The following is a 72,089-nucleotide window of genomic DNA, read 5'->3' as shown; positions in this document are numbered from 1 at the left end:
AAAACTTCCCTCCTAGAAATTATGGATCCCAGCTTCTTATGCTTACCAGTATAATGAGAACTAGAAGATGGTAGTACTAGCAAGTTAACCTTATGAATGTGAGCTCCCACAATTATTCCCAAATTCTGTTTTTCAAATAATCCCATCAAGGCAACCCTTTGCAACCAAAAAACTCTTGCAATCAGATCCCCCTGGAGGAAACTGCCATTGTTAGAGAGGAATCAGCCATCCCACACTTGGCCCCCTACCCACCCCTCCCCCAAACATCCTCTATGCAAAATTTCACTGTAAAAACATGTTCTACAATCTCCCAAAAACAACAAATTTTTACCCTTTATTTCTCTCCAGCATCTCTATATGTGACCACTGAGTCATGAATGTCAGCTGTGCTGTCATTGCATAATTTGCCCCTCTTTTATGAAATTATCATGACAAATCAGGTCCCTGCAGTGTTCAGGTAGCTGTGAGTGAGGTTGACTCATGTTCAGGATTGCGTCGCAATCTTTGTCCTCCCTTGGACACTCTCTGCTATCGGGGACCATCGTCTCACTGTCCATTGGTGTGTCCATGAAGAATGGTCGCCTCAAATCCTGTGTAGCCTGCTTCCTTTAATATGGCAGCACCTTCCTGCACAGTTTTGATTTTGTGATAGTTGGCCTTCAGGGTGAAGCCTAGCCCAAAAGGAAATAACCATCTGTATCTGACATTGTCCTTTCTCAGAGTTTCAGTTATGGTTTTCAAGTCTTGAAGCTTGCGAATGGTAGTTGGCGCTAGGTCAGCAAAGATCATGATTTTATGTCCTTCCCAGTTCCACGTTGCCTGTCTCCTGGCTACTGTGGCAATGTTTTCTTTGATAAAGTAGTCATGGTATCGCACTATTATATCCCGAGGGCGATTATCTTGCTGGGTTCCCAAGGCTCGATGAGCTCTGTCTGTTTTAATTGCTCTGTGAATCTCAGGCGCTGGGGATTCCTGTGCTTCCAGTAGCATGAGACTAATTTTCTCTATGGTAGCCTTGCAGTCTTGGTATTCTGGTGTTTCCGGTACACCGCGAAACCAAAGATTTTGCCAGCGTGACCGATTTTCAAAATTCTCTACCTTTTCAAACAGAGAATCTATCTCTTTTTGCAGGTTTTGCCGTTCCTCCTGGGCCATTTTTATGTCATCAGAGAGAGCTTCTGTTTTTGTTTCCACCTCAAAAATGTGGCGGCCATTTTCAGCCAGCTCTTCCTTTATCTCTTCTATAGTTGCCACGATGTCTCTTTTATATTCTTGCAAGTCTTGCCGGAGTTCAGCAAACCATCGTTTCATTTCCATTCTGGATGGTAAGTCATCATCAAACGGAGTTTGCTCTTCTGTTTGCGGAATCGGAGGCGCACCTTCTTCTAGCGCCGCCATTTTAGGTGGGCCCGCTGATTCCAGCAAATCCTGTTTTTTTTATAAGAAAATTTTCGTAAATCTGCTAATTTTTTACAATTTGACATCGGAGGCTATTAATCCCGGTGTGGGTGTGCTTCTAGTTGATTTTGAGGAGCTGATGTGGGAGATTGCTGCGGATTATAGGATGTCTGGAGCAGGAGCCCTGATTCAGTCAGCCATCCACTCCGATGACATCACTCCTCTACAGAGGTGCTTTTTAAATGAGGAGATCAGAAGAAATGGATAGAGGAGAACAAGGGAAAAGCAGAACTTCTAAACGAATACTTCTATTTGGTATTCACTGAAGAAGGGATTGGAGCAGGCCTGCTAATTTTTGGCAAGGGGTACAGAGGGTAGTGGAGCAGATGCTGCCCCGTTTTATGGTAGTGTGAGGGACTAGAACAACCGAAAGTGGGCGAAACGATGGGGCTGGATAGGTTACAGCCTAGGATGTGAAAGGAACTTGGAGAAGTCCTGGTGGATTTGCTAAAGTGTTCAGGAGATCTGTGGAGATGGGAGTAGTGCTGCAGAACTGAAGAAGGGCGAATGTTGTGGTAATAAGGAAGAGACTGGGAATTATAGACTGGTCAGTCTGAATTCAGCGGTGGGACATAAAATTTTCCATACTGGGTCAGCATGCTATCTCTGACATTTGCCAGTGTTCAGATCAGAAGTACCTGATAGATTGCAAAAATGAGATGTATTTCTTGTTGCTCATTCACAGGATAAGCAATGGCTTTCCCAGTTCTATCTGGCTAATAACTGTGGACTTTTCTTGTCCACATTTTTTTTAAACCTCGCTATGTTAGTTGCCTTGACCTCTGGCACCAGATGCCACAGCTTGATTACATATTGAATGAAAAACATAAGAACATAAGAAGAACATAAGAAATTGCCATGCTGGGACAGACCAAGGGTCCATCAAGCCCAGCATCCTGTTTCCAATAGAGGCCAAAAACCAGGCCACAAGAACCTGGCAATTACTCAAACACTAAGAAGATTCCATGCTACTGATGCAATTAATAGCAGTGGCTATTCCCTAAGTAAACTTGATTAATAGCCATTAATGGACTTCTCCTCCAAGAACTTATCCAAACCTTTTTTAAACCCAGCTACACTAACTGCACTAACTACCTTCTCTGGCAACAAATTCCAGAGCTTTATTGTGCGTTGAGTGAAAAAGAATTTTCTCCGATTAGTCTTAAATGTGTTACTTGCTAACTTCATGGAATGCCCCCTAGTCCTTCTATTATTCGAAAGTGTAAATAACCGAGTCACATCTACTCGTTCAAGACCTCTCATGATCTTAAAGACCTCTATCATATCCCCCCTCAGCCGTCTCTTCTCCAAGCTGAACAGCCCTAACCTCTTCAGCCTTTCCTCATAGGGGAGCTGTTCCATCCCCTTTATCATTTTGGTTGCCCTTCTCTGTACCTTCTCCATCACAACTATATCTTTTTTAAGATGCGGTGACCAGAATTGTACACAGTATTCAAGGTGCGGTCTCACCATGGAGCGATACAGAGGCATTATGACATTTTCCGTTCTATTAACCATTCCCTTCCTAATAATTCCTAACATTCTATTTGCTTTTTTGACTGCTGCAGCACACTGAGCTGACGATTTTAAAGTATTATCCACTATGATGTCTAGATCTTTTTCCTGGGTGGTAGCTCCTAATATGGAACCTAACATCGTGTAACTACAGCAAGGGTTATTTTTCCCTATGTGCAACACCTTGCACTTGTCCACATTAAATTTCATCTGCCATTTGGATGCCCAATCTTCCAGTCTTGCAAGGTCCTCCTGTAATGTATCACAGTCTGCCTGTGATTTAACTACTCTGAATAATTTTGTATCATCCGCAAATTTGATAATCTCACTAGTCGTATTCCTTTCCAGATCATTTATATATATATATATATTGAAAAGCACCGGTCCCAATACAGATCCCTGAGGTACTCCACTGTTTACCCTTTTCCACTGAGAAAATTAACCATTTAATCCTACTCTCTGTTTCCTGTCTTTTAACCAGTTTGTAATCCACGAAAGGACATCGCCTCCTATCCCATGACTTTTTAGTTTTCGTAGAAGCCTCTCATGAGGGACTTTGTCAAACGCCTTCTGAAAATCCAAATACACTACATCTACCGGTTCACCTTTATCCACATGTTTATTAACCCCTTCAAAAAAATGAAGCAGATTTGTTAGGCAAGACTTCCCTTGGGTAAATCCATGTTGACTATGTCCCATTAAATCATGTCTTTCTATATGCTCTACAATTTTGATCTTGAGATAGTTTCCACTAATTTCTCACAGGATAAGCAGGATGGTAGTCCTCACATATGGATGGTAGTCCTCACATATGGGTGACATCACAGGATGGAGCCCTATATGGAAAATTTTTCTGTCATTGTTTCTATAAAGCTTTGACTGACACTGGCACACTGAGTGCACTGAGCATGCTCAGCCTGCAGTTATCCCTGTGAGCCACAGGTGTCTCCCTCAGTCTTCTTTTTTCCGCTCTGCAGTAAGCATAACAGGAGCTCTGTGAGAAATTCTAACACTTTTTCCGCACGGAAACACTTAAACCTTTACTTCACAAACACTTTTTCCCTGCACAGGTCTCCCTTCGCGTACATTTATTCGACACTCGGTGAGCACTATGCCCTGTTTTTGTCGGTTCCTGTCACCTCACTGGCCTGCCAACTGACTGCGGCCTTCCCTCTCCCTATGTTTTCAGTTAGCCACACATAGCCTGCGAGTGTCCCTCTGTGACACTCTGCCTGGTTATTAGCGCTAGTGGGACAGGGACTTCCATGGTTTCTGTTGCCGCCAGGGCCCCTGTAGATTCAGGTCCTTTGATTCTTTGGTACCCTCGCGCAGTCGATGCCCCATTGCTACCGTTGGTATCCCCTTCAGACCGTCCTGGATTCTTAGATGCCATCGATACTCCTTCCCCAGCGGTACACTGATGCCATCGGTCCCTGCATCGTTTCTATCAGTGCCATCCATGTTTTTCATCCATGGCACTGATTTTTCCTTGGGTTTTATCGGTGCCATCATTGCCCGGATGGATGCCATCGACGCACACCTTTGTCTCATTGGTGCCATCCATGCCCAGGTTGATGCCACCATCGCCCAGGGCACTTCCATCGATGCCAGGGCCATTTCCATCGATGCTGCCGTTGCCCAGGGCACTTCCATCGATGCCCAGGACATTTTCATCGATGCCATTGTCGATTCCATCGGTGCCATCAATGCCCAGGTCGATTCCAGCGGTGGAGTTGATGCCCAGATCGATGGCATCGATGCCCGGGTCGGTGGCATCGATGTCTGTGTCGATTCCATCGGTGCCATCAATGCCAGGTCAGTGGCATCAATGCCAGGGTCGATTCCATCGATGCCATCGGTACCAAAGTGGATTCCATCGATGCCAATGTCGATTCCATCAATGGCATCCATGCCAACATAGATTCATCGGTGCCCATGTTGGTGCCATTGATGCCCATGTCAGTGGCATCAATGCCATCGACACCATAGGTGCCCGAGTTGATCCAATCGATACCGTTGACGACCATGGCCATGCCACTGATGCCGTCAGCGTCCACCTCCATACATCGATGCCCTCGACGTCCATGTCATTTCCATTGGTGTCTTCGAAGTTCCTATCGATGCAGTCATCGACTCCGTCGATGCCGGTATCATTTTTCCGATGCCAACGATGTTTTTTGATTATTCGATGCCACATCGTTGCCATAGATACCTACACCGATGCCGTCAGTGCTTCCATCATTGTCATTGTAGTTCTGTCTGGGTCATCAACATTTTTTCATATATATTTTTGACGATACCCTCGAGGCCACTTCGGCAGCCATCGACACCGTCAATACCAACATAGCACCTCCACGTAATGCCCTCGCCTGAACACAGTGCTCCATGCTTTGGGTTCTTATTAAAGCCCCGAAATTAGCCTACGACACTACATAGTGCGAGGAGCAGTGCAGGCATGCTGACAGTCCGACTTCATCCACCATCCAAGACAGCGAGGGCATCCACCTCGGCACTGGGGAAAGACCGGGCCGAGCACCGTGGCACTCAATGTCACCGACACGGTGACAGTCTGCCACCGACACCATCCAGCACATCGGTGCTATCCTTCTCGGTGCTGGAGAATGCCTGGGCCGAGCAACATCACCACTGCCTTCGCCACTGTTCCGCACAGTGCTGGCAGTCCTTGGTGCTCCAGAAACACTGGAACGAGTTCCAAAAAATTCTGCACTGGTGTCAAGAGACAACGAGCTGCTGCGATGAGGGCCGGGTTCACGAGCTGTTAATTGGTCCTCCACAAAAAATTACCATGGTAGCACTAGCCACGCTCAGCCTGTCTCCTCTATACCTGCGCCACCATAATAGGCATCAGAGTTGAGACTGACATCTACGTCCACAGGCTACCCCTCGATGACTCGTGAAATCCACTGAGCCAGCAATCTTCACTGGCTCGTCCTTTGGCGATCCATGTCGGATGGTAAGTACCCACTTCTGCGGCATTCCCATTGAGATGTGTTCTCTAGTTCAGACCACATGGTTCAAAAAGTTCTAGGTCATCTACCTTCCAAGAACCGTATTAGTGTCACATATCACTATTGCCAGGTATGTCAGCCACAATACCAAGAGAACCTCTGTATCATTTCTTTGGGATTGCATCAGGACATCCTCCTGCTTTCAGCAACAGGACTCTGTACTGATTAATGCTTTGGATTCTGGTTCCTAATTCAGAGCCTAAGTTCCAGATGCATTCGCTGATCTGCTAAACACGAGATCCAGCAAGTACTACCTCAGGTGCAAGTCCATCTCAAAGCCTGACGACAGGTCTCAATGTTTCCTTGTACAGCACACACAAATGCGGGAGCTTACATGATATCCAGATTACATCAGCCCCTCCAGTTGGACACCTCCTGGTCTCCCAACTGGCCAGATATCAGAGCGGCCACCCCACTTTGTACCAAGGTTCCCGGGACACTCCCCCAGATGCTACAAAGAGCAAGAGGGAGGGGGGTTGGGGAGTTTTCATTACACTATTCTTTCTTTCAACAGAAAGTAGTTACTCTCCGCCCATCCTGGACCTCAGAAATACCAACTTTCTTCAGAAGGCACAGGTAAAATGGTATCTCTCATCACCATACTTCCATATCGCAGTAAGTACATTACTTCTAATCTTTCTATGTGCTTCATAGTGAGTCAACAATATTACAATCCCAAGCTTTGCCGGTTGCACCAGCTTCGGCAACTGGGATATTTCATTGAATCACTATCGGTGACTGCTGTTTCTCTACGGAGTGCAATATCATTCACGCTTTTCCTTGCATGGGCAGCTGCATAACCACAGTCAGTCCACGCAAGGAGTTCTAACTTCTTTATAACTCACTATAAAATTACTGCCTGGGATTACTGTCACTGCCATAAATCCCTTATACAACACTTCTGGACACCACAGTCACAATGCCCTTCCTGTCCAGCAACCGCGCAGACATTCTAATAAATTCCTACATGTCCCTGTGCGCATATTCCATAACCTCAGCCCCTCAATTCTTCATTGGCGGGCCATGGGTTTTTTTCACTATGCACTTTCCTCATAGATCGAAAAACTGCTATGGGTTAGATTCAGTGAAATTCCATTATCAATGGGTCTAAGCTGTTCAACCGCTTTCGTCCCTCATCCATATTGCAGATCTAGAACCAAAACCTAGTCTGGTCCTGCTCATGCTCGCATTTACTCAGGGTTGTAAAGTTTGACCTAAAATCTTCTCAACCCAATATGCGTATATTCCGCTCCAGGCACAATTTCACATGAACTTTCTGGAGCTTGTAGCCATGAGTTATACCTTTATGCCTTCCAATACTGCCTCTGCAACAAATCTTTGTGCATACAGACAGACAGCGTAGGGACAATGTGCTTTCCAACACACAAGCACACACAACCTCTTAGCTGCTCTGCAAGGAAGCTGCGCAGCTCTACCCTTGGCCCTTGCTCACTCCATGCATCCTCGGGCCACTTATCTAAGGGTCTTACCGAACGCAATAGCAGACCTTCTCCATATAGGATTCCATCCTCTCGAATGGTCTCAAACTACATGTGTAACTGGAAAATCTTCTAGCGCTGAGGTCAACCAAACTTGCCCTCTGCGTCCGAATCGAACCATACGGTGCACAGATTCTACTCACTACACATGTTTCCAATGCGTTCCCATAGACGCCTTTCTTCCATCAAGGGCCTCTTAAATTTGTCTCTTCTGCTGCCTCTCATAGCCAGCACTCTTCTAATGTTGAACCAGGACAGGGTTCACTGTTCCTCAGACTCATGTCCTGGCCGAGACCAGTATGCTTCCCATGCTTCTCAATCTATCACACCAGTAACCAATTCGCCTTCTCACAAGTGAGTCTCAAATCGCAGACTCACTGATGTTCTTAGGTACTGGTAGCATGACAAAACCTTCCACACATAAATCCTACCATTCAAAATGGCATGATTTACCACATGACGCATACAAAAGGGTATTGCCCTTTTTCTACACCACTTTTTTCTCTTGCTCCCTCGGATTCTGCTCCCCAGACATCCTCCACGTAGGTACACCTCTGTTCCAATTGGTGTATCGTTTGGGAGTGGGGATACCCGATTTAAGGTAAACCCCTTCTGAGTCAGCTTACCATGGATTATCCACTGATCAAGCTGCCTCTATTTTCACTAGTCATGGAATGGAACCTATATTTCGTGCTTATAGGTCTCATACGTTCTCCATTCGAGCCTTTCCATTGCTCTCATTTCATAGTTTGACGTGGGAAATTTTTTCCCTCATAAATGTCATTTCTGCCAACAGGGTCAGTGAGTTACACACCTTGTTACATATTCATCCGACCCTGCGTTCCTCCGTGACCGAGTGGTTTTATGTATTCAGCTTCCTATCTTTCTTAAGGTAGACGTTGCATCTCACCTTACTCAGAATATACTCTGCCCATTTTTCCAACACCTCTCTCTCACCACAGCGAGAGGGTTTTTTCCACTCCTTGGACTGTAATAGTGCACTTGCATTCTATCTAGATCACACTACACAGCATAGGGATTACACCTAACTCTTTCCTTCTGTGGCAAGAGACAAGCTGCGAGTTCCAGTGGGCAAACAGACCTATTCCTTCTAATTGACGGTCTGTATCTCTCTTTCTACCAACAAGCAGGCATTTCACTACAACACTGTGTGTAACCACACTCTGTTGCGTCTGTCCCAGCCTCAATAGCTTCCCTTCGGCTGCTGCTGCTTGTATATATTTATCAGGCTGCAACCTGGAACTCTCTCCATACCTTCGCAGCCATTATTGCTTAGATACGACTAGCCGGCATGCTCCATGTTTGGCCAGTCCGTCTACTCCTATTCTTTTCGGTTTAACTACCCAACATCCTTCCACCAACCCGTTAAGGGTTTCAGGATGCCCTCCGTTCCAAATTCCACCCCCGTCACTGCGCCTTTCGCGTGTCTTGGGTGCATTTGGTGCACTCTCGGGCATCCTCAGCTTGGTACTCACTCATATGTGAGGACCACCATCCTGCTTGTCCTGTGAGAAAGCAAATGTTGCTTACCTGTAACAGGCGTTCTCACAGGACAGCAGGATGTAAGTCCTCATGAAACCCACCCGCCACCCCGCGAAGTTGGGTCCGTATACGTTTTTACTTTTATTTTAGTTTCACTTGCGCTTTTTGCTATAAGACAAGACTGAGGGAGACACCTGTGGCTCACAGGGATAATTGCAGGCTGAGCATGCTCAGTGTGCCAGTGTCAGTCAAAGCTTTGTAGAAACTTTGACAGAAAAGTTTTCCGTACAGGGCTCCATCCTGATGATGTCACCCATCTGTGAGGACTAACATCCTGCTGTCCTGTGAGAACACCTGTTACAGGTAAGCAACATTTGCTTTCTCCGATTTTATTTTAAATCTGATGGTTGTTGGGTTCATAGAGTGTCCTCTTGTTTTAGTATTTGAAAGTGTAAATAACCATCTCCTTCCTATATGCCCGTTCTACCCTACTCCTGATTTTATAAACCTCTCATTTCCCTTCTGTCCATTTTAGCCTTTCTTCATGCAGGAGCTGTTCCATCCCTTTTATCATTTTTTGTTACCCTTCTCTGCACTTATTTTTTCTAGTTTGTTTCTTTTGAGATGAGGTGACCAGAACTTAATGCAATACTAAAAAATGCGGTCCGGAGGCATTATTATATTCTCTGTTTTATTCTCCAATTCTCTCCAACTAATTCCTAACATTCTGTTTGCTTTTCTGGCTGCTGCCACTGTACACTGAACTCAAGATTTCAAAGTGATGTCCACAAGGACTCAAAAGGGCCTCGTCCTGGATGGTGATGTCTAATGTGGAGCCCAGCATCGCGCACCCATTGTTGGGATTATTTTTCCTTATGTGCATCACTTCTCATTTGTCCACATTTGATGTCATCTGCCATTTAGATATCCAGTCCCCTAGTCACACAAGGTTCTTCTGCAATTCCTCACCATCCCCTGCTGTTTTAACAACTTTGAATAATTCTGTGCCTTCTTCTGAAAGGATAGCAAACCAGCTTGAATTCGATGAGTTGCAGAATATTTTTACAAGAGGTAAGTTGCCTTGAGATGTGCTATGTTTGGATTTCAGCAAAGCTTCTGCTATCTTCCTGTATAGGAGCTTCATAAGTAAACTTAGTGATTTAAGGGCGGGACTCGAGATAGTGGGACTGGATTAGAAATGAGCTGAGAGGTAGGCAATGGAGGGTGGTAAATGGAGTTCATGAGATCATGAGCCGCGTTCTTCATCAGTCCTGAGGCCGGTTCTGATCAATATCTTGTGAGTATATTAGAGAGGGGTTAGGAGAAGTTAGATATTAAGACCTATTGAAGGAACAGACTGTAGAAGATGTGATCTAAAAAAGCTCGAGGAGTTGGTTAACTGCTTGGAATCTAAGTTTTATTTACCGTATTTTTTTGCCAAAAAAGACATAGTTATGCATTTGGGACGCAGAAATCTGAGCACGCAGTGCATGATGGGAGGTGAGATACTGTCTCTAGAGCAGGAAAAGGTTCTCGGGGCAATATCCAGTAATTTCAAGGTAGCAAAACAGTGTGATGAGACAGTGGCCAGAGCCAAAGGAACACTAGGGCAGGAATGGGTAATTCCAGCCCTTGAGGAGGGCCACAAACCAGTGGGGTTCTCAGGATATCCCTAAGGAATATGCATGAAATAGATTTGCATACCACTGAGGCAGAGTGCATGCAGATCTCTCTCATGCATTTTCATCAGGGAATATCCTGAAAACCCGACTGGTTTGTGGTGCTTGAGGACCAGCATTGCCCATGCCTGTGCTAGGATGCATTAGGAAACACATAACTACTGGTAGTAGAAGGAAAGTGATTTTGCTGTTGTACGGGTTGTTGGCGTGACCTCACCTGGAGTACTGTGTCCTGTTCTGGAGGCCTTGCCTCAGGAAGGATGTAGACAGAGAGTGAAGGTGGTCCAGAGAAGGGCTACTAAAATGGTGCAGCGTCTGCAGCGGGAGTACTATGCGATGACATTTGGGAAAAGGAATAGGGGAGAGGAGAGAATGAAGTCTTGCAGCTTAAATGATCTCGGATGCCCTGCTGTGCTGGATAGTCCTAAATAGGTTATTGCTGCACTGCAGTTTATGCGGCTTTCACATCAGCAATCTTGCAGCCCCTTGACCTCAGTTAATTCCACCAGGAAATTTAGAAAGTCAGCAACAGACAGAAGAATCATCCTTGTATAGGTCTACTTTATAATAGTGGTGAAACATGCCAAGGCGGGTATGGTTGCCCTATCATTGCAAGTGCTGGAAACCTCTTGGCTTTCAAACTTGCAGCTAAGGCACAGTGTTCTCTGTGTCCACGGCTGTGCCCTATGACCACACACACTCAACAATTAAAAAAAAAACACAATAGTAAAGGGATGGTAAATAAAAAATCAAACTTCAGCCAACACCAGAACCTCTCTGAGGAAAGGTAACGCCTGAAGCCAATCAAAAGCTTTATGTAACTCGCCACGAACAGTCCAGTGTGCGAGTAATACATTTTTAATAATAATAAGATGGACACAGTTTCTAAACTGCAGAACAAGGAAAACAAGCCAGCCGTGCACAAACTGCTTCACTTTTAAGTGCTTGAAAACAGGCGTGAAAGAAACAAACCAGCATGCCTTTTTATTTTTCCTTAGATAAATCTTTTATATAGAATATATTACAGTCAAGAGTTCTCAGCTTTCGTTAAAAGATAACAAGTTATTGCAGTTTTATCCAATGAATCTAAAAGTGGAAATTAAGCATTCTAGGAATTGTCATTGAAAAAAAAAAAAAGCATAGATCTAATAAAAGAAAAATGGACACACATCATCTGGGATACGGTAATCCAAACAGTACAAGAGGGTTGTGGTGGTCTGATCCTGAAATGTAACACAAAACGATGAAGCTAGTGAAACACAGACCTCCAGGAGGGATGAGAAGCAGCACTAATGGCTTCCTACGTGAAATGCATCTGTCTCACTTAACATAATAGGCTAAAATGAAGTAATAAAAAAAAAAAAGGTGCTGCAGTAAATTTCTGATCGTGTTTATGTTCTACATGGGTAGTTTCATCCACTCCTGAGCTCGTGTAGCTTGTGGGCCACTTTCTCCAGTTCTGCTTCTATGGCTGCAAGGCTCTCCAGTTCTTGCTCCTGCAAAAACAAAGCGCGGGAGTGAATGCCTTGCCTAACACGATGCACAGTCTTCCTTGATTTTTTGCATAACAGCAAAGCTACTGGAAATATAAAAAAAAAAAAAAAAGAGAAAAGACTCCCACATCACTCTCCACTCACAGGACATTAGCATGGATTGGGAATGTCCTGTCAGATCCCAGCAGCTTAGTGCACTGGTAGCTGACAGAATCTTACAGGTACCGTTTATGTGTGTGCAGTGTGTATGTACAAAAATTTATCTCTGCGTGGAGCTGACTCGAGCCCTACATTAATAATGAAAATAAACTATAATACAAACCTGAATTTCCTACACAAAATAATCTATTAGGAAGTGTTGCAAGCCATAAAACTGTTGAAATATCTTTCTGCTTATGTTACCATTGTAAGTGCACTGTAATTCATGGAGACACCATTGACATCAGCATATCTAGAACCCGAATGAAGCCTTCTCAGGGTTCTATTCCAAGGCAAGGTATTTCTCATCTGCTCTTCTGAGAAGCATTGAAGACAGGACTCCCTTCATAAGTGACCCGAATCAAGCAGTGTTTTCTAAGATAACTCCTAAATAATACTGCTAACATCTAAACCTTGATTAAGAGCCTGAGCCAGGAAATCAAGTTTTATCCTTTCACCCCTATCATCATGAGACTTGGGTCAGTCTCTTTACCTTCACAAAGAATCAGATTTCACTGAGCTGGCTCAACAGCTGTTAACACTGACCCTGTGGCTTATGGACCCAACCATTGCTGGCTCTCACATTCCTAATGAAATTATTTGCTTCAAAAAGGTGATTCTTTTAAACCCTGGAAAATGCATTTGTGAGCCCTACTATCATTTTCTGTATCAGTGGCTTACTAAGTAAGGATAACGCCTTATCGAGAAGCCATAAAGAGGCACTATAAGGTTCCTGACTGCTGCTGGGAGTCAGGCAGCAAGCAGAGGTGCAGCTGCAGAGAAAACTCAGAACTGTCTGTTTGCATAAAAGTGGTAGGAGGATGCAACATCGCTCTCCACTTCAACGGGAGGGAACTGAGTTCAGACAAGATCTAACGCTGGGCCCTGACTTTTACAGTCCAGGGTACTGATACGCAGACATCATGGAAAAAGCACGAGACTAATTCTGTGGCCAAGTCCAAAAGCAAAGCACGTTCAAGCAGCATTGTCTGAATTATCAGGAAGGTTGCTAGCAGTAATTTTGTTATGGGTTTGACAGTTACTTGGTTTTGATTGTTAATATTACTACCCTTAACATAAGACTTGGGGGTAATCTGCATGGAGCGGCAGTTACTACTATAGGGGAACATTTTTAAAAAATAGCGCACGCGTGTACTTTTGTTCGCGCACCAGGCGCAAACAAAAGTACACTGGATTTTATAAGATAACGTGCGGCTACGCGCGTATCTTACAAAATACGGGGTCGGCGCGCGCAAGGGGGGTGCACATTTGGGCAACTTGAGCGCGCCGAGCCCTGCACTCGCTGCCCGTTCCCTCCCCCCCTATCTAAACCACCCCCCTTACCCTTGAGGTAAAAGTTACGCCTGCGCCAGTGGGCTGCTGGCGCGCTATCTTCCGATCTGGGGACTGTTCCGAAGGCCTCGGCCACGCCCCCGGGCCGGCACCACGCCCCCCGGAATGCCCCAACCGTTGCGCCGCCCACCCGACAAGCCCCCCCCCTAGCGAAGCCCTGGGACTTATGCGCGTCCCGGGGCTTGCACGCGCCGCCGAGCCTATGCAAAATAGGCTCGGCGCGCGCAGGGGCGTTTTAAAAGTGTTACGCGTGTAACCCTTTTAAAATCTACCTGATAAGAAACTTGCGGGGCAGACTGGATGGACTATTTGGCCTTTTTCTGCCGTCATTACTGTGTTACTATGACAGATATGAGTTAAACCAGACTGCAGGGGGCAGCACTGAGCTATTCCAGTCCCAGAGAAGCCAGTGCATACCTTACCCTTTACAAGCCCCTCAGTAAGAGAGAGCCTCTGTGAGTGCTAAAGGTTCACACACACACACACACACACACACTCTTCCGTACACAGTCCGTTACTTCCCTACTCTGTACAGATGACAGCCTGGGCTATCTCACAGAATTGAGTACCCAGAGTGTTTTATTCTGACATTGTACTCTGAGATACAATGATTGAAGCACGTTGCTATAAATCCATGTAAAGTAGCTTTGATATCTGCCAACCAGTTTAGGGGGTTTTCTGCAGTAAACTGATTGGCTGCAGATCTGCTGTGTGTGTGTGTGGGGGAACATGAACTACAGACAAATCATAATTATTTAGGGGCCAATGCAATACAGTGCGCTCACACGAGTGCACTGTTCAACCCGCTGTCGGACGCGGGTTAAATAGGCGCTAATCCACCCCCCCCTAATGCAATAGGGGGATTAGCACCTATTTAACCCGCATCCAACGCGGAGTGAATGAGATAGCGCTCATCACATGCAAATGCACGTGAATGAGGCTATTACTCATTCACTCCACATTTATCACTCAGATATTAATGCATGTAAAAGTAGAGAAAAGCAGAAAAAAAATTATTTTCTGTACTTCTTCAGTAAAAAAAAAAACAACAAAAAAAAACCAAAAACCTCGGCAGACCGCTGAGTTATGAAAACAGACGCCGAGTTTACCTGCGGTCTTCATAACCGGCAGCCGCCGAGGGGTCGCGTTAGCAAGGAAGCGCTAAGGTCACGCAAGCAAGCCTAGGGCCTCCTTGCTAGCGTGACCCCCCTAATTTGCCTATTCTAGGGTGCCCCCCCTTGCGGGCGCCATGCGTGTGTTAAGAAAGCGGGCGCTGAAAAGTCAGTGAAAATTATTGCATCGGGCCCTTAGGAGGGAGTTTGTGTTTTTCTTCTCTTGTCCATAAATGCCGACATGTTGGTCAGGATTATATACTCGAGCACTGCAAGCCTGAGGTAACTCACTGCTACACTTCTCCCTCTGCCTCTCACCTGATGTTTGCAGAAAGAGATGTGCTCATGGGACAGTCACTGAAACATTAATGAAATGACGGATCATCTACCAAGGAAAAAAAAAAAGTGACTGCCATATGCTGTTTTCCTAGCAATGTTAAACACCTGCAGAGGGAAGCTTACGGTTTCTGTGTCATCTTAAGTCAAAGCCAGGCTTGGATTTATGTACAGACCTTTTAGGCATGCGCCTAGAATATTCTGAGGGTCACAAAATGTTGCGGTACATATGGGCCGCAGCATCCTATTGCCTGTTCAGTCAAATGGTACAATTCATAAGAACATATGGCTTAGCATAGCGTGTCGGACCAAAGGTCCATCAAGCCCAGTATCCTGTTTCCAACAGTGGCCAATCCAGGTCACAAGCACCTGGCAGGATCCCAATGGATGGATAGATTCCAACTGCTTATCCCAGAGATAAGGAGCGGATTTCTGCAACTCCACTTTAATAATGGTTTAGGGACTTTTCCTCCAGGAAGGTTTGGATAAGTTCTTGGAGAAGAAGTCCATTAACGGCTATTGATCAAGTTTACTTAGGGAATAGCCACTGCTATTAATTGCATCAGTGGCATGGGATCTTCTTGGTGTTTCTGTAATTGCCAGGTTCTTGTGGCCTGGTTTGGCCTCTGTTGGAAACAGGATGCTGGGCTTGATGGACCCTTGGTCTGAACCAGCATGGCAATTTCTTATGTTCTTATGAATTTGTCCAAACCTTTTCTAAACACAGCTACACTAATTGTTCTCACCACATCCTCTGGCAATGAATTCCAGAGCTTAATTATGCATTGAGTAAAAAAATATTTTCTCTTAATTAGTTTTAAAAGTATCACCTAATAACTTCAATGTGTGTCCCCCTAGTCGTTGTATTCTTTGAAAGAGTAAACAACTGATTAACATCTACTCGCTTACACGCCACTCATTTTATAGACCTCTATCCTATCTCCCTCAGCTGTCTCAGTGAGGGAAGCAGGGTTTTGCAGCCCTACTGGTCCTCAGCTAACGGCCTCCATCTGCCGCTTTCACTATATGGTGAAAGCTATAACACTAGGGCTGGGCCACCACCTTGGGTTCCTGCCCTGCACCAGACACAAACGTCCTGAGAAGGAGAAGCAGTATCGACCGTGCCTAAAAAAAAAACCCCCTAAATCCATCCCTGGTCAAAGGCTGGAAACATTTTCCGTGTATTATCTTTGCTAAAACAGGAGGTCTGAGGGCTGAACGTGAAGCTTCTGGGGTGGCACCTGGGATATCTCTTAAAAACAAGATGCATCTCATGGGGCTTTCCCTCACTAAGCAACACTTCACGCATATAAACATTTGCTTTCCGTTTGTTATGATGAGTGTGGAATTCCTCACAATCTGCACCGCTCCCCGGGCTTTCTTGCTGGAAGTTTCCTTGATTATTTACCCTGTCAATAAGTAATCAGATTGTAGGGGAGGAGGCCTTGCTGTTAGTCTTCCTTCCATCGGCCCAATCATGCCCTTTAACCTAACACCCAGCTATGCTGATAAAGAAGTCCTGAGGGTTTGTTTATTTAGGCTACTTCTGTTCCGCCTATATCAGCCCGACTGTACTAGGTGGATTATACATTTAATGCACAAATATATACTAACATTAAAAAACATGTCTAATTGGTGTTTTTAAATTCGCCCCTGCCTCTGTGGACTGCTAATGCGTGGCCTCCCTTCAGAGCCATTAGCTCAAGTGTTCTGGCATACCTTCTCACGCTGATATACCTCAATGGCTAATGTCCTCTGGTTAGCAACTACAAGCCTCCCACTTGGTAGCTGTAATGCTGAGCTATTGAGTTGGCCCCTCTATCAAGAGTAGCGCACTCAACTTACGGAATGAGCGAGGGAATTGCATCTCCAAGGGCACTTGAAAGGGTTATAAGGAATGTGTGTGAGATGGCCTCCCCCGGTTGTCTGTTCCTTTTCTTCCTCTTCCAAAACAGCTACTGGCCTTTCTCCTTACAGCAGGTGCTGGTCCTGGGCCCTACTGTGGCAGCAGCAGTGGTGAGCGAGCGTGAAGAATTAAACCAATGGATAGGCTCTGGTCCCAGGCCCTGTTTCCTCCATGGAAGCCAGGAGAAGATTGAGTCTGGGATCAGAGTTCACATGCTGGCTCAATTCCTGACCATGCTTCTTCATGATTGATCACTGTTGCTGCTGTTACCAAGGTAGGACCCAGGACTGGGTGCTTTAGTAACTGCACTGTAGAAGGATTAGTGAGATCTGTAGTGTTGGGGGGGGTGGGGTGAGAGTACTAGAGCATGGAAGCACTGGGGGAAGATGAATGAGACTGGGAGGAGGAAAGCATTGGAGCAGGATGAGTAGGGCAAAGAGGGGAAGGATGAGATAATGGGGGGTAAGAGATGAAGAAAGACTGATAATAAGAAACAGACAAAGGAAGGTGAGCAAATATATGAAAGGGGAAGATGGAGGACTCTGGTTCACTGAAAAGGAAGGTAGAGTGCATTGATGAAGTTGAGTGCCTGAGAGGTGGTAAAGGCATACAAGAGGTTGAGTATGAAGGGTGGTGGAAGAGAAGGGTAGGAGTTAGGGAGATAGAGATTGAGAGGGGAGGTGGAAGAGTGTAAGAAGAAGTCAAAAGACAGGTGAGAGGAGGAGAAGTGAAGGAGTGTTGAACAGCAGAAAGACAGAGGTGGAGAAGAGTAAACTAAGACAATATGAGAAAAGATGTTGGGAAGGGAGGGAGGGATGAAGAAAGAAGGAGAGAAATGAAAGGAAAAATGGAAAGAAAACCATGAAATATTCAGAAGACAGACAAGATGTGATTGCTAGACCTTGTGATGGAAAAATCTTTCAAAGGTAGGGAAACATTTTTATTTATGTTAATTATTAGTAAATGCAGGGCTGGAGAGCCTATACAGGCCTCCAGGTGAACCCCTTTTTGCCCAGTTTTAAAGGGGTACATGAGCTGAAAATAGAGACGGAAGGGATATACTTTTTTAAAAGGTTGAAAATCCCTGATGTAACAGATCAGTCCCAGGCCATAGTACTACTACTACTAAATATTTCTATGGTGCTATACAACATATGCAGCGCTGTACAAACATACAAAAAGACAGTCCCTGCTCAATAGACAATCTAATAAGACAAACATACAGGACAAGAGACTTGGGATATAAAGCAAGATAATGTTTAAAAAGAAACGGTTAGTTAATAAGACTAAAAGCAGGCATAAGATTTAAAAGCAGTTTCAAAAAGGTGGGTCTTTAGATGGGATTTAAACATGGCAAGAGAGGGAGCATGACGCACCAGCTCAGGAAGGCTATTCCAAGCACACAGTGCAGCCGGGTGGAAAGTTCGGAGTCTGGAATTGCCAGTGGAGGAGAAGGGCACAGATAGGAGTGTCTTACCTGATGAGCGGAGTGCACAAGGAGGGGTGTAGAGAGAAATAAGAGTGGACAAGTAGTGAGGTGCTGCAGAGTGAAGGCATTTGTAGGTGAGAAAGAGGAGCTTGAACTGTATGCGGGAGCAGATAGGGAGCCAATGCAGTGACTTCAGAAGAGGGGTTATGTGAGCATAACGACTTTGGTGAAAGATAGTTGTGTTGTTGAATTTAGGACAGATTGCAGTGGAGAGAGATGGCTCGCCGGGAGACCTGTGAGGAGCAATAGTCTAAGCGGGAGGAGATGAGAGCGTGGATAAGGGTTCTATTAGTGTGTTCAGAAAGGAAAAGATGGATTTTGGCAATGTTATAAAGAAAAAAACATTTTAGCAGTGTTTTGGATGTGTGTAGAGAAAGACAGAGGGGAGTTGAAGAGGACTCCAAGGTTATGGGCTGATGGGACCGGGATGACGACCGTGTTATCCACAGCAACAGAGAAAGGAGGAAGAGGGGAGGTGGGCTTGGGGGGAAAGATAAGGACCATGTTGAGTTTAAGGTGGCATTGCGACATCCAGGCAGTAATGTCAGACATTAGACAAAGATCTGGCACTGGATTTCTGGTGAAATTTCTGGTGTACAAAGGTAGATCTGGGAGTCATCAGTATAAAAATGGAATTGAAAGCCAAGAGAGGAAATCAGAGCACCAAGGAAACTAGTATTATAGTGAGAAGAGAAGAGGGCCCAGGACAGAGCCCTGAGGCACCCATTGATAGTGGAATGGCAGTAGAGGAGGAACCATCAGGGGAAATGCTAAAAGTGCGATGGGAGAGGTAAGAAGAGAACCAAGATGGGACAGAGTCTCACAATCCAAGTGAGGACAAAGTTTCAAGGAGTAGGTGGTGATCAACAGTGTCAAAAGCAGAAGACAGGTGAAGGAGGATAAAGAGTAAAGACCTTTGGTTTTAGCCATAAACAGGTCATGGGAAACTTTGGCAAGGGCTGTTTCAGTTGAACGTAGAAGGTGAAAGCCAGACTGGAATGGATCAAGAATGGCTTGAGATGTAAGAAAGTCAAGACAGCCACAGTAAACAGCACGTTCAAGAAGTTTGAAGGCAAAAGGGAGAAGGAAGATGGGACGATAGTTAGCAGGACAGGTAGGATCCGGTGAAGGTTTTAAGGAGTGGTATGATTACAGCACATTTGAAGGCAGCAGAAACAGTAGCAGTGGAGAATGATAGATTGAGGATGTGACAGACTGCCTGGATGACTGCAGTAGAGATGGAGCTGAGGAATTGAGTGGGGACAGGTCAGAGGAACAAGTAGTGAGTTTGGAGGAAGAGAGACGATGAGCAGTTTCTTCCATTGTGACTTCAGGAAAGGAGGAGAGAGTGGCGGAGGCAAGGGGAAGGGTAGAGGAAAGAAGTAGGAGAGAGGTAGGTAAAGGTGAAATAGTTGAGAACTCAAGACTAATTTTGTGAATCTTATCATGAAAGTAGTCAGCCATAGTCTGGGCAGAAAGAAAAGGAGAGGAGGAAGGTGAGGGAAGTTTGAGGAGGAATTTGAGAGGGGCAAAGAGACGGCAAGGATTGGATGTAAAAGTTTGTCAGATGGTCATAGTAGTCTTATTTCTCAAGTGCAATAGCATACTGGAAAGTGGTCAGCATGAATTTGAAGTCTGCATGGGCATGGGACTTCAGCCAAAGATACTCTGCAGAGTGGGCACAGGAATGTAGGTAGCAAATTCTGGGGGTGAGCCAAGGCTGGGGGTTTAGTGTGCCTTATAGGATGGGTAAGAGGAGGGGCAAGAGTGTCTAAGGCTGAAGCGAGTACAGTGTTGTAAGAAGAACCTGCTTCATCAGATTCAGACAAAGTTGTGGAGGAAAGGAGAGATGAAATAACAGTGGAAAAGATGCAAGGGTCACCAGCTTGAAGATTCCTAAAAAACATGCCATACTGGATCAGACCAAGGGTCCATCAAGCCCAGCATCCTGTTTCCAACAGAGGCCAAACCAGGACACAAGAACCTGGCAAGTACTCAAAAAAGTGGGTAAGTGGTGACTGGATGAGTCTCTGGGGGAGGGTGGTTTAATGTGAAGGTGATGGTCTGAGAATGGAAGAACTGAGGTGGCGAGGTCTGAGAGACAGCAGTTGAAAGCAAAGACTAGGATAAGGCAGTGGCCATGCTGGTGAGGAGAGGTGGTAGAGCAGAGTCTGAGATCAAATGAAGAAGTTAAAGAAAGAAGTTTTGAGGTATAAGAGTTAGAGGGGTCATCAACATGGAGGTTAAAGTCAGCAAGAATAAGGGAAGGGGAAGATGGGTCAATGAAGAAGGAAAGCCAGGAATCAAAGTCAATGAGAAAGGAGGAGGGAGATTTATCAGGGGGTCGATAGATGACAGCTACCCTGAGAGGTAGTGAAGTGAATAAGCAGATGGAATGGGCTTCAAAGGAAGAAAAAGAGTGGGATTGAGGCAGAAGAAGGGGGTTGAAATCTGCAGGAGAGGGAGAGTAGCAGTCCAACACTACCACTACTCCTATCAGATGAGGTGTATGGGAGAAAAAATAACCTCCATGACATCACGTTGAATATAGTGTGGATCCAATTGCAAATCACTTTGTTCAGATCAAAGCTACTTAAATTTCAGCAATACCCTGTTTAGTGGTTTTAAGTGGTACTAGTTTATTTAGTTTCAGCATCTTTCTCCCCCCTCCCCCCACCGAGTCATTGTATGGTGCAAGCTAGAAAGCCAGCTCACAAAGAAGTCTCCTCTTTGACTAAAATGCTGTTGCTTTGCTGCTGTTGCCAATCCAAACGTTCAGCCCATCTGAACACATCATGTACAGACCTCAGTGGCCCTCTATGACATGAGATGTCTTGCAAACCTTACTGAAGAGCACTGTCGAAAATCTGTGTGATACCTGCTCCATTCGGTGTGGTGTACAATGCGTTTTATTGCTTGAAACACCTTCATCAAAAACCACTACATTTGTTCACCACAAAATAAAATAAAAAAACGTTTAAGTCACTGTTACTATGTGCTTATTGGTGCTGTCTAACCGTTTAGAGTACCAAATAAACTAGAATGTGTATCTATAGCTGATACCAACCTCTGTTCTTCTATTAGCACTTCCTTCCTCTTCCTTCTTTTCTTCAAGATCGGGTCTGATTGAAATATGAATCCCCCTTTCCCCACTGTCCTCCTTTGAGTGGTGTTGCCATGAGTGCCTGACGTCACTTTCCTGGCTTTGCAGGTCATATTTATGGCTCTTATATGGTATCTTCATGGATCGATCTGGATCCTCCTGGCTTCCCTCTTCCTCCGTACGTTTTCTTGATGTCAACTGATTGGCTAATTCATCCATTTTGTTCCATCTCTTGGCATCCTCCCATTCTTTGGATGACTCTTCCTCCACTTCTTTTTGTTGGGAATTGCCCCCTCTTTGCATGGTTTCATCTTCCTTAGAATGGTAGATTTCTCCTTTCTTTTCAGAAAGGTTATCTTTGTCTTCAGAGTTCTTCTCATCTACATCCAAGTCCAAAGCATCTTGATTCTCTGAAACATTTATTGAACCGATTGAAAATTAATTTTTATGGTAGTTAGACCAAACTAGAAATGCATGTCCATACTAAGGCATATTTTGTTACTTAAATACTTACTTTTTTCCCCAAACATAACATTACTGAAAAATGACCGTATTAGAGACTTGAGCGAGCAGCATACCATTGCCATTAGATCTTATATAGAGATTGTCCTTTTGTGAGGATTTACACCGCTTAGAAATAGATTTTGTTAAATCTGTATTATTGGTAGAAAAGACCATTACAATAAACACATCTCTTCTACAGTAAGTAATACATACTCGCAGAACATTTCTAATTTTGTAGGAAACACCCAGAACTTACAATGTGGAAACAGAAATATGATGGCAAATCTAGGTTTGACCATTTAAAGTACATCCAAATTTATTGTAAAAAAAAATAAATAAATAATAATAATCCAAAGCAATTGAATGTGGAATTCTTCCATAAAGGATCAAACTAAACCTTTTAGGCCATGATTATTCTATCTTGTTAATTAGAATACATACTGTCTTCCTGATGAGTCTCCTCCTCCTCCTCCTCTTCTTTTTCACTTTGGCTAGAACTTTTATCTGTTTCCAATCTATTCTCTTTGTCAAAGGTATCACGTTCATTCTCACGCTCCTTGACAGACATCTTTGCTTCTCTCTCGTTCTCTTCTTGGTCTTTTTTGGTAACAAGCTCCTTTTCTTCTTCAAGATCCGGGTTTGCATTATGGTCTTTTGATTGACCCTCATTGTCTTGACCATTCTTTCTGGGTGGCACGTGCTCATCGAGATCATCTGTAATGTGGTTGTCTAAGCCATCATCTCTCTTCTCCATTTCATCAGCCTCATCAATGTCATTGTGCTCAAGCTCTTCCCCTTCTTGTTTCTCGTCATTTTCCTCTTCAAGACTGGTTTCATGCTCTAAAGATTCTCTCTCTTCTAAGCTATTCTCTCTCTCCTCGGAAGCTTCGTGTTTGCTGTTCTGATTATTCTTCTTTTCTTCTGCTTCCATGAAAACATGTTCTTCAGTAGGTACCTCCTCTGCTTCATCTGCCGGAAGAAAAATGCAATGAATCTTGGTGAGATATGCATACTAAGGATGTGCACTTGTTTTAAAATGAAAGTGTTACCCAAACCAAAACAGGCCATTTTGGGCTTATTTCATTAAAGCTGAGATTGATAATGGGCTCAGAAAACTAAAAAAAATATTCATTTTCATTAGTTTCAGAAAACAGCACATGCTATTTGCCAATAGTGTAAACTGCTTTCCAAAATGACTAAAATAAAAATGAAAAATATCCCCCCTCCAAAAGGAAATCTGGCCAAAAATGAATGTAGCTAACCAAACGGAAAATCTTGACTGCACACATCCCTAATGCACATGACAACTTCTTATGAAGATCTCTGATAAGCAGTTAATTGCAGTCAAGGACTGTAGATTCTTGATTTTATTCACAGTGAGAAAAGGACAACTTCGTAAGGCAAAACAGATGTGCAAGGGGGTGGGGGGTGGTCTATAAAATATGGAAAAAATGGTTGGATTTTGCTATTGCTTTAAAATAAATATTCCCTCCCCCAATTGTTGTAAATAAAGGTTCCTAGCACCAGTTCCTATTTGAGCTGGAAGGAAAAGCAGAAAAGGGGGAACTACTGACCCCTTAAAAAAAAAAAAAAAAAAAAAAGGATATATGTATTTTCAAAAAAAAAAATAAGATTCCCATAAATCCACTTAGTGCTGCAAAACAGTCTATTACCACACCACTTCATGCAATATACAGTATCTTTCTCTGAAAGTAATATTAACATTCAGGCAATCTAAGAATCTGATGAACTAATTTGAAGTCTACAAGCAAAAGAAGATGCTCGAGAGTACCAGTAACATCTTGATCAAAATACATGTCCAAAAAGTGAAGTGAATTTATTTTTTAAAGATATTTTATCATCTAAATGTCATTTGCTTTGTGGAGGATTGTTCACGATGGTTTAAACACAAAATACTGCAATTCACAAAAAAACATGAACTCACAGGGCAAAAATCAGAAGCCACGGTTTATTAAACAAAGCTACCCCAGGAGCTCAGGATAACCAACAGAACCAAGGCAGTCTAGGATTGTGATGCCTAGATCTGAACACAGAGTTTGATTTTTCGTCTATCCTGAAGAAACCAAGAGGAAGGAAACAGTCAAAAGTAGGGTGGAAAAAAAAAATGCTAGCTGCAAGGTGGTTTGCACGAACGATTTTGATATCGTGTATTTTTGTCCAAGGCATTAACTTACTGCAACTTATGAAAGGGAAAATACATTCCATGAACAAATTTTTGTAAGTGAAAGTTTGTGCAAAAAGCATTGTGGGGGTGGTTGATGGGGGGAGGGTGGTGGGAAAAGGTAATGTCTTATGGGGGAGGGAAGGGATAAGGGGGGGGGTTCCATTTTAAAATGCCTGCATGCGTGTCCACGTGAGCGCGGTTTCCGGCGCGCGAACATGGACACACTGATTTTATAACATGCGCGCGTCACCGCACGCATGTTATAAAATACGATATCCGCGCGCACATGTACCGGCAGGTGCACCACTCGTGTATGCGGGGAGGGGGGAGGGGATTTTCCCAATTACGCGTGGCGACATGATCGGCCTTTTTCCCAGTTCCCTACTCCCCCTACCTAACCTTCCACCCTTTTCCCCTCTCCACTCTGACCCCTAACCCCTACCTAACTACCCCCCAATTTTTTTCGTTTTAATACTTACTGCTCCGTGGAAGCAGAAGTAAACTCCGTGCACCATCCGGCTGCCGGCACACGCTTCCCCAGGACAGTGTCTAATGGCGCAGTCCTGGCCCGCCCCGCCCCTTTTAGCTGACCCAGCACTTCTGCGCTTATCGGGGGAGGGTTATGCACGTGGCCAGGCCCGTTCAAAAATGCGCACGGCACGCACAGGGCCCGGCCACACACACAACCCCCAAATTTTACGTGCGCGGAAACTTTTAAAGAATACTTGAATATGCATCAAAATAAAACTAAAAGTAAGGAGGCAGATACAGAAGGATGACGGGTTTGCAGTATTCCTCAAGTAAATAGTTTCTGCTTTATTGCATTTACAACTTTGCAAAATGATCATTAGTATTGTGCCTGTTTTTCTGAACATGCTCAAAGTTGTTGGATTTTTTTTCCTTCCTGATTGATTGTTAATAAACATTAAATTTAAAAAAAAAAAAGCATTGTGGAACTTTTTGCCCAAATTTGTGCAAGTCTTTTCTTAGGCAATGGTTTCCGTGGAATTTTATTCCCTTCCACACGTTTCCGACCGATCCTACGCGGATCGGTCCCAATCCCGTGTATTTGGATAGCTTGGTGCTGTGGTCAGTTGTTTTTAAATTCCCTTTTAGACTCCGTGATTGCTTGTGTGTGAGCGACTGGTCCTTGCCTTTCTGATGTGTTCCCAGTGGCCTGGCTGTGGTCCTGCTACGGTTAGAGATGCTTTTGCTGGTAGAGTGGTTTGGTGCTTGCTTCCGGCCGGAAGCTCTGGTTGTGATGTGTAGATATTTGTCTTGATCCTTCAATGTAGCCCTTAAGGGCAAACGTTCCAGTGTAAATACTGCACCAAATTTTGTTTGCTCTATTTTACTGTTTCTCCACTCCCCCCTCCTTTATTTATTTTTTTTTGTTTCAAGAAATTTAAATCAGACTAAAGAGACCCTGTTTCAAAACTGTGCAAGCAAACTGAGTTACAGACTTTTAGGACTCCTCACATCTTAGCCCTTCAGTTTTAGATACCCAGCATCCTTAGTTATATTGGTGGTGCGGCTCTCAACCCGGTCCTGAGTGGCCATCTAGCCATTCTGGTTTTCCACATTTCACAGCGAGATATCTGCATGCACTACATCCACTGCAAGCAGAATCCCAGATATATTCACAGTGGATATGAAGGATGTGCATTTGTTTGAAATAAACAAGAAATGTTAATTACGTTTCCCTCCCCAATTCACTTTCTTCCTTTTGTTTAATTAAGAAAAAAAAAAGAAAAGCCAGCTGCCACCCAACTCCCCTTCACTTCCCTGCCAACTACTGCCCCCTCGCCCATACTCTCTTACCCTCTTGTTTCTTGAAAATTTATTCAAGGGGGCAGGAGCAATGCCCCGTACCTCCTGCCCTGCCAATATGGCCATTTACAAATGGCGGTGGCAGACCGAAGCCCGCAGCATCGTTAATGTTGTCCATGCAACATGCAACGCCCCCAGTTTCCTGCAGCAGATGTTTCAAGATTCTGTAGCAAGAATTAGCAAATTCTGAGGCAGATCTTTATAGTTTTGCATAAAGATTCACATAAGACTTTTTAATCGAGAAACATTCACAAAAATAAACTATTTACCAAGTAAAGACATAGGGGTTGATTTTAAGACCTGCGCACGCACTCATGGATGCACTGATTTTATAACAGGCATGTGCGAGCATGCGCATGTTATAAAATCCGATGGCCACACGCACATCCGCACCGGATTTTAAAATCCGTACGTGCATGTGTGGCCAGCCCACAGCGGGGGAGGGGGAATTTTAAAACCTATGGGCCAGATCTTAAAAAACCTACGCCCGATTTTATAACATGCTCACGCCTGTTATAAAATCCGAGGTCAGCGCACGCAAGGGGGTGCACACTTGTGCACCTTGTGTGCACCAAGCCCAAGGGGAGCCCTGATGGCTTTCCCCGTTCCCTCCAAGGCCGCTCCGAAATCGGAGCGGCCTTGGAGGGAACTTTTTTAATGATCCCCCCCCCCACCTTCCCCTATCTAGCCCACCCCCCAGCCCTAACTAAATCCCTCCCCTACCTTTTGTTTACGAAGTTACGCCTGCTGGCTCGCCATCCCCCGGCACAGGCCGCTGTGCCGGAGGATTCGGGTCTGCCCCTGGCCCCGCCCTCGAACCACCTATTTTTTAAAGCCCCGGCGCGCATAGGGGCAGATTTTTTTCGGGTTACGCGCGTATCTTATGCACGTAGCCTTTGAAAATCTGCGCCTATGCGAGGCGACACGAGCAGCCGGTCCCCAGTTCCCTCCCAATCTGCTCCATTTAAGGAGTTGCCAGGTGCTTGACCTCTATTAGGGGATAGCTCACTCACAAACTTCACCAAAATATTACAAAAACTGGAGTCTTAATATTGGATCATCTTTGCACAGTAGAAGTGCCTCATTTTTCAGTTTGAGACTAACCAGATAGAATGTTTTAATGAAGAACAAAATTTGGATGGTGTTTTTGATTCCTCACTCTTGCTGCACCTACTACAGTGGCTCATGGGTCTTCTGATAGCGTGTCTAATTTTCATATTACGATTATTTTTTTAAATAATTTGCTTGATTTTGTTTTTAAAATGGTTCATTTGGGTTTTTTCATTTTTCCCTAATTTCATCATTCGTGCACACTAAGTTCTGTTAGTGTGCACTAATACGAAACTCAAAAATAAAGAAATTTTGGTGTTTTCGTTTCTTGGTTCCAACGAAATGAAACTAAATTTTGTCTATTTCATTTTAAACAAATGCGCATCCCTAATAAATAGTTTTTGTTATGTTAGTTACTCTGAAAGATATGTGCACTTATACTGGGCACATTGTAACAGATACAAAGGGGTTGAATTAACACAAATTTGAAATTCATCAGCAGTAATGCCAATCAAGACTTCCAAGAATTGAAATTAATGCCCTGTCTACCTGCTGTGGGACATCAGCAGACTTCTCAAAAAAAAAAAAATATCCATGTCTTCATAGCAGGTTTATGATTGACTACATCTTTGAGGTATCAAGCATTCTGCCTACTTTCTCTGACCACTCCAACTTCATCCCCTCCCTTCCTGTTCATTTCAGGACAAGAAGAGAGCTGGCAAACAATAGAAGGAGAGAGAGTTCTGTGCAGGCTGTTTGCGAGGGAGGGGCTGTAGTGAGAGCTTAGACTGAAGGAAGGCAAGCACCCTGTATCTTGCTTCAAAAAATGTAATTAAGCGATGGGAAAGCTTCAGGAATCTTGATTATGTGGCTGGTTTTCAATTATGCAGCAAAAAGCTAATTATGTAGTTTCTCACACAAATGCAGAAGCCTAGGGGCAATGAAAAAATGGTGCCAGCCAGGCTCGTGCCATTTTACATGGCAAACGTTAACAATGGCCCCAGCCTCACTCTACCAGCATCATCTTTAATAGCCACATTGGTGGGGCAGGAGCAAGTGGGGATTGCTCCTGTTCTGTGAAGAAATTTTCAAGAAACAAGAGAATAAGAGGGACTAGAAGTAGGAAGAGCATTCTGATTATGGACCTGACTTTTTAAATGTTGTTTTTCTTTTTTTTTAAATTTAATTTGGGGATTTTTTTTCATTTGAATAAATTAAAAGAAAGTAAAAAAATAAAAATAAAAAGGAGATAAAACAAATAGAAAACAAATGCCTGTGCGTATCTCTACGTGGATATCCTGAAAAACAGACTGGCTGAGAATCTCTGGTCTAGTGTATATGGGCCAGAATTTGAAAAGGAGTGCTCCTAAAGTTTGCCCACTTTAATCCAGACTTTGTGACCTGTTCCCTCTATGTCCATTTGTCAAGTCATGTCGTTCTATAGTAATGAATACTAGCATAGTTCCTCTCTCCTTGGATCGTTGTTATAGAGTAGACAGAGGCACTGCCCCTGCATGTGTGCTCCTGAAATTTCCCGAGAGCTTGACGAGATGGAAAGTAAACAACGTGCGCCGCCAAGTGATCTTTAGTTGACCTATAAAAATCGTGTTCAGCCTCTTTAACGAGTTACGATTGGGCCAAACATGAGGCCGGCACAAACTGTCAAGGTCACCTGCCTGCCAAGGGAAGGACTTGAGCCTGAAGCTGATGTATGCGCTACATCAAGGTTGTTAGAAATAACATCTCTGTTTATGGTTTTGCCTGGAACGCGGAGGTTATGCTGACACACACCTCTCTCGATGTCCCTCTCCTTCTGGCTTTCAAGGACTTCGGAAAGTTCATCTTCAAAACCACGGTTTCTCTTTTTCTGCTCCTCTCGCTCATTAGCACCTGAGGCAGAAAAAGAAAAATAAAGCGACATAAGTAGGCTGATGGAGCAGCCTCCCTCCCAGGAGGATGAATGCATGGCTTTCACTGCAGTCTCTCGGGGCGTCGTAACGGAAAGAGAGGAACTTAAACTACGACAGAGCCGGTCCTGGCTAATCCACACATGACTGTAAAATACATCTTTTTACCCACAGTAAAATCAGTCAGATAAATCAGCTAAACAATTGCTCACTATTATTAAGGTATTGTTTACAGGATCTGGCACCATCATCACTGAACCATCAGACCCACCTTCTTCTAAAATGCAATATGAAACCAGTTTCAAATGCACTGGGTGAAAGCTAAAATGGAGGTGGTGCTGAAACGCTTCGCTCTCTAGTCTAGATAAACAAGTGACTGTGAAATAGGTGTTAGTTATGGCTGATGTGCCCAGTTATAGCTTCCTACATTATGGCTACGTAAACAGGGACCTGCCAAACCGTTGACAGGTGAAGTCTGGCAGATAACGTAGCCTAAACAGACAAGCTGCAGGTGGTGGAGACCCCCCATCTGAAAATCAGACAGACCCTTCACCTATAACACTTGCTGCTGGGAGAGATTTCAGATAGTGCACACCTCTGCATTCTGGAATTTGTACCATGAAAAGCCGGACAAACTGAAGAGAAACCAGAATGGAATTAAAATCTCCCGGAGCATAAACAAGAAGCTATTCTGCTATCAAGGTCCGTTACAATATTGTGACAAAGTGTTCTTGCAGAGGTCTACTTTTTTCCATTGACCTCTCTTGCTGATGCTTTCTGGCAGTGGCACCCAAAAGTCCTGCTCATCCATAAAGCATGTTTAAAGTTACTCTGCTATCCCTTGTATCTTTCTCCCCAAAATGTAATTACTCCCCGACCAGATCCCTGGGCAAAGACCGAGCGTAAAGCGAAAGGATAAGAAGTCACACAATCAGGAGATCGCGAACCTGAACAGCAAACAATTCTGAAGATGGAAAGGGAATTAGATTTATTTATTTATTTATCTAACATTTTTCTATACCGAACTTCATGACAAGCTTCATATCGGGCCGGTTTACATCAAACTTAGGGGTTAACTTAACAAAACCATATAACAAGAAGGCCGAGGCGCAGTTACAAAAAACAGGGAGAATGAATTTGGGGGCTAGGGTAGCCAGGAAGTAAAGGACAGAAAAAACTGGAGAATGAACACGAATGAATATACAATGGCTGGGTCGGGCATTTAGTCTGTTGAGCTAAATGAAAAAATTGTTGCAATGTTAGGCTTAAGGGAAGGCTTGGACGAAAGATTTGGACGAAAGATTTAGCTTGTGCCGATTCATTGGTAGCTGAAGGTAAGGTACACTCAGGTACCTATTGTCCCTGTCCCTAGAGAGCTCACAGTCTATGTTTGCACCTGAGGCAATGGAGGGTGAAGTGATGTACCCAAGGTCACAAGGTGCAGTGGTGGGATCTGAACTTTGGCTTCCCTGCCTCTCTAACCACTAGGGCTACTCCTGAGAAAACAGACTAAGTAGCTGGGAAGAGATGACATCTTTAAAAATGCAGAAGCAAACCAAGACCAATCCGTGCAGACTCTGGGCTCTCCCCGCAGCTGACCTGTCCTTAAAATGTACCGTACAACTAGGGACCTCCGTTTTTTGGTTGTTATTTTATTGTTGCCCAGGGATTTATCAGTGTTTATTACAACAAGAAAAAAACAGGAGAAAAAAATCAGCAGAAAAAAAATAAAAAGATAATTTTTCTGTGTAAATACCAGAGTTTATTTGGTGAGCAGAAGCCAGGTCAGTAAAAAATACCATATTAAGCAGATTAGGATCTTAAAGCAGGGATTCCCAAACCTTTTATGAAGAAGGCCATATAAGAAAAAAAAAAAAAATCACTGACAGGGCTAAATGACAGTTTTAATGATCTCTACTCCCATCCAATATCTCTCTTTTCTGCCTTCCCCCCCCCCCCCCCCCAGCATTTCCTCTTCCTTCCCTCGCTTTCTCAGTGTCTCCTCTCTTCTCCCCCCTCCTCCCAGAAGGACGTAGACCCCTTATGCTTCCCCTTTCAGCGGCAGCTCCACTGGCAGCTTTGCCTTTCCTTCCCGGCAGAAACCCCAGGGGCTCCCTCCAGCGCAGCTCCAGCGGAGACTCTGCCTTCTTCCGCCAGCAGCAGAAGCTTTGACCTTCCTCCTGCATTGGGGACTCTGGTATTGGCGGTGGATCTGCTCTCCACGGGCAACTTCCTCCTCCTTCCTGGAACGCGGGGCATGCAGATGTGGCTGCAGCATGCACATGCATGGGAATGCTGCTCCTGCACTTTTGGGTTTTTTTTTTTTTTACACTGCATGTACAGTCCAAGCCCATTTCCTGCACATGCCCCCACTGTTTTCTAGGGGAGGAAATGCGGATCATCATCTTTGCAAAAACCTTCCTGGAATTTATCATTGAAAATCAGTTGAAACCGAAAACAACCCAAGACTGTCCAGCGGACCCTATACTCCTGACACCTGACCCATCCTGAAAACCCATTGTATAACCTAGGACTAATCCAGCAGCCTCTTTCAGAACAGGCCAGCTCAAAACAGAGAATCCACCTTTGTTCCCTTTATAATGGTTTGTAGCTTAGTATTAGTGATGCTGTGGAATAGCTTAGGGGATCAGGTTCAAACCTTGACTTAGTAAGACATTTTTCTGCAGGCACAAAATGGATTGATTGAGTAACACAGCTTGTCAGGCCCAATTCAGCTTTGAGAACTAACCCCTTACTTTTAAGTCAAATTCACCAGTTCAGTGTTTAAGGTGAATAATCTTTGGACGTGCCTAGTCCAACATGTGACCTATATGCTGATTTATTTATTTATTTAACATTTTTATATACCGAAATTCATGTAGCAAAGTTACATATCATTTCGGTTTACATTATAACAGAAACAAGCATGTAAGAATGTGATTACATCAAACCGGGAGAATAAACTTGGATCAAGGTACTGGGGAGTAACTTACAAAGATAACGATTAGGTAGTGAGATTCTATAACTGAAACCTGGCTGAGTATCTGGAATATCATTGAAAATCAGTTGAAACTGAAAACAACCCAAGACTGTCCAGCGGACCCTATACTCCTGACACCTGACCCATCCTGAAAACCCATTGTATAACCTAGGGACTAATCCAGCAGATTAGTCAAGATCCATCTGGATATAGGGACAACATCTTCTCATTTCCAGGCAGCTATTGTTCTTTCTGAAACCCATCCTGGGAGCTCTCTTGCTTGTCTAATGTACATCTAGTAATGTTGACTTCATAGCTAGAATTAAATCAGCACATAAACTAGAAGGAAACAAGATTACAAGTCATCTTTTCATGGCCTCAAATGCAGGGGTAGGTAATCTCCAGTAACTGGAGATTACCTACCCCTGCTTGAGTTTTCAGGATATCCCTAATGAGATAAATTTGTATAGAGTTGAAGCAACATGTAAGTAAATCTCTCTCATGCATATTCATTAAGGACATCTGGAAAGCCAGAGCAGATTGGTGTCCGTCGAGCCTGGAGGTTGCCTACTCCTGTTCATTCTTCATTACATAAGAAAGAGCTTGGATGGGGGCCATTTTGTCATATAATCACTATTGCAAACGAGCCCATACCCCAATGTCAGCCTTTTGTTCTATTTAATGGTTTTCCAGCCCAGTCACTGCCTACCTTGAGCTGCGAGTTCCTGGAGCTCTTTCAGTAGATTCTGGTGCCGGAGGATTGACATGATCCTGTCATCTTAAAAAAATAAAATAAAAAAGTGATTATAATTATTCATACCTGTATGTGTCAGTATTTAGTGTTTGTTCAGACAGGTAGCAACCATTTGAATAGTGATTAGGTGGAGGCATCATAAATTGTACTGTGCAAGCTGGCAACAGATTTTTGGTTCCTAGGACAGCCTTCAACCACATCTCAAGTTTTCTGTTGCACCATTGGGTTTGATTTGTGTTAGATTTACTGCTCGCGGGTGGGTCCCCCAAGTGGCTTTACTTACCACCGCCAGCCGGACGCTGGCTCTTCGCGACTGGAGATACCACCGACACCATCCTGCGTGGCCGAAGCACCACTGCCCAAGATACCACCTAAACACCACCAACTCCAGCTCCCCCTGGTGTCTCCTAGGCATGCACATGCATGCCTTTGGTTAAGATTTAAAGGGCCTGTAGTAAGAAAGTCCACGGTGCCCTCCGATGGCATCAACCCTGGCTGTCCTATAAAAGGGCTCTTCAGTCTTTGTTCCTGGCCTTTGCAAAGTCTGTGGATTCTTGTCCTCGCCCTGTGGTTTCCTTGTCTTGTTCCTGATGCCAAGTCTTCACTCCTATTTCCAAGTCTCCGGTCCTGCAAGGTCTCCTGTGGTCGTCGTCTTGTCCTAGTACCTGGTGTCTTCAGCCTTCTTCAGTGTCCTGGTCTACATCTTGTTCCAATGGTCTTCACCTTGTTCCAGCGCCTGGTATCTTCAGCCTGGTCCAGTGTTCTGGTGTCTTCAGCTTGCCAGTGTTCAGCCTACAATCTGTGTCTTCAGTCCAACTCAGTGTTCAGTTCCAAGTCTTCAGACTCCTGCTCCTAGTCTTCTGAGATCTGGTCCTCAGTTCCTAAGCCTTTTCTTCTGGAGTCTTGGTCCTGATTTGGTCTGTTTGGCCCTTGTGCCTCATTTTGCTCTGAGTCTTCAGCAGCAGTTTAGCTCATGCCTGGATGCGCTCACCTGCTTGCAGCATGGACTGCAGCCAGCCCCGGGGTTGTGCAGGTCGCATTGCGGCACAGGGGCTCATGCATATCTTTGGTCAGAAAGGGCCTACAGAGTGGCCAGAGGACCACTCCCAGAGATCAGCCCCGGGTGCTGGTTCTCTGACAATTTGATTGTACACCTTTCCAAGGCTGTGCTCAAGACACAATACAAATTCAGGTGCAGTTGGTAGGCCCGTGCTCTATAGGGCCAATGGAGGGTGAAGTGCCTTGCCCAAGTCACAAGTTGCATTAGCAGGATTTGAACCCTGGTTCTCAGCCTGCTACTCCTAATCACTAGGCCACTCCTCCATCTGAAATTTTTAATAAGTCTGCAAATACTTTATGCTGGATACCCACAAAAGGCAACGTCACATAACTTGTTTTTTATGACTGCTTTAGGTCCTTGTATGATGGACTGGGTATTTAAAAACAAATCTTGTTTTCTGTTCATTCAGGGTTCTTTTAAAAGTAATTTTCCTGTGCAACTTTGTATTGAAAGTCTTTCCTGACAGATCATCCCATAATGTTCCAATATAGCTAGAAAGGACATTTTTCACAACAGAAGATAGCTTGTCAGACTGAAAAATACTTTCAATGGGCACCTATTAGCATCCATTTGCCAAATTTCAAGGAATTCTTCTTCCTTGATTACTGTATCGAGCAATCATCATCTCCAGTGTTCCCCTCTTTGGGTATCTGATATTACTATTATACCTCCTAGGGCACTGCGACATTGCCCTCCACAACGCAGCATTGGAGCTTGGATCCTCTGGAAGGGAAGATATCTGCCCTCTGCAGGCTGCATTACATTACTTGTTAATTTTTGTCAAATGAGTCAAATTATCAAACTACCAAAGAGGTCTAAAATAGATGGTATGGAGATCCATATTCAGACACAGTCCCGATAGCTAACTCTGAATATCGGAGTTAGGCAGTTAACTTAGCCGGCCCACTCAGCTCCTCCCAGTTATACCCCTGGAATGCCCCAACTTATCCACCTAAATTCTAGCCTCCTGTCTTATTAGCCGGCTGTAATTTACACAGATATGTGCCCAAATATTAATTTGGCTGGCTAGCTTCTCTGTTAGGCTCCAAATGCTTCTGAATATGGACCTCATGGCTTTTTTATTTTGTACACTGAGTGCTTTCCTTTACGACTAAGTCTCCATGCAACACTGACAAGCCACAGTGAGTCTGTACCTCCTCTGAGCGTATCCAGGCACTCCGCGCTAATGGGAAGTTGTTTTGGCTTTGCAAGGGTATTTGCAATGACCTCCACAATACATTTCATCACCTAGAAAGAAACAGAAGTGAAGATTCAGCCTTCTGTTGTACTTAACTATTAAAAATAAACATATTTTTTTAAAAAAAACTCATCTCATAGTGCAGTTTATTTGCCGTGTGATGGATTTGACAGTGCTAATATGGTCACAGCTGGGAGAGGGAGGACAGATGAGAGAGCGGTGGAAAGAAAAAAGGGCAAAGAAAAATAATTGTATGCACAATGATGTCCATTTTCAGAGGCTGGATAAAAAAAAACCAAAACCAAACCAGACTGGCTTAATTAGATAAGAAAGCCTCATTAAGCATGAGAATGTCTGAAACATTGACCTGATATTAATTAGTGGGTAAGTAGCTCCTTAAAGGCTTCGTAGTGTTGTGTTACAATGTAGCCCCCTTGCTGGAAGAGACAGCAAAGGTTAAAAGCAGACCTTTGCAATGTTGTATTAGAAATCGCAGCAGTTAATAAGCTCTGCCTGCAAGCTGCTTAAGCACTCTGATAAAACTGGCTGCTATTACGTTTGATTTAATGATTTCTTATCCACCTTTCTAACCCTTATGAACCCTCCTTCCAGGTGAAGTACAATATACCAAAGCATCAAGAACATAAAACGACAAGAGCAAAGCCAAAATAACCCTAAGCCATACATACCCAATGCATACATCTAGTATACATTCATAGAAAGATAGCCTAGCAGAAAAGGACTAAATGGTCCATCCAGTCTGCCCAGAAAGCTTATGGTCTCCCCATAAAGGTATCTTCAAGGGGGAATGGGGGGGGGAGGGTTGCAACTGGCTTTCATACACAGATCTCCCCCATTAAGGTAATATCAGGTGGGAGTGGCATCTGCCTTGCAAGTTACTCCCATACTTATTTTCCCAAACCGTTAAAGTCAGGGCCCTTGTTGGTTTCTGCCTGAGTCCAATTTGCTATCTCTCTCACCGTTGAAGCAGAGAGGAATTTTGGAGTTACATCACAAGTATACGGCTAAAACATAAGAAAATGCCATACTGGGTCAGACCAAGGGTCCATCAAGCCCAGCATCCTGTTTCCAACAGTGGCCAATCCAGGCCATAAGAACCTGGCAAGTACCCAAAAACTAAGTCTATTCCATGTTACCATTGCTAATGGCAGTGGCTATTCTCTAAGTGAACTTAATAGCAGGTAATGGACTTCTCCTCCAAGAACTTATCCAATCCTTTTTTAAACACAGCTATACTAACTGCACGAACCACATTCTCTGGCAACAAATTCCAGAGTTTAATTGTGCGTTGAGTGAAAAAGAACTTTCTCCGATTAGTTTTAAATGTGCCCCATGCTAACTTCATGGAGTGCCCCCTAGTCTTTCTATTATCTGAAAGAGTAAATAACCGATTCACATCTACCCGTTCTAGACCTCTCATGATTTTAAACACCTCTATCATATCCCCCCTCAGTCGTCTCTTCTCCAAGCTGAAAAGTCCTAACCTCTTTAGTCTTTCCTCATAGGGGAGTTGTTCCATTCCCCTTATCATTTTGGTAGCCCTTCTCTGTACCTTCTCCATCGCAATTATATCTTTTTTGAGATGCGGCGACCAGAATTGTACACAGTATTCAAGGTGCGGTCTCACCATGGAGCGATACAGAGGCATTATGACATTTTCCGTTTTATTCATCATTCCTTTTCTAATAATTCCCAACATTCTGTTTGCTTTTTTGACTGCCGCAGCACACTGAACCGACGATTTCAATGTGTTATCCACTATGACACCTAGATCTCTTTCTTGGGTTGTAGCACCTAATATGGAACCCAACATCGTGTAATTATAGCATGGGTTATTTTTCCCTATATGCATCACCTTGCACTTATCCACATTAAATTTCATCTGCCATTTGGATGCCCAATTTTCCAGTCTCACAAGGTCTTCCTGCAATTTATCACAATCTGCTTGTGATTTAACTACTCTGCACAATTTTGTGTCATCTGCAAATTTGATTATCTCACTCGTCGTATTTCTTTCCAGATCATTTATAAATATATTGAACAGTAAGGGTCCCAATACAGATCCCTGAGGCACTCCACTGTCCACTCCCTTCCACTGAGAAAATTGCCCATTTAATCCTACTCTCTGTTTCCTGTCTTTAGCCAGTTTGCAATCCACGAAAGGACATCGCCACCTATCCCATGACTTTTTACTTTTCCTAGAAGCCTCTCATGAGGAACTTTGTCAAACGCCTTCTGAAATCCAAGTATACTATATTGGTTATATTGGTTAAGGGTAGTAACCGCCGCATCAGCAAATTACCCCCATGCTTGTTTGTTTTCCCAGACTGTAAAATTCATGTCCTTATTGGTTGCTGTCTGAAACTGATTTTCCTTTTCCTCCTTTCCCCCTGCCGTTAAAGCAGAGAGCAGTAATGAGTTGTATCAATAGTATGAAGGCTTGTTGGTTAAGGGTAGTTCTGCCACACCAGCAAGTTACACAGGGGTAGATTTTTAAAAACAGCGTGATTGTGTACTTTTGTTTGCGCCTGCTGCGCAAACAAAAGTACCCTAGATTTTATAAGATACGCGCATAGCCACATGTATCCTCTAAAATCCTGGATCGGCGCGCGCAAGGCTGCCTATTTTGGGCAGCCGGCGCGCGCCAAGCCGCACAGCCTGCCTCCGTTCCCTCCGAGGCCGCTCCGAAATCAGAGCGGCCTCGGAGGGAACTCTCTTTCGCCCTCCCCTCACCTTCCCCTCCCTTCCTCTACCTAACCCCCCCCCCCCGGCCCTATCTAAACCCCCCCCTTACCTTTGTCCGTAGATTTACGCCTGCGAGAAGCAGACGTAAATCTACGCGCGCCAGCAGACTGCTGGCGCGCCGTTCTCCGACACGGGGACTGGTCCGGAGGCCTGGACCACGCCCCCAGGCCAGCGCCCCACCCCCGAAACGCAGCTTCATCGGGTCCCGCCCCCCAACACGCCCCCTTCCAAAAACCCCAGGACCTACGTGCGTCCCGGGGCTCTGCGCGCACCGGCGGCCTATGGAAAATAGGCGCGCCAGCGCGCAAGGCCCTGCTCGCGTAAATCTGGGCGGATTTACGCGAGCAAGGCTTTTAAAATCCGCCCAACAGTGTTTATCCCATGCCCCTTTGAAATCTTTCACCGTTTTTGTCTTCACCACCTCCTCCAGAAGGGCATTCCAGGCATCCACCACCCTCTCCGTGAAGAAATATTTCCTGACATTGGGTCCTAGGCTTCCTCCCTGGAGTTTAATTTTGTGACCCCTAGTTTTACTGATTTCTTTCCATTGGAGAAGGTTTCTCAAATGTGTATCATTAAAACCTTTCGGGTATCTGAAGGTCTGTTTCATATCTTTCCTGCATCTCCTCTCCTCCAGGGTAGACATATTTAGGTCCTTCAACCTCTCCTCAAAAGCCATTTGATGAAGACCCCCCACCATTTTGGTCGCCCTTCTCTGGACCGCCTCCAACCTGTCTCTGTCTCTTTTGAGATGTGATCACCAGAACTGAACAAAATACTCCAGGTGAGGCCTCACCAAGGATCTGTACAAGAGGATAATCACCTCCTCTTTCTTTCTAGGTTATTCCTCTCTGTGCAGCCCAGCATTGTTCTGGCTTTAGCTATCGCCTTGTAACATTGCTAGACACTATCACCCCAAAGTCCCTCTCTTGCTCCATGCACCACAGCCCCCCCCCCCCCCCCATTACATACAGCTCTCTTGGATTACCACACCCCAGATGCATGACTTTGCACTTCTTGGCATTGAATCCCAGCTACCATATCTTTGACCACTGTTCAAGCTTCTTTAAATCATTTCTCATTCTCTCCACTCCTTCCAGCATGTCCACTCTATTGAAGGTCTTAGTATCTGCAAAAAGACAAACTTTACCTTCTATCCCCTCTGCAAAGTCGCTCACAAAGATGTTGAACAGGACCAGTCCCAACTCTGATCCTTGTGGCACTCCACTTAACACTGTTCTCTCTTCAGAATACTGATGTGTGCCTGAGCCTGAGACCAACATGGAGACTGACGCACCCAGAATCCTCTGCTGCCTTGGCCTGCTTGCAGTTCTGGCCATGGGAACCTTAAATGCCCTACTGACTCTAATTTGGAGAAATTACAGGAGACATATGGATAGCAGCAGAAGCTGTCAACAACTTATGATGGAAGGTCATGGGGTCACAGAACAGCAGAAAGGAAATCTCACAGGCTAACGTTTCAACTAAAATGTCACCAGGGAAAACAGAGTCTTGGAAACCTCCCTTAGGGTGAAAACCTGACAGGACAAAGGACTAACAGAAGATTGATGTGAACATTAGGCAAGTAGGCCCCAATTTGGGAGGAAGGTCAGGGTAATATAGGTTTAATTCATCTCGTTTTGACATAAGAAACTGTACATGATACTTCCATAGATTCAAGCAATTTAGAGATTGAGACTGTCCATGTTATCTATAAAAAGAAGAATTTACTAATGTATGGAGAGAAACAAAGGGTAGAGCTTCTCCTGAGCTCTGGCTGGAGAGGTCCTGTCCCTCTGTTCCTCCCAAGGGTACCTGCATTGCTTATTGATATGCAATAAATTCAAATTTGTTTCTACTGAATTTGGCGTGGAACCTTTGTGTCTGCGGATAAGCGCCTTATGCTTGATTTAGCGCTTAACAAAACGTTGCATTTACCATCACATGCTGTCTTCTATCCATCAACCAGTTTGTAATCCTCGCCACCATCTTGGCGCTCTCTCAAGCTTCTCATTTTATTAACAAGCCTCCAATGCAGGACCGTATCAAAAGCTTTGCTGAAATCCAAGTAGATCTCATTAAGTGCTCTTCCTCGATCCAATTCTTTAGTCACCCAATCAAATAAAATCAATTAGATTTGTCAGAAGTAACCTTCCCCTGGTAAATCCATGCTGCCCTGGGATCCAGTAATCCTCCTGACTATAGACTGATCACTAGCCTTTCCTTCAGCAGAGACTCCATTACTTTTCCCATCATAGAGGTGAGGCTAACCGGTCTGAGGTTTCCAGCCTCCTCTCTGCTCCCACTCTTGTGAAGTGGAACCACCACCGCTCTTCTCCAAGCACTCGGCACTACTCCCATTTCCAGGGATCTATTGAATAGGTCTTGCATTGGACCCGCCAGCACATTTCTGAGCTCACTTAGTATCCTTAGTATCAGGCCCCATGGCCTTGTCCACTTTCAGTTTTCCTAGCTCTTACCATACATTATTTTCTGTAAATGGAGTTTTGTCTACTCCATCCCCCTCCAATGTCTTGTTAATTAGTGATGGTCCCTCTCCAGGGCCTTCTTTAGTGAACACAGAACTGAAATAATAATTTAATATTTTCGCCTTTTGTCTCTCCACACATTGATCCTTTTCACCTCTCAATTTCACTATAACACTTTGAAACTTTCTCTGATGTATCTGAAAAATGTTTTGTCACCCCACTTAACTCTTTGGAAATCCTTTCCTCTGCCTGACTTTTTGCTTTCTAGATTTCTTTCTTCGTCTCCCTCAGTTTCACCAGATATTCTTCCTTGTGTTCCTCTTTTTTGGGATCCTTTATATTTCCTGAATGCTGTTCTTTTTGCTTTTATTTTATCAGCCACCTCCTTTGAGAACCAGATCAGTTTCTTATTTCTCTTGCTTTTGTTTACTTTTCTAACATATAGACTAGTTGCCTTACTAATTGCTCCTTTTAGTTTGGCCCGCTGTTCCATCTCTCTCAATTTCTCCCAGTCTTCAAGTTCTGCCTTCAAGTAGTTCCCCATTTCCTCAAAGTCTGTATTTTTGAAGTTCAAAACTCAGGTCTTTGTGTGACTTCTCCAAATCCTATTTACAATACCAAACCATACCATTTGATGATCACTGGTGCTGAGGTGGCACCTACCCGGACATTAGTGACATTATCCCCATTAGTGAGCACTAAGTCGAGTAAAACTCCCTCCCTCGTGGGTTCCATTACCATTTGTTTGAACAAAGCCCCTTGCAGGGCATCCACTATCTCTCTACTATTGTTAGATTCTGCAGAAGGGATACTCCAGTATACATCTGGCAGATTAAAATCTCCAACAATCAACAGTTTTCCCTTCTTTCCCACCTTTTGGGAGTCTTCAACCAGATCTAAGAACATAAGAACATAAGAAAATGCCATGCTGGGTCAGACCAAGGGTCCATCAAGCCCAGCATCCTGTTTCCAACAGTGGCCAATACAGGCCACAAGAACCTGGCAAGTACCCAAAAACTAAGTCTATTCCATGTTACCATTGCTAATGGCAGTGGCCACTCTCCAAGTGAACTCAACAGCAGGCAATGGACTTCTCCTCCAAGAACCCATCCAATCCTCCCTTAAACACAGCTACACCAACTGCACTAACCACATCCTCCGGCAACAAACTCCAGAGTTCAATTGTGCGCCGAGCAAAAAAGAACCCTCTCCGACCAGTTCCAAATGTGCCCCATGCTAACCTCATGGAGTGCCCCCTAGTCCTTCCACCATCCGAAAGAGCAAATAACCAACTCACATCTACCCGTTCTAGACCTCTCACAATCTTAAACATCTCCACCATATCCCCCCTCAGCCGTCTCCTCTCCAAGCTGAAAAGTCCCAACCTCTCCGTCTAGTTCTTCCATTTGAGTCGGAGGCCTGTAAACCACTCCAGTAAAAATGGATGCATTATCCTCTTTTTTTAGGATGGCCCATAATGCTTCTTCTCTATCCCCTATTCCTTGTAGTTCAGTTGCCTGGATATTGTTTTTGGCATAAAGAGCTAATCATCTCCCTTTTCTGTCCTCTCTATTATAGCCCGGTATGGCCGAATCACAATCATGAGAATGTGTGAACCAGGTCTCCGTAACTGCAGCAATGTCCAAGTCTGCCTCCACCATTCAGACCTGCAGGTCTGGGATTTTATTGCCCAGACTACAAGCATTTGTGCTCATAACCTTCCAGTTTTTGTCGTTCAGGTTACTGCTTTTCTTGGACTTGTTTTGTGCCTTATTCAGCTGCCTTTTGTTATCCCCTGCACCCATTTCCTTTGTATTTGGGGCTGACGTTCCAATGTTCTTCTGCCACCCTCATCATTTAGTTTAAATATCTTATGGCATAGGATTTGAATTTATCTCTTAGGATCAAAACCACCAATACCATTATCTGACTTCAAGTTAGTTTAAAGTCTCTGTATTTTCCCCCCCAGATTAAAAACCACTCTATAATTAGCAAAAAGAGTTTTGAAGTCTTATTCCTTGAAGAGATTCCCTGTGTCTGCCATGGCTAGAGGAAAAATAGAGATTAATAGCATAAGTGTCCCATTTTCATGAATACTCAGTTTCATGGCATCCAGTGGTTAACTAGCTGTGGTTGATAGATTTCAAAATGCATTTAGCAACCTCTGTCAAATTGGTGGCTGTTCCTTATTTCATACATTATAAGGAGTCAGAGCAACATTTCAGCTTCTTATTCACAAGAATACTCCATATGCATAAGAGATGAGCTCCTTTGGATGCTGCACTAATGAGGCTCAGCCGTGTACTGCTGAAGCAGCATGTGAGAAAGTGGTATGGATTACTTAGAATACCTGGGGGAAGAGGAAAGCAGGATCATCTCTCCACCATACCCTGCTGAAATGTATGGGTTGCATGTTTCCAGCGATGTCACTATATATTGCTGTGCTGCTGAGAACGCACGGCACAAGCCTTCTCTGTCGCACTTGTAAGAGCATGGGTTACCATCAAGGACACAAATTGTGCTGGAAAATGAACTAGAAATGTTTACAGCGCCTTGAAGAGAGTCCCTGAGAAGAGTTTAAAGGCTTTTGTTTGCAGGAGAAGGGATTATATGAACTTTAACATTTTCAACGTGCTGCAGTACTGAGGCTGCTTTGAAATGTTCTCAGCTCTGGAAGACACGAAGGTCTTTCACCGGTCCTAGCACAAAGGCAGACTGATTGTCTGAAACATTCTGATATTGGCGGTAAGTTGCCCGTAAAAGGAAATTGATCTTGGAAACACTTTATATTTATGTAGTGCTTGTAATGCTATTTGTTTTCTGTTTCAGCCACTCTGTACTCTCTTAACCAGGGATGAGGATCACCCATACAAGTTTCCAGTAGTGTCCCCTATTTTCTCCCCACACTAAAGATTTATTCCCATTTTTTTGTAAACAGGGCCCATGATATGTGCAAGTACTTCAGGAACTTCCTATGGACATAAGACCATAATGCAGCTAGCACTCTTTAGCTAAGCCACTAGACTACAATGTGCAATAGGGTGTGTGATTTAGCACGATGCCCATTATTGGTAATGGGGCCTGCTCACTACTAATGCACATTAGCGTATGCCACAGGTTAGTAAATAGACCCTTAGGCGTTTCTTTAAGAGCTGTAGACAATTTTTGACTTCCCCTAGCCATGGTTGGGCAAGAGAGCAGGACATGAACTGGAAACCAAATCATGATCTCTTGCCCACCAGCTCTGAGAGCCAACCACTGGACTAGTTCCATGGATAGGATTATGAATTAAATGAGGGTAATTTTCTCATTTTGGAGCAATAAGTACCATTGTGCTTTAATGGGTTGACAAGAAAGCCTTTAAAAAGGCCCTTAAGCACCATTTGTTCCTACATGCTTCTCTCGACCAATGCACTCAATAATCCGCCGTAATCAGTTCTATCTTATTCTATTTTATAATCTAAGGACTATATTTATTTTATTCCTATTTTTTATTTAATTTGATAATTCTCTCATTTTATGTATTAATACGTTGACTTTTTTATTATTATTTTATGCGATGTATGTATTCCATTTTAGATTTTTATGTATTGCTGTTACCTGCCCCGAACCTTGGAGGACGCGGGCTATAAATACAATTCAATAAATAAAGAGAGAATTACAATTTAAGTTTCTCCATAGGGCCTATATTTCTTAATCAGTAGCTTTTCATGCCAAATTGTCCAATTCTATGGAATGTGTGAAATGTAAACAGGACAAAGGCCCTTGACCCATGCTTTATGAACCTGTGGTACCATCTTAAAGTTCTGGGAGAAAGTACTACAATTCTTACATATGTTGTTGGGTTAATGGGTCCCTTTATCCCCTGAGTTAATTTTGTTTGAGAAGAACCTTTCTACACATTTTGTGAGAAAGGGGGATATTCTTTTTGCTCGTAAAGTCAATCTTGTTGGACTGGAGGGATGAATCCCCAGCCTCTTATTGGCAATGGAGGAATTCCTTGCATGACGTGATGTACATGGAATCCTTGGTGGTGCATAATTGTGCTCACTTTGGAAGGAAAAAAAAAAAAAAAGGTTTTTGGTCACATGGGAAAAGTGTATTCAGAGTTTGTCTCTTGGAGCTAGAAGCTTGATCTTGAACAGTTTGTAATTGCTAAAACACTTGGTCTATTGGTTTCTGTTACTGTTAATCACTTCTTTTCTTTACATTATATTCAGGGTGGGGAGGGTTGGAAATGACCCAGTTGTTGCTTTCATTTATTTCCCTTTCTGTGTTTCTCATCTGGACCTGCAGTCTCTTGAGTGCACAAGAACAAGGCACTCTGAGTTCTGTATTCACTATTATTTTGTTAAGGGGGGTGCATAACAAAAGAAGAAATTGAACTGTATAGATTAGTCAAATAATGGCACACATCAAGTGTGCTGACTATCTGCTTTTGATTTCTACATGCTGATGGTATCATTCATCTTGGGGGGGGGGTTTCAAACCGAACTTTCTTCTGATGCTTTGCTGTTTTATATTCTTTCTGAATAAAGAAGTTTATACTAAAAGCATTGTGCTCGTTTGAAAAGTTTTTTTTACCCATGATGGGGGTTTTCCTTCTGTGGCTCATTTTGACAACTCTTTATCCTTAATGTTGATTACTGCTTCTCAAAACAGAAGTGTTTAATCTACCCCCTCTTCATCTCATCTGTGTACATTAGAAGCAAGAGGCTATGGCCCCCGTGCAAAACAGGAAGTGACCCGTACATCTGAAGTCTTCCATCCTACAGAATTCTTGCTATGTTAAAAGTGCAAGGACACTGAGAGACTGGGACCCTTTGTTTCAGGACCGTGAGAAGGAGATAATGCTGCTTGAGTTAGCTTAGGGAACAGACCGAGGACGCCCTATTTCTAAGTCCATGGCGAATGAGGCACCTGATGTCTTGGCAACATTGCTGAAAATTTCACGCAGAAGACAGCTCTTCAGGAAGACAAGAGGTAAAACTGCCCTTGAGGAAATGAGCTTCCATAAACTGTAGCCACTGCGTACCCCTTGTTCAGAGGTAGGAAAATAACTTTCCCCTTTTTAGGTTATCAAATGTATATGCAATGTTTTAAAGTGAACGTTATTTATGTAATTATCAGATCAATAAAATTAAATAATAAGCAAAGCCTGAAACACTGCAGGGTGCCTACAGCCCTGCATCTTCAGAATGTATTAGTTTATATCCCCCCAAATCCCAGGTTCTTAGAAACCTACTACTGTCTGATTTTCACAGATTTCAAAATTATAAAATGAATTCTGATAAAACCCCAGGAAATGAAATTAAATATAAGAGCTTTAAGAAACCAACAGCTTCCTTCTCGGCATTATCAATGGCACTGAGAATTCTCAGTGCTGAGACAACTGCTGCTGCTTTCCAGGTTTCAGACATAGGAGGAAAGGAATAACTGAGTGCCTGCGAGCATCTGAACCAGCAGAGGCAGAGAGCATTATTGGTGAAATTACACAATGAAATAGCAGATGTCGGCAGAAAAAAAACAAAAATGACCCATCTAGTCTGCCCACTTATTCCTGTCCACACTACTAAGGATCTATCCCAGCTGCCAGCCAAGAGGCATGACCATCTGTAGGATATCACTCCTCATACAAGCCAGTTCTTGTCATCTTCCTCCCTTTGTACTTCACCCTGATTGGTAGATGAGCATGCAAGATCCGGGTGGCCAACCCCAGTACTCAAGAGTCACAAACAGGTCAGGTGTTCAGGATATCCACAATGATTATGCATGAGAAGGATTTACAAACAATGGAGGTACTGCATGAAGATCTCTCTCATGCATATTCATTGTGGCTATCCTGTTTGCAGTTCTAGAGGACCGGAGCTAGCCACATCTGCCCTCGAGTTCACACCCATTCCCATATTAATCCTCTTCATTCTAAGGGAGGTCAGGAGGGTGTCTGAAAGATAAAGAGCTAGCACAAATGCCTTGAATTTGTTAGTCAGTTGACCAAGCAAAGCGGCCAGTGCAGTATCATACATGCAAAAATCGTGCAGCCAACCTGTATGCACGTTTTTTGAATGCATGCACATCCCCTCTCTTGGGCGCTCAGACTAATATTCTAATGAGCTGGCGGGACGTGCAATGGATAATTTGTGCATCCCTAGCATGTCCAAGCCATTGAGTACCCAGGAGAAGTGGGCTGTGCGCAGCCACGGGTTAGGAAAATAGACACTTGTAAATTGAGCTTCCCTTTTCCTAACCTGACTGCTGTCAAGTGTTTTTTTTTTGTTTCAGCTTTCTGTAATTCCTCTTGCTTAGTATCATAACAATATTAAGTAGGAGGAAACAAAAAAAACCTAATTTTTTGCTCGTCTGAGCTTGGCTTGGGGTGCCTCAAAACTTAATGCCAGGTCTGGGCTGGCATTAATTTTTGATCATTAAAATGTGCGTGTCAGGCGCACATTTTTTATTTTTATTAATTTATTTGTCGAGTTTTTATATACTGTCGCTCGATTTCGCCATCGCAACGGTTTACAAAGTTTTGATGTTTAACAGAATTTTCGAAAAGGTTCGTTCAAATGGTTGTTAACATAGAATTATAATTTTACAGTGTTTTATGAACTTAGATTGTAGGATAGATTATACGAGTTTCAGTTAAATTGTTATGTTCTTTTTCATTGGTTCAAAATATTTTTAGCTTAGGGGCGGATTTTAAAAGGGTTATGCATATAAGTTACGCGCGTAACCCTTAAAAAAAAAACCCTGCGCATGCCGAGCCTATTTTGCATAGGCTCGGTGGCGCGCACAAGCCCCAGGACACGCGTAAGTCCCGGGGCTTTGCTAGGGGAACAGCGCGATGTTTGGGGCATTCCGGGGGCGTGGTGCCGGCCCGGGGGCATTCTGGGGGGCATGGCCGAGGCCTCCAGACCAGCCCCTGGGTTGGGTGATGGTGCGCCAGCGGGCCACCGGTGCTCGCGAGTTATGCCTGTCTCGAGCAGGCGTAACTTTTGTGATAAAGGTAGGGGGGGTGGCAGAAGGAAAGTTCCCTCCGAGGCCGCTCTGATTTCAGAGCGGCCTCGGAGGGAACGGGCAGCGCGCGCAGGGCTCGGCGCACGCAAGGTGCACAAATGTTCACCCCCTTGCGCACACCGACCCCGGATTTTAAAACTTACACGCAGCTATGCGCATATCTTATAAAATCCAGCGTACTTTTTAAAAAAATGTACCCCTTAGTGTCAATGGGGGGAGTGGTGATTTAGAGTCATTGGGTGAGTTGGTAGGCTTTGGTGAACATCCAGGTTTTTAGGTCTTTTTTGAAAGTTTTTAAATTTTCTTGTGTTCGTAGTTCGGTTGGAAGGGTGTTCCAGAGTTTAGGGCTTCCAAGTGAGATTGCTCTCTTTTGAGTTGAGGTGTGTTGATTAGAGTGAGCAGGAGGAATCTTTAGTAGACATTTGTTTGCTGATCTGAGGTTTCTGATTGGAGAATGGAGTTTTATGGATGAGCTTAGCCAGTTTGTTTGTTTTTCATATATTATTTTGTGAAGTATGGATAGTATTTTATATTCAATCCTAAATATTATTTTAGATCAGGGGTACTAGCTAATAGCCTCATCAACAAGTATTTGCATGTGATGAGCACTATTAGTTTCGCAGTAGGGGGGGTGGTTGGATGCACATTTTGGATACGCTAATCCCCTTGGTTGTGAACACATGTCCAAAACTCATGTCCAACCACGGGTTAAACAGTGCGGTCGGCTGAGTGCACTATATTGCATCGGCTGAGTGCACTATATTGCATCGGCCCCAAAGTCATTAGGGATATGATTCCTACGCTGGAGCTAATTCTGCTGCCCTAACCCAGAAGCAGGGCTTGAAAAATTCACTTTGCTAGGGTGAGTGGATTTTTTTTTTCCACGGGTGAGGTGGCAACATCTTTGCTCCAATGAGAGTCTGGCAGGAGAAGGCTGCATCTTCAACCCTGATTGGAACCTGACCTGAGAAGGAGGAAACCTTGTCCTAATTGGGTCTCTGGACAGAGAGAGAGCTAGGGAGTGAGGAGAGAGGAGGAAAGTGATGGGGGAAGAGGAAAGTGATGGGGGAAGAGGAAAGTGATGGGGGAAGAGGAAAGTGATGGGGGCTGGGGAAAGCACTTAGGGGAGGTAGTGAGTGTAGGGGGGAGAGAGAGAGGGCTGCATGAGAAAGAGTGTCTTCACTCCCTAGGGAAGAAATGTATTTAAGCCTGCTACCCCACTCCCTCCCAGAAATACATTTTATTTTTCTTTTTGGAGAGGGGGGGGGGGGGGGAGAAGTCAGAAGTGCAGGGTCAGGGCATTTGGCTCCTGGGAGAAGAAATTAAAGAATGAGAATAACAAAGAGATAATCTGCTTTAAAGATTTGTATTTAACTTCCATAACTAATGACCAGAAACAGCCTACATTTTCTCGAGGAATCAATGTTTTTCTAAGTACCTTTATTGTGCTGTGAACTGCAATGGATAATGTTGTCCTTAACCCATTTGTTTAAAGGGCTGAAGATATAACACATCTGCCTATTGGCATGACGAGTTTTATTAGAAAATATGAAACGTTTTTGCAAGCAGAAGCAGAAAGAGGAACTAATTAAAGAAACTGGAGACACCAAAGAAAAGCAATGTGATTTTTTTTGGGGGGATAGAATATAACTTTCCATTCAGGGGTCACCTTGAGACATGAACAGCCCAATGAATCTCAGCATCCTCTTCCTACGTTTGTATTCCAGATACCAAAAATAAAATTCTCATGACAAAATCCCACAGACACTACTTTAGCAGAGAACTTGTCCCTTGAAATCAGCGTCCACACTTTTCTTTCCCTCTATTATCACGCTCTTTCTATCTCAGAAACAACGATCCCTAGTCCGCAAATGTGAAACGAGATAAAAGTATCTCCGGGAGAAATCTCTCCCATCAGTTCTGTCGGGTAAATAAATCACTGAGTGGTGAATTCGTTTTGCCACTTGGGAGCTGCGCTTACTCTTGCTTAACTGAAATAAAAACGTGACCGGCATTCTGTGGCCTGATGGCTTCTAACCAGGTGCAGGCAGCTTCTTAAAAATATAATCACAGCACTAAAATCAATATTTTCGTTGTTCTTCTCGAGAGAGTAAATTATGCATGCACTACAAAGTATTTTTTAAATACATTTTACAAAACTACTTTTGTGGGGGAAGGGGTGTAGGAAGTGGGCGGGGGAAATGGTTTCGAAGTTTACCTGGAGGTCATCTTCACCCATTTGGTTTGGTAACGGAAGAGAAAGTACTGTAAAAGAAAAAAAAAATCATGAAAGTTAAATTATAGAAATTCTGCAGTTACCAGCCTATAAATCTTTAAATCAGTGGAAAGCAACCCACACGCATAGAAATTGTGCTCCCGTTTTCCATGCGTCTGAATCAATCCTGCAGCAGTCACTGCATACGTTTGGTAACAATTCAGGAGCTGATATTTTCATAAGTGAAAGCAAAGCTGGTCTTAATCTGCACTCAGAGTTTGTACCCACAGATGTTCTCTCTTTGTGCCATTGTTTTACCCAAGAACGTCATTTCTGCCTGCCTCCCGATTGCAAGGCAGAGGCGGCTTGGCATGCAAGGATGGAACTGGAGAGCCGCTAGCGCATTCGGTGGGTTTTTTAGTTTTCAGGGCACGCGCGGAGCTGGCGAGCCCCGAGAAAGCAGCAGCGGCCGCCGCCGTCCTGGGGCTGCAGCGCGCGCGCGCGCGCGCGCAGGCTCTCGGCCGCTGTCCTTGGTGCTGAAAGGTCGCCGCCGTTTGCTCACCTTGCGCTGTACAGAGAAGCGCAGCGAGCAGCTCCCTGCCCAGCATGGCACCGACGGCACTATCCGAGGCGGTGGGGGGGGGGGGGGGGTCCGCACTGCGGGCGCTCGCCCTGGAGGTGCTCGGGGAAAGGGTGGCAGGCGCACAGAGGCTACATCCGGAGGGGAGCGGGCACTGCGGCGGCTTCTTCCTAGCAGCTCGCCTGGCTCTCTCTCTCTCCCCGCGCCTCTCCTAAAGGTCCCCGATGGGCACTGCAGCAAGCCCCTGCTTTATATAGTCCCTGCCCCCCTCGGAAGTGACGTCACGGGAGGCCCCGCCCCCCCCCTCCGTCAGGCCGAGGGCACGTGAGCCGGGGAGAGGGGAGGGGGTCTGCTAGTCCCGCGCCTCCCGTCCGGATGTCCTCGCTTGTTGGTTTGTGCCGCGCCGCTGGGATTTATGCAGAGTGGCTGCTTGGGCAGAGTGCATGCACACGTTCAGCTCTGGGCCAGCTTCTCCTTTGCGCTGATCTCTCTGGAACAAAGATTCCTAACTACTGTCATTTTTGCGGGTCAAGCATTACCAGTATATTAGAAAGTGGAATATTAGTGTCGCCCCATTAGGTATTACCTGACAATAAAAGCTTAGCGGATCTTAGCTATTTAAATATATAATTAAAAAAAAAATTCAAAGGTATGAATTCTAAGTTTTTTAAGTGACATAGTGTAAACAGTGCCCTTGACAGCAGGTATTATTAGCTTGTTAGATGCCCTCGCTTGTACCCAAGATGTCAATATTCACAATCATTATAACCACTGCTGTAAGCTAGTATTATTTAATTAATGTTGCGTTGGCCAACTCATTTCAAGAGCCACAAACAGGTCTGGTTTTCAGGAGGGTCATAGTGAATATGCATGTGACAGATCTGCATGCAGTGCCCCCTTGAATGCAAATATAGCTCATGGACCTTCATTATGGGTCTCCTGTGGCTCTTGAGGACCTAAGTTGGCCACTCCTGAATGAATGCCTAATGAATAAAAGGCTTGGCCTTTGCCATGTGCCCTCAACTCCTCTGATGAGGCATTTGCTGTCAGGAAATACCCTCCACCCAGTAAGTTAGCCTGAGCAATTTTGGTCCTCCAGGGTCACCCACTAGTAGGGAAGGGGTGGTTCAAGATATCTCTAATGAGTATGCATGAGACATATTTGGATAGGCTTAGGGAAGAGGAATAACCTAGTGGTTAGAGCAGTAGACTATGAACCAGGAGACCAGCGTTCAAGTCCCACTGCTGCTCCTTGTGACCTTGGGCAAGTCACTTTACCCTCCATTGCCTCAGGTACAAACTTAGATTATAAGCCCTCTAGGGATAGAGAAATACCTACAGTACCTGAATGTAAACCAGTGTGATATCTCAATTGAGATCAAATGACTCATTATAAAAATAATAAATAAATAAACAATTGTAGTGTGCATGCAAATCTATCTCATGCATATTCATTAGGAATATCTTGAAATCCTGACTGGTTGGTGACCCTTGAAGGCTGGATTTTCTCACCCATGCTTTAAGTGCTCCTGATATTTTCATCAAACATCATATTTTTCCATTTGATGAAATGTCTTATTTCCTCAACTTATCCCAGCCTTCACCATTTCTGACAGGTTAAAATGTGAGAAGGGCACTATTTACCTAAGGAATTTCCCATAACTGTGGAATTCAAGAAAACTTTTGAAAAATAGTACTTTGAGCATGATCCTCACAGACACGTCTCCACCATCCCTCAATTTCTCAGTCATCTTCAGTTTATAGGTGCAATAAATAAAAATACTGAGCACTTTCTGCAAGTTTTTATTCTAGCAAACTTGTAATTAATATGGGAAACTTTTTTTTTTCTAGAGATTCACTTTTTTTTTTTTCAGTTTATGGGTTGCTTATTATTGGGTGATTTTTGCTGTCAATCGCGTTTTTTGGGGGGGCTTGGTGGGTGGAACGAGCCCAGCCATCCTTGCATTGGCTGCTGCTGCCGATGAGGCCTGGCCATGAGGAGTACTGACTGCAAGCAGCAGTGTCTGGTGATCATGGAAGGGAGTGAAGCACTTAACTGGCAACAATCAAAAAGACGAGGTACATGAGTGTGGGGGCCAGACATGTGCTGGGGGGAGAGAGATGAGTGAGTGGGGGACAAACGTGCTGGGGGGACAGACATGTGCTTGAGGGGGAGAGATATGAGTGTGTGGGGGCCAGACATGTGCTGGGGGGAGGAGAGAGATGAGTGTGGGGGGGGACAGACAATTTGTTTTATTATTGTTTCTCATAAATTATAACAATAACATGAATCTTGGAATATATATTTTTAATATAAATTTAAGGTTTTCATGAGATAGGTTGTGTTGTGAAACATTTTATTTATGTATATATTTAAGGAAACATACATAAATTGTCGAAATATGTTTCGTTCGTTTAACCTTTAACCTCCGGTTTGCTAGTAGACTGAATTACCGTGTCGTGAAATTATGTTTGTCTAAAAAGTGTCACCAACATGAAAAGTTTGGAAAGCTCTGCCCTAGAGGAAAGGCGAGATGGGGAGATATGATAGAGACATTTACATAGTTGTTGTTGTGGTCCTGGCCGCGAGCACCGCGACCAGGCCCTTACCTCCTTGTTCCCGGACCTGCTCCTGCCTCCGGAGCCCTGGCTTGCGGCCTGTTTGGCGGCGCAGCCCCGCTGAGGCTGCGCCGCCGCGAAGGTGCCCGAGGACGCCCTGTTCCTAGGCGCGCGTGCGCGCCACTTGGGCGCCTTTCTAGCCCGTTTCCCGCCAGTGGTGACTCCTCCCAGTTCCTGACGTCAGACACCGCGGCCTTGATAAGCCGGCTACGGCCATCCAGTCCTTGCCTTGCAACGGGTTAGCTTCCCAGTTTCCTGTTGCGCTGTGCCCCGGAGTGACTCACTTGGCTTCGTCGCTCCGTTCCTGCTACAGTTCCTGCCTGGTTCCAGTACCCGAGTCTTGCTACAGTTCCTGCCTGGTTCCAGTACCCGAGTCCTGCTACAGTTCCTGCCTGGTTCCAGTACCCGAGTCTTGCTACAGTTCCTGCCTGGTTCCAGTACCCGAGTCCTGCTACAGTTCCTGCCTGGTTCCAGTACCCGAGTCTTGCTACAGTTCCTGCCTGGTTCCAGTACCCGAGTCCTGCTACAGTTCCTGCCTGGTTCCAGTACCCGAGTCCTGCTACAGTACCTGCCTGGTTCCAGTACCCGAGTCCTGCTACAGTTCCTGCCTGGTTCCAGTACCCGAGTCCTGCTACAGTACCTGCCTGGTTCCAGTACCCGAGTCTTGCTACAGTTCCTGCCTGGTTCCAGTACCCGAGTCCTGCTACAGTTCCTGCCTGGTTCCAGTACCCGAGTCCTGCTACAGTTCCTGCCTGGTTCCAGTACCCGAGTCCTGCTACAGTTCCTGCCTGGTTCCAGTACCCGAGTCTTGCTACAGTTCCTGCCTGGTTCCAGTACCCGAGTCCTGCTACAGTTCCTGCCTGGTTCCAGTACCCGAGTCCTGCTACAGTACCTGCCTGGTTCCAGTACCCGAGTCTTGCTACAGTTCCTGCCTGGTTCCAGTACCCGAGTCCTGCTACAGTTCCTGCCTGGTTCCAGTACCCGAGTCTTGCTACAGTTCCTGCCTGGTTCCAGTACCCGAGTCCTGCTACAGTTTCTGCCTGGTTCCAGTACCCGAGTCCTGCTACAGTTCCTGCCTGGTTCCAGTACCCGAGTCCTGCTACAGTTCCTGCCTGGTTCCAGTACCCGAGTCCTGTTACAGTTCCTGCCTGGTTCCAGTATCTGAGTCCTGCTACAGTTCCTGCCTGGTTCCAGAACCCGAGCCCAGTTACAGTATTGCTACTGTCCTAGTCTGGTTCCAGTTACCTGTCCTGATCCACAACCCGCCTAAGTCCCAGCGGCTGGGCCCCTACGGGCTCCTCCCGGGGGGGGGGGGGGGGGCTTCAGCTTCCAAGGGTGAAGCCACCTAAGTCCCAGCGGTTGGGCTCCTAAGGGCTCCTCCCAGGAGAGTACCAGCTTCCAGGGTGAAGAGCATCTACGTCCCGCCTGAACATCTGCCTCCCGGCCCGCTGTTCATCAGAGACATTGTCCATCTATTCCCAGTCTCCAGCAGGTCAGCCCAAGGGTCCACTAAACTGAGACTCCCACAACAGTTTCTATGGGCTTTGGATACCACACATCCCTCTTTTTCAGATGTTCCCATCATTGGCTGTAATGCATTTAAGGCTCAGATCACCCTCAGAAGTCTCCACTAGGGGAATGGCAGTCCATAATGTGTTTTAGAAAATAAAAGCATAGAAATGTGGCAGCAGAAAAAGGCCATATGGCCAATCTAGCCTGCCCATCCACCCAACAAATTTAGCTTTACAATTCCCATCACCCCCTCAGAGATCCCTGTGTTTATCCCAGGCCTTCTTGAAATCAGATACTGTCATTGTCTCTACCACCTCCGCTGGGAGGCCGTTCCACACATCCATCATCCTCTCTGTAAATAAATATTTCCTCAGATTACTCCTGAGTCTACCCCCTTTCACCTGTATCTCATGACCCTGTGTTCTAGAGCCTCCTTTCTGTTGAAAGAAGCTCAGCCCTGTGCATGTAAACCTTTGAAATATTTGAATGTCTCTGTAATATCTCCCCTATCTTACCTTTCCTCTAGGGCAGAGCTTCCCAAACTGTGGGTTGGGACCCCAAATGGGGTCACAAAACCTCCAGCCGGGATCACAAATGCCTCAGAGGGCAGCCCTCTCCAGACATCACCAGCAGCAGTAGGTGGAAATCAGCATGGGATCTTTGAGCTAGCGTGCACTCTCAGGTCCTGCAATGGTCCCGCCCTCACTTGAGTTTCCACGTTAACAGGAAGCTCACAGATCCCGTGCTGACTTTCATTACTGAGGCTGCTGCCAGTTGCAGATCAACATCAGGCATTGGACCAGCCATTGGGGAAGAGTGGGCAGAGTGTGCACAGGTCTGTGCAGGTTGTCACTTCTCTATGTCCTCCCATCACTGAACTTACCTAAGAGAAAAATGCTGCCCCTGTCATCAGCCTGCCCTCTCTTCCCACTAGTTGTCATCCACTTATCGCATGAGGTCCAAAGGAAAATGTTGCTGCTGATCCTAGTCCAGGGGATGTTTGGATGGGGGCTGTTTGAAGGGAGGGATCAGATACAGGAAGGGTTTGAGGGTTGGATCAGTGGGAGAGGGATTGGCTGTGGAAGGTGAGAGGGGGATGCAAGAGAGGAGCTAGGGGTGAGAGTGGAGGGGGGGGGGTGTGAGAAAAGAGAGGAAGGGGGTGACAGATGATCAATTGGGGTTACAAAAATGGTTTGGAGGTGAGAGAGGTTCAGTGGGGAGGATGTAAAAAGCTGGAGTGGGTGAGCGAGCGGCTAGGCTGGGAAGGGGAAAGGAACTGGGGGATGTAAGAGGGGATCAGCTGGAGGGGCAGAGGTTGAGAGGCTCTCTGGAGGGGGATGGAGGTTGAGAGAGGGGATCAGTTGCAGTGCAGGAATGGTGAGGGGAGGGATTGTTGGAGGCAAACTCCACCCCTGCTAATTAGGTTTGGTTGTCCTCTGGGGTCATGTGAATTTTCAAGTGCTAAAATGGGGTCACATTGGCTAAAAGTTTGGGAAGCCCTGCTCTAGGGTATACATACGTAGATCTTTAAGTCTATCTCTAATATATACTGTTGGAAACAGGGATAATTGGCTACTCTTCATGTCTTTGAAACACTCAAAACGCATTTGGAAAGGCTTTGGAATCCTGGTCTGTTCTTTATTGATAGGTTCCACCCCTCCTTTGGCCCTGCCTCCTTTTATTTTATTTTTTTTTAATTTCTCTTTATTAATTTTAATGAAAATTACAAAGGATTTTCACTTTGTACTGAAAATAAGAAATCATCATCAACACTGTTGCTTTAACCAGCATCTAAAAAAGGAAACAATATTGTATATTTGACCCCAAAATTTGTGAGGGAGGAGTACAATTTTTAGAGGAGAAAAAAGTAAAAATACTATGAAGAAAGCTATAGTGCATCTATATAAGCTTTCACATTTCTTTCAGTCACTAGTAGAACTTCCCTGTGCTAAGGGTATTGGGAGCAATCTCTTCCTATTTTCTAGCAGTGATTTTAACTGTTCTGGTATAAAGAACACATAGGTCACATTTTCCAACTTCAAGATACACCTTCATGGGTATCTAAGCATGAAGTTAGCTCCCAAAGAGCAGGCTTCCTGCCTCAGGGCTAGAAACCCTCTCCTGGGTTACTTCTGCCAAATCTGGGAAGATTTGAACTGCTTTCCCCAAGAATTCAACTCCCATATTTTGGAAATAACTTCTCATTATCAATGTTACATCTTGCTCATATATAAAGGAAACAAGAAGAGTTGATCTTTCTATAATTTCTGTCGCTGAGGTTTCTAAAAATGCAGTCAAATTTTCCAAGTCAATAGATTGAGAAGCAGCATTGCCTTTTACTCTGGTATAAGGGAGAAAATATACTCGATTAAACACTGGGATACTTTCTGGATCCATATGTAAAACATGAATCAGATACTTGCGGAGTGTCGATCTGGGCTGCTCTCCTAACACCTTGGGAAAGTTTAGAAACCTTAGGTTTAAATGTCTCAGCTTCTTCTCTATTTGTCCCATTTTCCTGTTCAAAGTTTGACGCTCTTGAATCAAAGCTGAGTGAGTTTCTTGTATTCTCTTTTCTTTGTCCTCAGGTTCTTGAATTCTCTGCTGATGATCCAGATATTTGGAGTTAAAGTCCTGAGTTACAGTTTCTACTGTAGTGGAAATTGTGTTTTGTTGCTGGGCTAAAATTTGAAGTGCCATTCCCAGTTTGGCAACCAGCTCCCACAAGGAGTCCTTCATTTGTTGTTGGCTTTATTATTATTTTTTTTTAATTTTTTTTTTTATTGATTTCAAACAATTAACATTGAACCAATGTATACAGAAAAAAATCAGAAAAGATTATTTTCTCAAAGATTTAACAATATATAATGTTATTACAAAGACTAAACATAATTATCTGAATATTATAGGCATACTTCAGGGGACATTAGCGTAGAGCAGTATATAAGTAACAAAAAATAAAAAAGGTAAATAACTGCATAGTCATATTACATCTTACCTAATGTCCAACTCCTTCTTGAGGATTCTCAGGTGTGTGAGTCTAAATACTGTCTCAGCTGACCCTCTTCTGTAAAGATATATCGATTATTTTGAAAGACAATTATACAGCGACAAGGGAATCTCAGGTAAAACTTGGCTCCTCTAGTAATAACTTCATTTTTCATCTGTAGAAAGATTCTCCTTTTTTCCTGCATTTTTCTAGTAATATCAGGAAATATCCTGATTTGCTTGCCATAAAATAGGTACTGCTGTTTACGAAAATATAACTGAAGAATTAAATCCCTATCTGCCTGCTGTACAAATGTCACCAAGAGTGTAGCTCGCCTTTCAATCGTAGTTTCAAAGGATTTTTCAATTATATCAGAAAGATTATCTGAAGATTTTTCCTCCTGTTCCCTTGTATCTTGTTTAAAGGGAAGATATATCATTTTTGAAATCACAGGTAATGATGTTTCTGCATAGCCAAGTATATTTATCAAATAGCTCTTGAACAGGTCTTTTGATAGTATCCATCTTGTCTTGTTGTTGGCTTTATGAAGCTAGGGCTAACGGCCCCCGGCTCTAGTGGAATCTGATCGAACAAATTGCCCAAAAAAATGGAGGTAATAGTATCTCCTATTGCTTCTTTTGCCCGTTGTGGTTGACATGACAACCTATGTAAATGATTCTTTGGGCAGTCACGCACACTAGAATCTTCCACAATATTGAATGTTATCTATAAAAGAAGGATCACTTCCTGTATACAATGAGATGCTGGTGGACAGGTTGTCAGAGGCATGGCATCAGCATCTCCCGAGAATACTTATATTGTTCAATAAAAGATTATGTTTTTCACTGAAAATCTAAGTGTTCTTGTCTCCCTGGTCATAAGCGTCATAAAAAATGGCATGGTGCTTAACACCGTTAGCCTTCCTTCCCCCATCCAGACCTTGATCTCCATTCCCTGTTCCCGCGGTGGCCCCCGCACATGCCTGGCTCGAACCTCTCAGGTCCAGTTTGGCACTCGCCGGGCTCGAGAACGTCTGGGGAATCAGCGCTGGGGGTGTACGCGACTCTAGAGGGCTTAAGGTGGTTTCCCCAGCATAGGCTGCTGCTCCTCCCGTGATCGACTCAGCGGGGTCTCCCTCCTCCGACTTCTGAAAGCCCGCCACAAGTTCCGTAATGGTACGCTGTCCAGGAGGCAGGGGAGGGATCGCGGGGTAAACCCTAACCCTACCTTTCCACTTTGGAGCCATTTCCATGCCAAAGTATCGAGAAACCAGAAGATAAATCAGGCAGCGTCCTGGAGCTTGCAGCTAACAAGCCGCCATCTTGACTCCTCCTCTCAGCCCGGCCTCCTTTTAATACGTAATTTATACTTCACTTCTCTGAGGCCTCTAACCAAAAGAGATTGACTCCTGCTCAGAGAAGGCAGAAGTCCATTTGCTTATATGGGTCCCATGATTTCTTATAGAAGGAAAATGATTTTTTACATTTTCTTTACTACCCTAGTGGTGTGCACAGGGAAAACTTTCATTTACTTTTGTTTTTTTGTTCTGTTTACTATTTTTTTTTTTGGTCTAATTTTATTTCATTTCTGCATTTTAGCACCTGCTAGGGAAATGGAACCAAATGTTGTTGTTTGGGTCATTTTCGATGGGAAAAGTTGTCGTGATTTTTAAACGACAGCCCATCCCCATTCCAACCATGCAAAATCCTGGGAGTCAGTCCACATCCCCCCTCTTTTATTCTATCCAATTCTGTTGAATAGAATTAAAAAAATATCTCAGGAAAGAGTTGGGGAAAACAGGTCCTATTTTGGAGCCTTCATCCTGCTGTACCTTGATCACTGCAGCATCTCTGCCAGCATTGGTCTGAAATGACCAGCAGCAGGAAGGTGGGTGGTCACTTGACACAATGCAAGCACGTCCTGTGTTCATTTATTACAATTAGCAGCAGTCTTTATTAAAGGGATACATAGGGGTTGTTGCATTCCTTTCCAGAACTAAGGGGCCTATTTATCAATTAGAGCTAACACCTTAATGTGTGCTTGTAAATAGGACCCATTGAGATTAATGTGGTCTGTTGACTAGCAATGTGCATTAGCATGCTCTGCAAGCTGATAAATAGGCCTCTGAGATGATTATGCATTTGAAGTATACCTCAGTGGCTCGAAGAGAGCATCAAGTCTTTTATGCACATTGCAGGAGATGACGAGCCTCCCACAGCAGAATATTTTGTCCCAGCACAGATGTAGAGGAGCTGACTGAGAAAGGTTGCCAAAGCAGATTCAGAGTGAACAAAGCTTTCCCTCCCAGCTCTGTGAGAAATTGCATGGACCTATGGCTTCCTACAAAGGCCACCCTGCAACTTCCTTGTTGAAGGGAGAGTGATGACAGCTCTACATTATTTGCTGCTGGTTCTTTTTAGAGGGTGGCAGGAGACAGACATATCTCCAGACATATCAACTCTTCTAGAGGCTATGTTTGCCCAAATGCCTGACTCTATCCAGTATTTATATCACCACTGAGCACTATCATTAACCTTTCTCTTCTGGTACACTGCCTTCCTCATTAAAAGCTGCATCAGTCTGAACTTAATAAAAAAAAAAAAAACCAATGCTGATCCAACTATTTTTCAAAACTTTCACCTGATCTTCTCACTCCCATTTTTATTTAAGATAATTGAATCAATTGTACTTAGGCAACTAACAAGCTTCCTAGACCAGCACTCAGTTCTTGACCAATATCAATCTGGTTTTTGCCAATACCATAATACTAAAACCTTGTTACTATCAACTATAGACATCATCATCAGAGGCTTTGACTCAGGCACCTCCTATTTCACGATCCTGCTTGATATCAGTTTAGCTTTTGATTCTCTCTGAACCACAGTATTCTCATTAACCGTTTCTCTGATATTGGCATCTCGGGCTCAGTTCTAGCCTGGTTTACATCCTACCTTTCTTGTAGAACACAATGCGTGAAAATTGCTAATGACACATCCTCTTGGTTTCCCATCTATTTGGCTCCCCTATGTCATAAGAACATAAGAACATAAGAAAATGCCATACTGGGTCAGACCAAGGGTCCATCAAGCCCAGCATCCTGTTTCCAACAGTGGCCAATCCAGGCCATAAGAACCTGGCAAGTACCCAAAAACTAAGTCTATTCCATGTTACCATTGCTAATGGTAGTGGCTATTTTCTAAGTGAACTTAATAGCAGGTAATGGACTTCTCCTCCAAGAACTTATCCAATCCTTTTTTAAACATCGCTATACTAACTGCACTAACCACATCCTCTGGCAACAAATTCCAGAGTTTAATTGTGCGTTGAGTAAAAAAGAACTTTCTCCGATTAGTTTTAAATGTGCCCCATGCTAACTTCATGGAGTACCCCCTAATCCTATTATCCGAAAGAGTAAATAACTGATTCACATCTACCCATTCTAGACCTCTCATGATTTTAAACACCTCTATCATATCCCCCCTCAGCCGTCTCTTCTCCAAGCTGAAAAGTCCTAACCTCTTTAGTCTTTCTTCATAGGGGAGCTGTTCCATCCCCTTTATCATTTTGGTTGCCCTTCTCGGTACCTTCTCCATCACAACTATATCTTTTTTGAGATGCGGCGACCAGAATTATACACAGTATTCAAGGTGCGGTCTCACCATGGAGCAATACAGAGGCATTATGACATTTTCCATTTTATTCACCATTCCCTTTCTAATAATTCCCAACATTCTGTTTGCTTTTTTGACTGCCGCAGCACACTGCACCGACGATTTCAATGTGTTATCCACTATGACGCCTAGATCTCTTTCTTGGGTTGTAGCACCTAATATGGAACCCAACATTGTGTAACTATAGCACGGGTTATTTTTCCCTATATGCATCAACTTGCACTTATCCACATTAAATTTCATCTGCCATTTGGATGCCCAATTTTCCAGTCTCACAAGGTCTTCCTGCAATTTATCACAATCTGCTTGTGATTTAACTACTCTGAACAATTTTGTGTCGTCTGCAAATTTGATTATCTCACTCGTCGTATTTCTTTCCAGATCATTTATAAATATATTGAAAAGTAAGGGTCCCAATACAGATCCCCGAGGCTGTATTTATGCTGACAACACCCAGTTCTTCTTTCCTATTACATTGGTATAGCCCATCACCCATCCGTTCATTTCTCCCTGTCTCGCTTCTTTTTATGCCTGGCTTAGTCATAATTGACTCTCACTAAACCTTAATAAAGCAGAAATCATGATCCTGGGCCCACCCCATCCTATTCTCCATTCCCTCTTCCTTGCGATTTGACTCACAATCTATCTCCATAAAAGAAACTGTCCATTATCTTGGAGTTTCTCTCAATCAGACTGCATCTATGCTGCCTCAGGTTATTGTGCAGTTATTTTATAAACCGCTTACTACATCACCTGAAACCCCTGCTGAGCTATCAAAACCTTCGCACTGTTCTTCAGTCTCTAATTTTAATTTCTTTGGATTATTGTAATGCTCTATATGCAGTTCACCCTTACTCCACTATTAAACCCCCACAATTGGTTTAGAACTCGGCTGCAAGATTGCTCTCAAATACTTGTCACCATGACCATATTACACCCACCTTACAAGCTTTACATTGGCTATTGATTGAATATCGAGTTCAACATAAACTTGCCTTCATCGTTCATAATGTCTTACATTACGTGAAATCCCCCTGGGTCTGCAGCACCTTGAAAACCTGTACTCCAATCAAAAGTCTCTGTTCTGCTTCTCAATCACTCCTTTAGATTCCCTTTCTTCGCTCTGCTAGATTTGCATTCACGTGTGAATAGGCTTTTCCCCTTGCAGGACCTTCTCTCTGGAATACTGTACATCCATCTTCTGATAAATAAGGAAGAGTTTAAAGTAGCCCTATAAACTCATCTTTTTACCACTGCCTTCTCAGTACACACATCTTGAGGTCTCCTCTTTTCCATCTGTTTGTTTAATTTTCTTAGGTGTATTTTATGTTTTTATGAATTGTTTTATGTATGTTTTACTTTGTACACCTGCTAGGTTAGCTTGCTTTACAAGCAGTATATTAAATGTAAATAAATAATAGTATGGCATGCTTCTCCCTCCATAATTTAATTTTTATTCTTGTTATATTTAGCATCCTTTAATCATTTTATTGTTTTTATTTGGCAGGATTTATTATCATCCAAAGCTTTCCATTTTGCCCATTTTAGTTTAATTTTAGTTCATCTGTCATTATTAAATTATTGTCATTGTTTGTATGCCATAAGTTATTTTTACCTTTGTATTTATGTCTGTATTTTTTATGCTTGTATTCTTGTTGCCCACTCTGAACTTTGGAGGGTGCGGGATAAAAGTAATTTTAAATAAGTAAGTAAATAAATAAATGTTCCTGTACTGAGCAGGAAAGGAGTAAGATTCAAAAGGGCTTCATTGACGGCTCACTTTGCAAATATCATCAAGACTACTGATTAGGCTCATGTGGGTTTAGTTCCTCCAAGCAGTCATTTACTGGACTTAGAAGTGTGTTATTACAGTCTAAATATGCAGGTCTGCTATGACCATTACTTACTGGTGATGGATGTGGTCGTCACGTTTTCTGGATCCTGCCACAATGGCCATGCATATCGCCTAATCTATGAATGCATGGGTGCTCAGCATTCAGGAGATGGAGTTCTATTGGGTATCTGTCTACTATATGGGACCCTTCCAGGTACTTGTGATCTGGATTGGCCACTGTTGGACACAGGATGCTGGGCTTGAGGGACTTTTGGTCTGACCCAGCATGGCAAGTTCTTATGTTCCTTGTTCTTTTGGGTAAGTGCAGGAATAGATCTACTTTTCAGTGGTTCTGATCATGCCTTTAAGCTTCCAGAATTTAATGGTGTGCTGCCTTTTGTGCTTATAGGAAATAATTGTTGCTGCTAACTCCATAATGGCTGCTATCTCCCTTCCTCCATCCCTCCTCTGCCTCTGAAGAATGGTACAATTACGCCCATCACTTCACTAGGTCCCTGATCAAGGGCACATTTGAATTGCTGAAAAAATGGTTTTGGCAGTAGACCACAGCAGAAGCTTCCTTGCCCTTGCTCCATTTAAAGCCAGCAAGGTGGTCATGGTGTGCTGAAGGTTACACAATATTTGTGTCCTCACCACATACCCTGGTCAGAAGAGGTAGTTGAGGGAAGTTCTCGTAAGCTACGTCCCAACAGCACTCAAATCTCGCACCTTCCAGAGAGAGCAGATGTAGTGGGACTATGCAAGCTCTCTGGGATGCTGCATCTGCAGCGGCCCCTTCTCCATCTTCAGCCTCTTCCTCTGTGTCTGGCTTCCATCTTCTCAAGTACCTCTTCTTGAGGAGACAGAAGAGCCAGACACAGATGTGCAGCAACCCAGAGAGCTTGCATAGTCTCAATACGTCAGCTAAGAGCTCTCTGGAAGGTTGTTAGGACACAGCTAATGAGGATTATAGATGTTAAGAGTGATTGTGTTCTTGGCTAGCAGCTGTGACAGTGTTTCGTTGTCCTCTTTTGCAGGGACTTCTGTTGAAGGTCCCCCATGGTATGTCGTATACTATATTTTTCTGGGCAAAACTGGGGTGCCGGGTGGGTCAGGAGAAAGTTTCCCCTCTGATGACACGCTGAATCTGTGAAGGGCATGGGGGAGGGGGGGTCCTCCAACGACACAGTCCAGGGGATGGCGGTGGTTGCACGGCAGCTTACCCCTATGCCTGGATGGTGCGCTGCCGATTGGAGTCTGCATGCACATTTTTTTTGTTTCATTTCTTTTCTCTTTCATTTGTTTTCACTTTGTAGTTTATTTTGTTTCATTGCAATTATTTCAAACAAAATCAACAACAATGTGAATTTTTTAAAAAATGAAACAAAAAACAAACTGGGATCCCCACCCTGCCCAAAAAAAAGACCTTCCAAAAATTAAAAAAAAATTCAAGGAATCCTCAGGCCTGTCCCCATCCCATCCCCCTGGACGCCTCTTTTTCCATCATTGGTCTTTGAAGTCCAAATAGGGCAGTAGTGATCCGCAGTCACTCCTGCCCCGCTGGGTTGCTATTTCGAAATGGCACCAGCCAGCCCTGAGTCTGGCACCGTTTTGCTGTATGGACGCACCACAAATTGGCACCGGCCTCAAGGTCGGCCAGCACCGTTTTGAAATACCGCGCCCATGGGGCAGAGGACTGGGGATCACTAGTGCCCTATTTGGACTTTAAAGACCAATGATGGGGTAAGAGGCATCGGGGGGGGGGGGGGGGGGGGAAGGGAAGTCCAAGGGGGTTTTGGATTTTTTAATTATTGCAGCAAGGACAAGGATCCAGATGGGGCCTAGGCCGAGACTGGTAACTGCTCAGTGAGGAAATCAAACATGCCCATCACTCCACTAGGACATTTATTTTGGTTTTCGTTTGTTTCAGTTTCCAAATGAAATGAAACAATAAATTTTGTTTACATTTTCTGTTTCGTGTCAAACAAAATCGAATCCTTACTGCTGATGCCCCCTTCTGTGGCCCTGCATGCAGGACACCTTTTCACTTCCCCTATATTTTGAATGCCACATCGCCCTGGTTTAAGCACTTCTGAGCTGTCAGACCACCCTAGTATTGGAAAGGTGGAGTGCTGCTTCCTTAAATTCATAGAAAGCTGTGTTAAACCATCTGAGAAGGGCATGCTGCTCCTTTGTGGCCAGGAGAGCTCTTCATCAAATATAGTAAATGGTAGAAATTTCATTTCATATTTTACATTTCTGACCCAAGAAGACTCAAGATGGCTGACATATAAAAAATGCAAAATATCAACACACGCAAAATATAAAAAGGCGTTATAATACCAGGTGAAGGGAGCAAAGCTCTGCTTAGCCTTGGCTCCAGTCCTAATTCATTCCCATGGCAAACTTTCAAATTTTCTTCCCCTCCCGTGCCCCTAACTTTCAAAAGGGCAAACATCTCAATGTACCTCCCCTCCTCCTACGGCCAAGCTGCCCACCAAGTTTGGTTGAGCCAGGTCCATCCAATCAAAAATGATAAGGGGGACACTAACACAAATCTCATCTTTGGCTGAGTTTCCTCACTCCGAAGGTCATCAGATCTTCACAAGAGAGCACTGTGCTGTTCGTAGGTCTAGAAGATGTTATGTGCACAGGCATCATGGCTAGATGCGCCAGAAAGTTCTTTTTGATCAGGACAGTGGCACCCAATATAAATGGAACAATTTCGGTATCTCTCTGCCACATTTTCTTGGTCTCTGATTGCATCATTTGGTACCTAAGGGTCTTCTCTCGCCTTACGATCCACAGAATAATCACATGGTTCTGACACTTCTAACAACAATGTTATTCTTGGGCTTTTTCTTCTTTACCACAGTATCTGGCTTTCTTGCATCAGGCTTTTTTTTTCTGTTGGAGCAGGAGTGTCCCAGGTGACCATCATTTCTTCATTCTCTAGCGTTCTCTCAAGGTCAGGATCCCGGTGCTTTTCTGGTACAGTGATGTTAAGGTGTTTACACAATTTCCGTGCCCCCCTTATTATGCCTTTCTGCAAACAGGCCTTTTGACATCATTGGTTGACATCCAGCAGTGAGGTATGGAACCGTTTCACATTCTGATTTACTGTGAAACATCTTGTCCTTAATCCACTGTCCTCTGCTGCAGTTATCAATCTCTCAGCCTGAGCTTTAAGCTCCCCTCCCCTTAGCCATTCCTAAGGGCTTGATCCACGGGAGGTTTCTGAAGAAACTCTTTTGCTAATTGGTTTTCCTTTTTGCTGATCAAAATCTTTCAAGAGCTTTTGTTCTGGTTTACACTTCCGGCACTGCCTCTGTCAGAGCAGCGCCGGAGGTGCTGGGAGCGAGCAAGGGGCAGAGGGTCCCTCGCTCCCGGCTGAGCTGAAAAGGGTATCAGCGGTGGGGATGGGGAGGGGGAGGGGCAGGGGGATAGGGATGCAGGCGTGACACTTCTTCCTTGTGGGTGGGTGGGTGGGAAGGGGGGGAGGGAAGGCTGATTATGTTTTGAATGTAAAAGCAGGACGGTGGCCCAGCTTACAGTACAGAGTAAATTGCTGCTATTTAAAATGGTTTGGGGGTGTTTTAGGATACACACCTGTCTAGTATTATGCTTTGGGGGAGTCATTTCTCCCGCTGAATGTGTGAGACAAGTTATCAGGCTAACGTGTCCAGTAACTGGCCTACTGAATATGGACCTCTATAAGGATAATCTGTTTCTATAAGGCCCATACTGCCTTCAGCTCTTGGAATATGCATTCATTCTGATAAATTACTTGTTCTTACATCCAACTGGTTAAGATCTTTATTGGGCCGGTCTACAATTCCAAAATTATAGAAGAGTATGGGAATTGCAAGCTGATTAAAGCTTGTATCTTATTTCATGTTGTAAGGTGCTCTTCAACATCAGTTTCGATCTCTGATAGTATTCTTTACTGATCTTTTCTATCAGTAACTTGTACTGAGCGCTTGCACCTTCATCCATCCCTAGATATTCATGCTGTATATGCCTTTCTGATCAAATTCTTTTATGCTACTGTAACAGACTCCCTGGTCAGCCACTGCCCGGCCCTAGCTTCAGCTATAGGATTACCATCATTTTAGGGAGAGACAGCATTCCTGCATAGGCCCTCCCCCAAGGTTTGCCTGAGACTGATAATCTCCTATGCCAGAGATGGCGAATTCCAGTCCTCCAGGACCACAAAAGGGCCAGGTTTTCAAGCTCTCTACAATGAAGATGCAGGAGAAAGATTTGCATGCACTGCCTCCCTGTATGCAAATCTCTCTCATGCATATTCATTGTGGATAGCCTGGAAACCTGGCCTGTTTGTGGCGCTCGAGGACTGGAGTTTGCATCGCTATGCTGGTCCATTGGTGGGGGTGAGCCCTATTTAGAACGTGGCCGTCTAGATTTGATTTTGAGGGAGAAGGAGTGTTTTCTGCAACAGGCCGATGCAATACCGGGCACTGTCCACAGCGCACGGCTCAAGACACAACTGGACGCGCGTTTTGGACATGCGTCCAAGACCACCGATGCAAAACGGGGGTCAGCGCATCCAAAACGACCCCGAATCTGCTGGCATGACAGAGGGCCATTCATGTTACAATGAGGCTGTGTTTGCATTCCACAACTCAAAACTGGGTAGATCCCAAATGCTTCAGTAAGTGTTCGGCACTACCCAATTTTCTGCTACCCGACCTCCTGTGCAGCCTCTGCTCTAGTTTTGATTAGTGATTCATTGGTTTACTCGCTGGTCCGTCTGAATAGCTTTCCATCATGGCCTCTTTTTAGGCCTCAAATTGGGTAAGTCAAGCTGTTGGTCCTGGTGAAAACTGACTCCAGGTATCAGAGAGTTTATCTGAAATGCAACCGAATGAACATCAACATTTCCATTCACCATGAATAGCTGGAGGATACGGACCTGAGTAGTTAAGTAACACCCAATGTTCTGTTTCACGCAAAGATCCAATGCTAATGTTTTTCAGCATTATGACCCATCACTCTACTTGATATATCGCTTGGTTCCATGGGAAGAGGTCTGATATGTCCAGGTGACGGAAATGTTTCTATTGACTCTCCGGTGGTTTATTTGGATTTACAGCTGTCATTACTGAATTTCAATAAAAGGTGCCTAGCAGAACATAATTAAAAACAGCACCAGTTATTTGCAGATATAAATGAGACTAGTGATAACAGGAGATCATGGTGACGCAGATATGAATCTAAAACAATTCTGGCTTCCAGTCATGGGGTCCTTTGAAGGCAGTAGCCACTGCGACATGTGCTTCCTGCCATGCAGGAAGCACATGTCCTTCCTTCCACATGGATCCCAGTGGAGCGTAAGGATGAAAGTAAGCCTCATTATTTTATGCATCTAACACCTGTGCTCTGGGGCTAGGATGGTTGGTTTGTTTGGTTAATTTGTGTGAAGTAGCAGATTCCTCGCCCCTCCACCCACCCCCATCAGATTATTCTGCCATCCAGTTGATATGCAGCATTTATTACCAACTGAGGGATTCATAGCACTAAGAATGCAGTATCAGAGATGAACATTGTAAGCTTTCCATACAGGTTCTGTCTTCAGGACTCTTTCTGGCAAATGGTGAACAGCTATTTCAGAGAATAAAACAGACGTGGCTTACCCTGTGTTTCGCAGCAGCCGAGTGTTAGCTCATCTGGTTGTCTGAGGGCCCTAATTCAGACATTATTCATTTTGTAATAAAGCTGTAGTTTCCCATTTGTGGTACTCACATTAAGGGAAATAAGACTGCGGGACTGTTTGATAACTTTAAAGCTGTGCTTCTCCCCACCTAAAAGTCACCTAACACAGTGCACTTAAGAGCGAAAGTAGAACGTGATTTCTCCATCGTGCAAGGCTCGCTGTGCTCTGTTCTATGAGATCCCACGCTCCCTCTCTCTGGTGGTGCGCTAAGCCCTGCTGATCTTGCAGTACAATTTACTGACAGGGCTCTGTTCTCTCGGTGCCGGTGGCCCAGAATGAACCGAGGCCTTCCAGAAGAAAAAAATACATGGACGAGACAAATGTACAAAAAAATGAGGCAACAAGTTTTTGGAGAAACCAGGAGACTGTCCAGGAATGGAGTGGCCAATACAGAAACGATAAGAACTCTGGTGAGAAGAAATGCACAGAGTCGGGTTCATGCCGCAGAGCAAATGAGAAACATTCAAACTAAGGAGGTTGGGGGGGGTGGGAGGGTGAGATGCTTACCCCGTGAAAATGAAGCCAAGTGAAAATAACCAGAGTCCTGCGCCTCAAGCTATTGAACTTGACATGGCAAACGATACGCCTACACTTCGGGAAAAGAACTGCTGGGCAAAGGAAAGCAAGCAAAACCCCCAAATCTGTGGGAACATGGGCATGCTTTTCTGCACCTGTAAGGCACCTGCATCCTAAACAGGAAATCGGAGAGCCTGTTGGGTTCAGGGGAAGATGGTGAGAATAATCCCTGGGGAAAACAAAATCCCAGGTCACACTTTATTCAGCTGGAGCAGAGAAGGGAAGGGATTATCCTTTATCTACTGTGCAGAACATGTAGATAGCAGGCCTGGCTGAGGGTGGGTCACACGTTTCATGGAAGATGATCTTAGGGCTCTGTAACGCCACAGGCGTATGCCCAATGCGATCATCACAAGGGATCTTCCAACCTTCCACGCAGCCAGCGGTTGTGTATCAGGGATTTACCCACCAGCAATGAACAAAGGGGGAGCCATGCGATATTAGGCTTCTATTTATTAGATTTCACATAAGTCATTGACAAGCAAACATATTACACAAAGTGCTAGCCAACATTAAAAAAGATAAGGAAAAAAGGTTAAAAAAAAAAAAAATTCTCGGAAGACCGGTAAAGCAAGCGATCCCCAAAACATGGGGGGAATCAAGGGTTAGAAAGAAATCATATAACAGAAATAATAATACTACAAAGGTGAGACATTGGCAACAAGCAACCTGACAACCAAATCTGCTTCAGAAAGAACGCAATGGGACATTAAAGAAACTGGACCCATCCTCTGGCACAGAGCTTACTTCGTTGAGGTGGCCTTAGCTACACAATTAGATTATTGAGAAAATTCTCAAAATGCAGAGATATTTTCCTGTGTCTCTGATGTTGCATTTAACGGGGAGTTTCAGGGAGAACGAAGCAGCTTGTTTTAATTGCTTCATGCCACGAGGCGAGAGATCGTTCCCTCTGAGCTTGAGAGCTTGGACATGTCTGGATGTGCGTAGCTTGACCCTGGAGCTCATGATCAGTTTAGACACATTTCTAAGAATAGCCTCATGTTCCTCTGGTTGTCAGGTTCCAGGGCCAGGCTCACTGGACGCCTGCCGCTGTTAGAAGCAGAAACCCTACACATTGAGACACTGCTTTTTGCCAAGGCGTTTGACAGCTGATTTTTTAACTATGCAGTTTGACTGTACTGTTAACCCCGGAAGAGGTCCATACCACAAAATCAGTTCCCATCTTAAGCTATTCAGCTGAAGCTCTACTGATTCTTCTCCTGACACCTGCTCTGTGGGTTCAGATTTGATTGGATTGATGGTGAATTGGACCAGGCTCAGAGGTGAGAAGGGAATGAAGGGAAACAATAAAATATTTATTGCCCCTCTGTGACTCTATACTGCACACCCCTCCCACCTTAAGTGAAAATCTTGCCACTCGTTTCTGGATCATGAACCTAAACCCTGGGATCCAATAACTTCAGCCCAGGCAGAGGTTTGGTGACTCCAGTTTGCAATCTATTTACTCTTCTGGGGAATCAGCAGTAAATCACAAAACAATGCTCCACCAGCAGAGATAACAGCACAGACAGCTGGGACAATCAAACCCACTACCTTTTAGCAGCAGGATAAGAGATGTTCTAGTACAAAACAAAATGATAGCACCCCTGACAGTACTATCACTTGAACACAAAGTTCATCAGGAGGAGGATTATCCAACAGAGAACCACAGTTCAGGCTTCAGTCAGGCTAGATCCCCCCCACCAATCCAGGAAGAGGAATGAGGTCTTAGCAACCAGGAGATGGGCTTGTCACCCGAATGTCCTTAGCAGAACCAGTAGGATCCATTCTGGTCTGAAAACACCAGAAAGCCATCTGCTGGAAACAATCAGCAGAACCCCTAACTGGGATCAGGCGCTCCTGAACTCTGCCAGCAACCTCAGAGATCCAAAAGGCTCTCGCACGTCTATGCCCTCTAGGGGCTGCCTCTGACGTCACACTCTCTTAAAGATAGGGTCGCACAACTACAGTTCTGTACTGCAGAACCAGCTGCCTACAGAATTTAATGGTATAGGTCAAGAAACATAGCAGATGACGACAGAAAAGGGCCATCCAGGCCATTTCACCGAGTTATTCAGTCCCAGCTGCCAGCCACAGGGTATGGCTCCCTGAAAGATTTCTCCTTATCCAGGACAATATTGCTGTCTTCATCCTCTCTATTTCATCATTCTGGGTGATAGAGCAGGGCTTCCCAGTCGGGTTTTCAGGATATCCACAATGAATATGCATGAATACATTTGCATATACGCAGTCTTCTTGGTATGCAAATGTATCTCATGCATATTAATTATGGGTATCATTAAAACCTGACTGGGGTCCCCAGGACAGGTTTGGGAAGCCCTGTGATAGAGATTAAGTAGACACCACACAGACAAAATACCAGCGAGTTCAGGGTCCATTTGGAACCCAGGACACACTATTATTGTTATGGAGTCTCAGTTTAGTGGACCCTTAGGCCGACCTGCAGGAGACTGGGAAAGGTGGTCAATGTCTCTAGTATGTGGCAGGCCGGGAGGCAGATGTTCAGGCAGGACGTAGATGCTCTTCACCCTGGAAGCTGGTACTCCCCCGGGAGGAGCCCAACCACTGGGACTTAGGCGGCTTCACCCTTGGAAGCCGAAGCCCCTCCGGGAGGAGCTCGCAGGAGCCCGGCCGCTGGGACTTAGGCGGGTAGTTGACCAGGACTGAGAACTGGAACCAGACTAGAACAGTAGACAGGTACTGTAACAGGACTCGGGTACTGGAACCAGGCAGGCAGGAACTGTAACAGGACTCAGGTACTGGAACCAGGCAGGAACTGTAGCAAGATTCGGGTACTGGAACCAGGCAGGAACTGTAGCAGGCAAGCAGGAACCAAGCAGGTACTGTAGCAGGCAAGCAGGAACGGAGTGAGTACCAAGGCAACTCACTCCGGGGCACGACACAACAGGGAACCAGGAGGTAAAC

The 72,089-nt window shown here is 44.5% G+C and overlaps 1 protein-coding gene across 1 annotated transcript; it reads right to left on the bottom strand.

Moving 5' to 3' along the window:
* Nucleotides 1-11,646: 11,646 nt before the first annotated feature.
* CHGA (chromogranin A) lies at nt 11,647-50,442 on the bottom strand. The gene is made up of 8 exons (XM_029597834.1): nt 50,191-50,442; nt 49,632-49,678; nt 35,098-35,191; nt 32,839-32,907; nt 29,034-29,132; nt 22,619-23,146; nt 21,638-22,083; nt 11,647-12,179 (listed from the first exon to the last, which is right to left on the bottom strand). The coding sequence occupies exons 1-8, from the start codon at nt 50,234-50,236 to the stop codon at nt 12,096-12,098; spliced, it is 1,413 nt and encodes a 470-aa protein (XP_029453694.1). The 5' UTR covers nt 50,237-50,442; the 3' UTR covers nt 11,647-12,095.
* Nucleotides 50,443-72,089: the final 21,647 nt, after the last annotated feature.

Source organism: Rhinatrema bivittatum, chromosome 4 (genome assembly GCF_901001135.1).
Source record: "Rhinatrema bivittatum chromosome 4, aRhiBiv1.1, whole genome shotgun sequence".
NCBI classification, from domain to species: domain Eukaryota; kingdom Metazoa; phylum Chordata; class Amphibia; order Gymnophiona; family Rhinatrematidae; genus Rhinatrema; species Rhinatrema bivittatum.
The sequence above is the reverse complement of the archived record's forward strand: the minus strand, read 5'-3'. Positions and strand labels throughout refer to the sequence as shown.

Bases quoted from the DNA above. Each gene is read 5' to 3' on its own strand.
- CHGA (XM_029597834.1), bottom strand. From the start codon at position 50,236: ATGCTGGGCAGGGAGCTGCTCGCTGCGCTTCTCTGTACAGCGCAAG. The intron at 23,147-29,033 runs GTGTGTGTCAGC...TTCTTCCGGCAG, and splicing joins GGAGAGGGACATCGAGAGAG to ATGAAGCAGAGGAGGTACCT. The intron at 12,180-21,637 runs GTTGGTATCAGC...TTGTTTTTGCAG, and splicing joins GTGCTAATAGAAGAACAGAG to GAGCAAGAACTGGAGAGCCT.